Source organism: Hevea brasiliensis, chromosome 4 (genome assembly GCF_030052815.1).
Source record: "Hevea brasiliensis isolate MT/VB/25A 57/8 chromosome 4, ASM3005281v1, whole genome shotgun sequence".
In the NCBI taxonomy this organism is placed as follows: domain Eukaryota; kingdom Viridiplantae; phylum Streptophyta; class Magnoliopsida; order Malpighiales; family Euphorbiaceae; genus Hevea; species Hevea brasiliensis.
Window position 1 is genome coordinate 76487975 of NC_079496.1, and position 72089 is coordinate 76560063.

Genomic DNA, 72089 nt, shown 5'->3' on the forward strand with positions numbered 1-72089 from the left:
GGCGAAGATAAGATGGTAGGACTAGACCTGGTGGAACAGACTGAGGAGAAAGTGAAAATAATCAAAGCAAATTTGAAGGTTGCCTCAGATAGACAGAAATCTTATGCCGACTTGAAGAGAAAAGAGATAGAGTATGCAGTTCGTGGCAAAGTGTTTCTCAAAGTCTCACCGTGGAAGAAAGTACTACAGTTTGGAAGAAAGGGTAAGTTGAGCCCTAGGTTCATTGGCCCATATGAAGTCATTGAACGTGTGGGACCAGTGGCCTATCGGCTAGCTTTACCACCAGAATTGGATAAAATCTATAATGTATTCCATGTTTCTATGCTAAGAAGATATCGCTCAGACCCTTCACATGTCATCTCCATGGAAGAGATTGAAATCCAACTGGACTTGACATATATAGAAGAGCCTATACGGATCCTAGCTCGGGAAGTGAAGGAACTGAGAAATAAAAAAATTCCATTGGTGAAAGTGCTTTGGAGGCACCACAACATCAAAAAGGCAACTTAGGAAAGTGAAGAGACGATAACGCAACAGTTTCCTCAACTGTTTGCATCAGGTAAATTTTGAGGACGAAATTTTTATTAGAGGGGAAGAGTTGTAACATCCTCACTTTAGCTAGTCCGTACAGTCTACTGTTCTGGTGACCAATGTCAGTCCGGGCAGCTAGAATGTTTGAAATTATAATTAGACTAAAGTGGGGAGTTATAAAGAAACTAAATAATGCTTATAAAAATCAAGGAAAATTTATAGGAATGAAATACACTAAGGTTAAACGAGTCGAAACCCCAGGGATGAGTAACCCGAAAGGGAAGTGAAGGTGAAGGTCGTTAGTAACCCTAGACCAGGGACAAATTTATAAAATAATTTTTGGGACTCTAGAGAAGGGTCATTAAGGTTCCTATGGCATTAGAATGCCAAGAAAATGCTTAGAAAATTTTTTTCAATCGGTACAGACAATTTTGGTCTGTTAAGTCAAACAGAGGACATTTTGGTCATTTCACCTTCAGAGGTGATTTTTGGCCGACTTGTCCAGTTAAGCAAATAATTATTATTATTGTTAAAAATTTAATTGAAATTAAATAGACAAGAAAAAGATAGAAAATGAGAGAAATTGAAATTATGACATCGTAATGATGTCATTTTAATCCTCCCACCCAATCAAATGTTGACACACGGCACTAAATTGTTTAAAAAGACTTAATGGGCAGAAAAATGAAGAAAAAAATATCAAAAGCTCCTTATCTCCTTCTTCAAGCCGAAACTCTCTCTCCCATTGTCCACCATTATCAAGCTTCCCAAGCTTGATTTCTTTGGTTCTCACCCATTAAAGCCTAAGTTTCCCAACACAAAAACTTGTTTTTTCATCTTGGTGAATCTTTTGGGAGCAAAAAGAAGTGAAAAAGAAGAACACTAGCAAGTTTGAATTTCACTCTATTAGAGGTTAGTGACTTAACTTGCTTTTCTCTTTCAATTCATGTTGAAGGAGTATGAATGAGTGTAAATTTACGAAGAAATTTAATAATTATCATGTGTATGCCCATCCCATAATTTCGGCAGCCTTGGATATGGTGAGGTTTTGATGATTTCATGGAACTAGAAATGGTAGTATGGCTGCCATAACATTAGTCTCTTAAGTGAAATGATGAAATGCAAGTTAAACGCATGATTTGAGATGTTAGGGTTAGGGTTTGGGTATAAAATGGAGACCTTGATCATGTAATGGTGAAAGTAAGTTTTAACGGTCAATTAGTGACCATTTGGTTATGTGTAAACAAGAAATGAAGTGGTTTGAGTAGTGGGAATTGAGGTTAGTGTGGCTGCCCTTGGTGACTTGCAGGACTGGGCATGAGTCCAGTAGGTTTGGGTAGCAATAACTAGAGTTGTATAGGTTCAATTAGCGCAAGGCTAATTGCACATGAAACTAGACACATAATGGCACAACTTTGATGAAGAAACCATGCCCAGAAAACAAAACCAAGTTGACCTAAAGATTGCCCTAATCCGGGTGACCTGCAATCTGCCTGGGTAAAATGACCAAATGAACAGTATTTAGTCATTTGGTCATAACTCAGTGTAGAAAGGTCCAATTGACTTGAAATTTTACCACCAATAAGCTGAGATATAGACCTACAACTTTCATGAATAAACCTAATCCAAATTATGACCATAACATATTCAAAAAGTGACCTACAATCACTATTCAAAATACTATAGATTTGGTCAGTCCAGAAAATCTGGAAAATTTGTAATCCGGCCAGTTGTGGTTTTTGGGCCATAACATGAGCTACAATACTCCAAATGGAGTGATTCAAAAAAATAAATGTAACTAGACAAAATAAGGAACAACTTTCATGTTGACTACTTTGCCAAATTCCCACTGCAAAAATGACTAATAAAACAGTAAAAATAAAGCTTGAAATTTGAAAATTTTGAACAATTAACATTAAGCTTAGAAATGGTATTGGCAACCAATACCAACAATTTAAGAATGCAAAATGTGGTATGTTGGGAGTATTAAAACTAATGTACCTATTGTCTATGCAAAAGTCAACATTTTTGTTGACTAATGAAATGAATAGTAACACCTAAACTTGAATTTCAAGAATTGTATAATTTAAGAGTGTAACATGCCCTGGTACACCTAGCATGATTGGTTTGAATAGGTTGGCATGCCAATAGGGTTCTGTTAGCAGTACTCCATATGGCTTCATGTCATTCTATGTTTTATGGCCTCCCGTGCCATTCTGTGATAAAATAGCTTTTGGCTATGTTAATTGTGTAACACCCCTATTTGTATAGCCTGGTATATTTTACTATTCCGGTGACCGGTGTCGGTCCGGACAATTAAGGGGATTAGAACCACACTTAAGACAACTAGATAAGCCTTAAACCCAAATAATTAGTAATTGCCAATTAGTTAAGTATAAATAAGAAAAACAAAACATAAGAAGTTAAACGAGCCGAGAGTCACAGCGATGGGTGACCTTCTCGGGAAGGACTGCGAAGTCATTTTAAACTCAAATTTTGAATAGTAAAATGTGACACTGCGGTTCTTAGGACCATTACAAACATAGTGGAAAAGAGAAAATCAAGAAAAAGAACTGTTAAGCCAGTCAAATAATTAGGTCAGGGAGCCGGAAGAAATATTGAATTATTTGCAAACCGAGATGAACCGGCGAGGGGCAATTTGGTCAATTGACCCCGAGAGCTGACTCCTAACCTAATTGTCAAATAAAAATAAAGAAAAGAAAATTTGAGAGTCGAGAATTAAATTAAAGAACTAATAGAAAAATAAATGGAAAAAAAAGGAAAAGAAAAGAAAAAGCTAATTACATCACTTTATGACATCAAAATGATGTCAAATTAATTATTTTAATTCCCAAAATTTTTGACCCTTTCAAATACATAAAAAGAGACTTAAAATACATAAAAACAAAAAAAAATATCACCCTTCTCCTACCTCAAAGAAATCGGCAGCCATAGCTTTCCCAAACTCCACCATTGATTCCTTCATGAAAGCTTGAATACAAGCTTTTAAACACCCATTTGATCCTACCTTACCCCAAATTCTCCCATAAAAACTTGTTTTAGCCACTTGAGAAGAAGGTTGATCATCAAAGAAAGAAGAAAAGAAGAGGGAAATTAGAGAATTCAAATTCAAGTGAGATAAGCACACCAATTTGAAAGTTTGAGATTTAGTAGTTGTGTTTATAGCTTGATTTACTTAGAAATAAACTTAGAATGAAATGAAATAAATTGTTGAGGGACCAAGCTGAATTTCGGCCAGCATGTGTATGGGGGTGTTTTGCATGGTTTGATTGATTTAAATGAGTATATGAACCTCAATTAGTTGGGTGATTATAGTTAAAAGCATTGAATTGGTTAAATGCAACAATTAGTGTGAATTAGGGTTTTGGACTTAAGGTTTAGAGACAAAAATGTGAGGAAGTGGTAAATGATATCTTTGACCTAATGTGAAGTGAGAAATGATCATTTGTGACCTAATGAAGAGTGTTAGAAGTGTTTGAATCAAAACCAAATTCGGTATGATACCAATTGGGAATGAAAATAGACACTAAATGACACAATTTTCATTTAGGAAGCATGCCCAAAAAGTGACCAAAACCTAGTGAACGAATTGACCAAACTCGGAAAATCTCAGTCTGCCCTGTACAAACTGATCAAATGAACAGTATTTGTTCATTTGGCCATAACTTGAGCTAGGCAGGTCTAAATGACCTGAAATTTTACCAGTGGTTAGATGAGAAATAGACCTAAAACTTTCATGAAGACACAAACCCAAATTATGCCATTAACCAAGTCATTTGGCCACCCCAAGTTGGTGACCTAAAACTGCCAAAACCAAAAATTGCCCAGAAAATCTGGGTTAAGTCCAATCCTGCAGCTATGGTTCAAATGGCTATAACTTGAGCTAGAAAACTCCAATTGGAGTGATTAAAAAAGGAGAATAAAATTAATACAATAGGAAACATTTTATATGGAGAAAGTTTTTCCAAATTCTAACAGTAAAATGACCAATAGAACAGTGCAACCTTAGACACCAGAACTGAAAATTTTCAAATTTGCCTAAAAGACTTGGAATTTAAATAAACAACCAAAACCAACAAATTTAGTGACCAAAATGTGGTATGTGGGTGAAGTTAGAATTCCCATACCTATTAAACCTTAGAAAGTCAACAATTTGACCTGAATAGTGTAATGAATAGTAACCCCAAAACACAAAATTTCAAGAACGTCGAGTTTAGCACGTTAGAACTAGGTAAAAGTGAAGTTAAAATTATTTTTGGATTTATGCTAAGTTATGGTACTAAAACACTATAAAATTGTGTGTTTCAGTTGAAAAGAACACCGGGAAAGAACCTGAAGAATCGAGTCAAGGCCAAAAGGTGACTCGCTTGAGGTTTGTGCACAACATCGCTATGCTTTAAAATTCATTGATAAAGTGAATGAAATATGTATTTTACTTTTGCTTTGAATTGTTGAAAGTTTATTTGTGACATTATTTATGATATTTTGATTTAAATTGTGAAAGTTATTGTGTATATTTGAAATAGCAATGTTTAGCAAATTGTTAAGATAAGTTTTGAAACCACAGTGTCATGACCATATATTTGAACACCTCGCTAGCATGACTAGTGGGGGTAATTAGTTTCGAATTTTGATTCCTTCTCTGGAGAAGTGTTGAGGTGTGCCAGTAGAAGAGGATTTGAATGGATATCCATATATTTGAGCTAGCTAGCCTTGTGATGTGATTTCTCCTTAGCCTCTGGCTATTGAGATTATATTTGTTTCGAATGGCATGATCTAACTGTGGGTTTTATGAAATGTGTTTTGATACTTCAAAATGAACTTGTTTGCATTAAAATCTCATAATTCATGTTTTGAATTTAATGCTCATGTTTAGTGCAATTTTTGAATAAATGTGATTTAAATTCTACATAAAGATTATTTTAGTATGTTGTGCACCACTGAGTCCTAGTACTCAGCGATAGCTGTTATTGCTGTCGTAGATATAGAGACTAGAGGAGCAGCAGACTGAGCTGCTGAGGATTGAGGATCTATCAGCTTGAAGTTATCGGGTATAATTCATACCCTGACTGTATATATTTCCTTTGATGTATGTATTACACATAAATGTATGGACATGTGAAAATGGGTCTTGAGCCGCTTGTACAAAGTTTGTATAAAATTTGTAATAAATTTTAGTTTGGATTTTCTGAATGTAAATTTTAGCATGATGTATATATAAATTGTTTATCTTTGAGGAAATATGAATGAATGATATTGATTGACAGTATTTTGAGAATTGTTGAATTTTGAAATTGAGAAAATGGTTGAGATTGATTGTGCCTTTTTTTCAGGTATTTGAAAAACTTTTTTCTTAACATACAGACGGAACTCTATCAAAATTTTTATAAAATTTGCGGAAAAATAAAATGGGCCAAAAATTTTAACTAGCTTTCAACTTGAATTAAATGTTTTAATACCTATTAAAAAATGCTCACCACTTATCAAAAATAAGAAAATTGTTTTAAAATCCCTTGTAGGGTACTTAATGAGTTATCGGTAGGTGAAGTTTGGTAGTTCATTAGGTATTCTACGGGATCATGTTATGCCTTACAGAGGGGTAAGGTGTGACATGTTTTAGTGGTATCAGAGCAAATTTTTGAAGTATGTTTTAACTTGTAAATTTGTGTCTTTCCTTGTCAAGTACAACTGATCAATGTCCATATTTGTTACATACAGTGCATTACATCATAAATATGAACTAACGGAGGGAAATCTCCATGTGTTACTTGTTCAGGAGATACCCTAACTTTGGACTGAAATGGAAGAAGGGGATCGCTCAGTCGAGCAATCTGTTGAAGCTGAGGCACAAGGGGAAGCTCCAGCTTTGTAGAATGTTAGTGGATCAGTAGCACCAGCCCCACAAATGCAGCAGTTTCCTGCGCAGTTCGCACAACAGATGGCTGCGATGTTTCAACAAATGGCTGGGGGTTTGCTTGCTCAAGCTCCACCCCAGACACCTGTGGTACAACCACAACCTCCAGCCAGACAGTATGATAAGTTATTGAAGTATGGGGCTACAGAATTTAAGGGTACAGTGGACCCTTTAGAGGCAGAGCAATGGCTTGAAAGAATGGACAGAGTATTTAAGAAGCTGCACTGCCAAGATGAACTGAAGTTTGAATACTCTGTCTCTACTGCAAGGGGATGCGTATGATTGGTGGAAGACTATCCCCCATAGCTTGGTTGAACCACCAGTGCTGACCTGGGATGACTTAATCAGAGAATTCAGACAGAAATACATCCTAGATGCATATGTTGATTAGAAATTACAAGAATTTTTGAGTTTGAAACAAGGGAATAGATTAGTGGCAGAGTATGAGAGGGAGTTCTCCTACTTAAGTCATTATTCTGGGAGTCTCCTTTCTACCAGCAAGGCAAGATGCAAGAGATTTGAGACTGGTTTGAAGTCCAGTTTGAGAATGCAAGTAGTGGGATTCTGGCACAAAAATTTTTCAGAACTCATATCTCAAGCACTTGAGCTAGAAAGGATTGAATCAAAGGCGACCCCAATAAAAGAAAAATCAGAGAAAGCTGACAAATCAGAGAAAGACAAGGGGAAAAAATCAGTTGAACAAAGTTCTTGTGGCACTTCTGGGAAAAAGAAGAAATTTAGTGGACCCAGCAGGGGTCGAGGTGGAAGATTTGGTAGGGGCAGATTTTCTGGACAGAGAACCCCTAGGTTTGGTCAGCAGTCGAGCAGGGGTTCATATTCTGCTCGCCTCTGTGAGACTTGTGGTAAGATTCATATGGGGGAATGCTATTAGGCCACTATAGTCTGTTTTAACTGTGGAGGTAAGGGCCATTTAGCAAAAGACTGCACTAGTGCTCCTAAATATGGTCCAGCTCCTACTACTGCCGAGGGATTTATTTAGAGTCCTGCTCCCAGAGGTTCACAATCAGTTGGCAGAAGAAGAGGCAGAGGTAGAGGCACTGCTTCTGGCAGTCAGGGCACAGTTGGTCCGTCAGCACAAGGAAGTGCGTCAGCTAGAGTCTACACGATGAGACAGCGAGAGGAGGCTAAGACTTCCAATGTGGTAGCTGGTACATTTTCTATCTCTGATCAAGATGTACTTGTGTTGTTTGATCCGGGTTCAACCCATTCATATGTTAGTGCTAGCATAGTCAGTTCACTTGCTGTTCCATGTGTCCAAATTGGTTTTGAAGTGCTAGTAACTAGTCCATTAGGACAAGAGGTCCGGGTCAACATAATCTATAGAGACTGTGCTTTGGTGATCCAAAGACATGTTTTCCTATCAGATTTGATTGAAATGCCCTTCAGAGATTATGATATTATCTTGGGCATGGATTGGTTAGCCAGGCATCATGCCATGATTGACTGTAAACTTAAGATAGTCACTTTTGGTCTCCCTCTGTACGGTGATGTGGTAATACATGGGGAGAGGCATTTACTGCTATCAAACATCATTTCGGCTACACTAGCTAGAAAAATGATCAGAAATGGGTGTGAAGCATACTTGGCACATGTGATAGACACCCAAGTGGGGAGTCCAGCACTGAGGGACATCCCTACAGTATGTGACTTTCCGGATGTGTTTCCTGATGAATTGCCAGGATTACCTCCAGAAAGAGAGGTGCAGTTTGAGATTGATGTTATGCCTGGTGTGGACCCAATCTCTATAATGCCATATAGAATGGTACTAGCAGAATTGAAAGAGTTGAAAGTACAGTTACAAGAATTGCTTGACAAGGGCTTTATCCGCCCTAGTGTGTCACCTTGGGGAGCGCCAATGTTATTTGTAAAGAAGAAAGATGGCACTCTCCAATTATGCATTGATTATCGACAGTTGAATAAGGTGACAATAAAGAACAGATACCCATTGCCCCGCATTGATGACTTATTTGATCAATTAAGGGGTGCGGCTGTGTTCTCCAAAATTGACCTGAGATCAGGTTATTATCAGCTGAAAGTACAAGAGCAGAGTATTCCTAAAACTGCCTTCAGAACCCGCTATGGCCATTATGAGTTCTTGGTCATGCCATTCGGGTTAACTAATGCTCCAGCTGCTTTTATGGATCTGATGAACACTATCTTCAGACCATACCTCGATCAGTTTGTTATGGTATTCATAGATGATATATTGGTCTATTCGAGGAGTGCAGAAGAGCATGATAGACATCTATGGATTGTACTGCAGACTTTAAGGGAGAAACAACTATATGCCAAATTATCGAAGTGTGAATTTTGGTTGAAAGAAATATCTTTCTTGGGGCATGTAGTATCAGAAGAGGGCATCAAGGTAGATCCAAGTAAGATAGAAGCCGTCCTTAATTAGAGGCCACCAAGAAATATCATGGAGATTCGCAATTTTCTGGGTTTAGCTGGATACTACCATCGATTTGTAAAGGGATTCTCCATGTTGGCATATACATTGACCAAGCCGCTTAGAAAAGATGTGAAATTTCAGTGGACAGATAAATGCCAATAGAGTTTTGATGAATTGAAGAAATGTTTGATTGAAGCTTCAGTCCTGACTTTACCTACCCCGGGTAAAGAATATACAGTTTATAGTGATGCTTGATTTACTTAGAAATAAACATAAAATGAAATGAAATAAATTGTTGAGGGACCAAGCTGAATTTTGGCCAGCATGTGTATGGGGGTGTTTTGCATGGTTTGATTGATTTAAATGAGTATATGAACCTCAATTAGTTAGGTGATTATAGTTAAAAGCATTGAATTGGTTAAATGCAACAATTAGTGTGAATTAGGGTTTTGGACTTAGGGTTTAGAGACAAAAATGTGAGGAAGTGGTAAATGATGTCTTTGACCTAATATGAAGTGAGAAATGATCATTTGTGACCTAATGAAGAGTGTTAGAAGTGTTTGAATCAAAACCAAATTCGAATTGAGTGTGGTTATGCTGCTGGCAGCATGACCAAGTTACCTTTAAGGGACCAAAAATGAAATTTTACAAGTCCAATTGGTATGAGACCAATTGGGAATGAAAATAAACACTAAATGACATAATTTTCATTTAGGAAGCATGCCCAAAAAGTGACCAAAACCTAGTGAACAAATTGACCAAACTCGGAAAATCTCAGTCTGCCCTGTACAAACTGACCAAATGAACAGTATTTGTTCATTTGGCCATAACTTGACCAAGGCAGGTCTAAATGACCTGAAATTTTACCAGTGGTTAGATGCGATATAGAACTAAAACTTTCATGGAGAACACAAACCCAAATTATGCCATTAACCAAGTCATTTGGCCACCCAAATTTGGAGACCTAAAACTGCCAGCACCAAAAATTGCCCAGAAAATCTGGGTTAAGTCTAATCCGGCAGCCATGGTTTAAATGGCTATAACTTGAGCTACAAAACTCCAATTTGAATGATTCAAAAATGAGAATAAACTTACGACAATAGGGAACATTTTCTATGAAGAAAGTTTTGCCAAATTCCAACAGTAAAATGACCAATGGAACAGTGCAACCTTAGACACCAAAATTGAAAATTTTCAAATTTGCCTAAAAGACTTAGAATTTGAATAAACAACCAAAACCAACAAATTTAGTGACCAAAATGTGGTATGTGGGTGAAGTTGGAATTCCCATACCTATTAAGCCTTAGAAAGTCAACAATTTGACTTGAATAGTGTAGTGAATAGTAACCCTAAAACACAAAATTTCAAGAACGTCGTGTTTAGTACGTTAGAGCTAGGTAAAAGTGCAGTTAAATTTATTTTTGGATTTATGCTAATTTATAGTACTGAAACACTGTAAAATGGTGTGATTCAGTTGAAAAGAACACCGAAAAAAACCCGAAGAATCGACTCAAGGCCAAGAGGCGACTCGCTTGAGGTTCGTGCACAACATCACTATGCTTTAAAATTCATTGATAAAGTGAATGAAAAATGTATTTTACTTTTGATTTGAATTGTTGAAAGTTTATTTGTGACATTATTTATGATGTTTTGATTTAAATTGTGAAAGTTATTGCGTATATTTGAAATAGCAATGTTTAGCAAATTTTTAAGATAAGTTTTGAAACCACAGTGTCATGACCATATATTTGAACACCTCACTAGCATGACTAGTGGGGGTAATTAGTTTCGAATTTTGATTCCTTCTCTGGAGAAGTGTTGAGGTGTGCCAATAGAAGAGCATTTGAATGGATATCCATATATTTGAGCTAGCTAGCCTTGTGATGTGATTTCTCCTTAGCCTCTGGCTATTGAGATTATATTTGTTTTGAATGGCATGATCTAACTGTGGGTTTTATGAAATGTGTTTTGATACTTCGAAATGAACTTGTTTGCATTAAAATCTCATAATTCGTGTTTTGTATTTAATGCTCATGTTTAGTCCAATTTTTGAATAAATGTGATTTAAATTCTACATAAAGATTATTTTAGTATGTTGTGCACCACTGAGTCTTAGTACTCAGCAATAGCTGTTATTGCTGTCGCAGATATAGAGACTAGAGGAGCAGCAGACTGAGCTGCTGAGGATTGAGGATCTATCAACTTGAAGTTATTGGGTATAATTTATACCATGACTGTAAATATTTCTTTTGATGTATGTATTGCACATAAATGTATGGACATGTGAAAATTGGTCATGAGCAGCTTGTACAAAGTTTGTATAAAATTTGTAATAAATTTTAGTTTGGATTTTTTGAATGTAAATTTTAGTATGATGTATATAAAAATTGTTTATCTTTAAGGAAATATGAATGAATGATATTGACTGACGGTATTTTGAGAATTGTTGAATTTTGAAATTGAGAAAATGGTTGAGATTGATTGTGAAATTGAAGAAGTGATTGAAAAACTATTGGAAGTGCCTTTTTTTCAGGTGTTTGAAGAACTGTTTTCTTAAAATACAGACGGAACTCTGTCAAAATTTTTATAAATTTTGCAAAAAAATAAAATGGGCCAAAAATTTCAACTAGCTTTCAACTTGAATTAAATGTTTTAATACCTATTAGAAAATGCTCAACACTTATCAAAAATAAGAAAATTGTTTTAAAATCCCTTGTAGGGTACTTAATGAGTTATCGGTAGGTGTAGTTCGGTAGTTCATTAGGTATTCTATGGGATCATGTTATGCCTTACAGAGGGGTAAGGTGTGACAAATTGAGTTTTTATACTTGAATTATATCCTTGATGATTATTACAGCTTATTAGTTGTTCTGTTGCACACCGGGAGACACAATGTGACCGATGGTGTGATGGTCCGAGGTACTTAGTACCTAGTGCCAGTTTACCCATTTATCTAGTCCAGTTGACTAGTTTGGGTTACTCAGGCAATGATAATGAATCTTATAAAATTTTAATCAAATTATACTGCAATAAATGCTAGAAATTAAGTCTACCTAAAATGTAAACATACATTCTGCATATTTATATTATTTTAGTTATTTTATTTTATATTGTCACTACTAAGCAGAATTGCTTAGCGCGTCACTTTGCCACACGCAGGTACTGGAGACATAGCTGGGGAGTCTAGCAGACCTCATACTGGGTGAGCTTTCAGATCTGCAAATAGAGTTCAGAGTCACCTCACATTTGCAGTGCATTTGGTAGGACAATAGGCCACTTTTGGTATTTCGGTATTTTGTATTTTATAAACTTCTGTAATGTATATTATAAACTCATGTAATTATGCTTTTGATGTAATTATTTATGAACTATGTTTAGTAATAAATTTAAGTATCTTTTATTGAATTGAGTATGATATGAAGTGAATTAAATTTTGAGATATTGAAGTCAATTGAGAAATTGTGGAAAATATGTTGGTGGTTGACTGAGATTGAAATTATGATTATATTGGAAGTGTTTTTAACTGATTCAGAAGAACTATTTTTCCAAATTACAGCCGGCACTCTGCCAGATTTTATATAATAATTGCGAAAAAATTTAGATTTATCAAAAATTGTAAATAAATGAATTAAAAGGGATAAATTGAAATGGAAATATGAATTAGTGCTTCGGCACACTGAGTGGCATATCTTGCTCGGCACACTGAGTGGATCCCAAAAGGATAGAAGCAGTGATGGAATGGAAGCCTCCCAGTGATGGAAGAAGCATGATGCAGTATGGGTGATAGTGGATAGATTGACGAAGTCAGCACATTTTCTGCCAGTTAGGACTGCCTACTTACTAGAGAAGTTAGCAGAATTGTATATCAGTGAGATAGTTAGACTGCATGGAATCCCACTTTCCATCATATCTAACCGAGACCCAAGGTTTACATTGAGATTTTGGAAAAAGCTGCAAGAAGCTTTGGGCACACAACTCCGTTTTAGCACGGCTTTTCATCTTTAGATGGATGGACAGTCAGAATGAGCAATCCAGGTAAACCAAGAACCTAATTGAATTTTCACAATTTACAAATTGAAATGATAGTAACAATGTGAATTATGTAACAAATCCTGGAGGATATGCTGAGGAGTTGTGTCATTGAGTTTGAGGGGAGTTGGGATAGATATCTCCCATTGGCAAAATTTGCATATAACAATAGCCACCAAGCTAGCATTCAAATGGCCCCATATGAAGCACTGTATGGGAGGAAGTGTAGAACCCCAGTATGTTGGACTGAATTGGGCGAAGATAAGTGAAGAGATGATGATGCAAATTCCACTGGTGAAAGTGCTTTGGAGGCACTACAACATTGAAGAGGCAACTTGGGAAAGTGAAGAGACGATGACGCAACAGTTTCCTCAACTGTTTGCATCAGGTAAATTTTAAGGACGAAATTTTTATTAGAGGGAAAGAGTTGTAACATCCTCACTTTAGCTAGTCCGTATAGTCTACTATTCTGGTGACCAATATCGGTCCGGGCAGCTAGAATGTTGAAATTATAATTAGACTAAAGTGGGGAGTTATAAACAAACTAAATAATGCTCATAAAAATCAAGGAAAATTTATAGGAATGAAATACACTAAGGTTAAACGAGCCGAAACCCTAGGGATGACTAACCCGAAAGGGAAGTGACGGTGAAGGCCGTTAGCAACTCTAGACCCGGGGAAAATTTATAAAATAATTTTTAGGACTCTAGAGAAGGGTCATTGAGGTTCTTATGGCATTAGAATGCCAAGAAAATGCTTAAAAAAATTTTTTCAATCAGTACAGACAATTTTGGTCTGTTAAGTCAAACGGAGGGCATTTTGGTCATTTCGCCTTCAGAGGTGATTTTTGACCAACTTGTCCAGTTAAGCAAATAATTATTATGACACAAAATGTGAATAAATATTGTTAAAAATTTAATTGAAATTAAATAGACAAGAAAAAGATAGAAAATGAGAGAAATTGGAATTATGACATCGTAATGATTTCATTTTAATCCTCCCACCCAATCAAATGTTGACACATGGCACTAAATTGTTTAAAAAGACTTAATGGGCAGAAAAATGAAGAAAAAAAAATCAAAAGCTCCTTATCCCCTTCTTCAAGCCGAAACTCTCTCTCCCATTGTCCACCATTATCAAGCTTCCCAAGCTTGATTTCTTTGGTTCTCACCCATTAAAGCCTAAGTTTCCCAACACAAAAACTTGTTCTTTCATCTTGGTGAATCTTTTGGGACAAAAAAGAAGTGAAAAAGAAGAACCCTAGCAAGTTTGAATTTCACTCTATTAGAGGTTAGTGACTTAACTTGCTTTTCTCTTTCAATTCATGTTGAAGGAGTATGAATGAGTAAATTTGTGAAGAAATTTAATAAATATCATGTGTATGCCCATCCCATAATTTTGGCATCCTTGGATATGGTGAGGTTTTGATGATTTCATGGAGCTAGAAATGATAGTATGGCTGCCATAACATTAGTCTCTTAAGTGATATGATGAAATGCAAGTTAAACGCATGATTTGAGATGTTTGGGTTAAGGTTTGGGTATAAAATGGAGACCTTGATCATGTAAAGTTGAAATTAAGTTTTAGTGGTCAATTAGTGACCATTTGGTTATGTGTAAACAAGAAATGAAGTGGTTTGAGTAGTGGGAATTGAGGTTAGTGTGGCTGCCCTTGGTGACCTGCAGGACTGGGCATGAGTCCAGCAGGTTTGGGCGGCAATAACTGGAGTTGTCGAGGTTTAATTGGTGCAAGGATAATTGGACATGAAACTAGACACATAATGGCACAACTTTGGGGAAGAAACCATGCCCAGAAAACCAAACCAAGTTGACTTAAAGATTGCCCTAATCTGGGTGACCTGCAATCTGCCTGGGTAAAATGACCAAATGAACAGTGTTTAGTCATTTGGTCATAACTCAGTGTAGAAAGGTCCAATTGACCTAAAATTCTACCAGCAACAAGTTGAGATATAGACCTACAACTTTTATGAATAAACCTAATCCAAAATATGACCATAACATATTCAAAAAGTGACCTGTAATCACTACTAAAAATACTATAGATTTGGTCAGTCCAGAAAATCTAAAAAATTTGTAATCCGGCCAGTTGTGGTTTTTGTGCCATAACTTGAGCTATAAAACTACAAATGGAGTGATTCAAAAAAAGAAATGTAACTAGACAAACTAAGGAACAACTTTCATGTTGACTACTCTGCCAAATTCCCACTTCAAAAATAACTAATAGAACAGTAAACACAAAGCTTGAAATCTGAAAATTTTGAACAATTAACATTAAGCTTAGAAATGGTATTGGCAACCAATACCAACAATTTTAGAATAAAAAATATGGTATGTTGGGAGTATTAAAACTAATGTACCTATTGTCTATGCAAAAGTCAATATTTTTATTGATTAATGAAATGAATAGTAACACCTAAACTTGAATTTCAAGAATTGTATATTTTAAGAGTGTAACATGCCCTAGTACACCTAGCAAGATTGGTTTCGATAGGTTGGCATGCCAATAGGGTTCTGTTAGCAGTACTCCATATGGCTTCATGCCATTCTGTGTTTTATGGCCTCCTGTGCCATTCTGTGATAAAATAGCCTTTGGCTATGTTAATTGAGTTATTATACTTGAATTATATCCTTGATGATTATTACAGCTTATTAGCTGTTCTGTTGCACACCAGAAGACACAATGTGACCGATGGTGTGATAGTCTGAGGTACTTAGTACACAGTGCCAGTTTACCCGTTTATCTAGTCCAGTCGACTAGTATGGGTTACTCGGGCAATGATGATGAATCTTACAAAATTTTAATCAAATTATACTACAATAAATGCCAGAAATTAAGTCTACCTAAGATGTAAATATACATTCTACATATTTATATTATTTTAGTTATTTTATTTTATATTGTCACCACTAAGCAGAATTGCTTAGCGCGTCGCTTTTGCCTCGCGTAGGTACTGGAGACATAGCTGGGGAGTCCAGTAGACCTCATACTGTGTGAGCTTTCAGATCTGCACACAGAGTTCAAAGTCACCTCACATTTGCAGTGCATTTGGTAGGACATTAGGCCACTTTTGGTATTTCGGCATTTTGTATTTTATAAACTTCTGTAATGTATATTATAAACTCATGTAATTATGCTTTTGATGTAATTATTTATGAACTATGTTTAGTAATAAATTTAAGTATCTTTTATTGAATTGAGTATGATATGAAGTGAATTAAATTTTGTGATATTGAAGTCAATTGAGAAATTATGGGAAATATGTTGGTGGTTGACTGAGATTGAAATTATGATTATATTGGAAGTATTTTTAACAGATACAGAAGAACTGTTTTTCCAAATTACAGCCGGCACTCTGCCGGATTTTCTATAAAAATTAAGGAAAAATTCAGATTTATCAAAAATTGTAAATAAATGAATTAAAAGGGATAAATTGAAATGGAAATATGAATTAGTGCTCCGGCACACTGATTGGCATATCTTGTTCTGCTACACTGTAGACGGGTAAGGGGTGTCGCATAAACTGTTGTTCAAGAAATATGGCATCTCTGCTAACCACAACCTTTTGTGACGTAGGCAAATAAAAATAATATCCAAAACTTTCTTTTGGATATCCTATAAATTAACCCTTTTCTGATTTGGTTTTCCAATTTATCAGTGTTTAACTTTTTGATATAAGCTGGACAACCCCAAATCTTAACATGCTTAAGACTTGGTTTTCTTCCATGCCATATCTCATAAGGTGTGAAAGAAACTGATTTTGATGGAATCCTATTCAGAATATGCAAAGATGATTATAATGCAAATCCCCAAAAGGAGATTGGCATATCAGTATAGCTCATCATACTATGTACCATATCTACTAGGGTATAATTTCTCCTTTCAGATACACCATTCAACTGTGGCGTTCCTTGAGGAGTTAGCTGAAAAATAATGCCATGCTCTTTCAAGTATTCATCAAATTCAGTACTTAAGTATTCACCTCCACGATTTGATTGAAGAGTTTTAATACTTTTTCCTGTTTGATTTTCTACTTCAGATTGAAATTCTTTGAACTTTTCAAAGGATTCATGTTTGTATTTCATCAAATACAAATACCCAAACCTTGATTTATCATTAGTAAAGGTAATAAGGTAATGAAAACTGCCTCTAGCCATTTCCTTAAATGAACCACATACATCACTATGTATTAGCTCCAAAATATTTTCAGCTCTTAGTCCTTGTCCAACAAAGGGTGATCTAGTCATTTTACCTTGAAGGCAGGATTAAAAAGTTTGAGTAGGTTCAGAATCTAATGAGGATAAAATCCTCATTTTCTCCAGTTTTGCAATCCTATCTTCTGCAACATGACATAATCTTAAGTGCCAAATATATTTTGAACTTGAGTTGATTTTCATCACAGCATTGCATTCTTTTAGATTGCTTGCATTCATTTTGTGTTTTTCATTATTATCCAAATAATAAAGACCATTGTGCATATAACCCGAGCCAACATATTTATTTCCAAAATAAATATTGCAAACATCATTTGTGAATTTAAATTCATAACCATTTCTAGTCAAATTAGATATAGAAATGATGTTCTTAAAAGCATTATGTAACACCCCTAAGTTCGGTAGTGCGTTCTGCTGTTCCAGTGACCAGTGCTGTCCGGACAGCTAGGATGCCTAGAACCACACTTCAATGAGAGTGAGGAGACATAAAATAATGAAATACAAGAAAAGAAAGTACAAGAAAAACAAAGGAAAAATGATAGCAAAGAAATGTGATCAAGTTAAGCAGTAGGAAACCTAGCGATGGTGACCACAGGAAGTCACGGCGTGGACCGTTGGATCGGACTGCGGGGAACCACGGAAAACATTTTAGGACTTAAATAGAACCTTATTGAAGAATAAATATCATTAGAAAGATCAAAGAAAAATTAAATAATTAGTACAAAGAAAAGTGAGAAATCGAAAAAGCAGACAAAACCAGTATCTGAAAAATCGGAATGCCACTGAGCAGGCATTATGGTCATTTGACATCGAAGTGTCTTTTGACCTAAATTTCCATTAAAAATAAATAATATTACACTTAGAAAATGAAATGAAAAATTAATTTGGTGGTACATAAAGTAAATAGCCAAAAATGGAGTAAAAAATGTGTAAATAACACATTTAAGCATTATTATATAATTAAATGAGTAAGTGGACCACTAAAGGATTAAATTAAACATAAAATGTGGCTGATGTAAGTCCACTATACCCATCAGAATGTTCATCTTCCTCATTTCATAAACATTGCCGAATTGAAGAAAATGGGAACCACCATGGCCATTTTTCATGCAAGCTCATCTAACCACTCATTTCACTTCTAATCACTTGAGTTCCTTCATCAAAAATGGTCTACACATCACAAGGAAGATATTGATACCAAATTTGAGAAGTTTGGTGAAGGTTTAGCAAGTTACAATCAAAGGTAAGTTTACATTTTTGAGAATTCCTTTGTTAAACTTTATGTTCATGTAATGGGTGTTAGTTTGGTGAAGGAAATTTTAAAGTTTAAATAGTTATTGAGATAGCCATTTTTGGACAGCCATGGGGTCATGCATTTAATGATTTATTATGCATATAATTGATGAGAAATAATGTTGATCTTGGTGATTTAATATCCTAGTGAATTATTTCACATATATATGGTGATTTATGCACTTGGATGGGAATTGGTAAATTATAGGGCACTTTGATGTTGAAGGACAATTTTCGGCAGCTTGGGAACACTTGAGTAAATGTATGTATTCATGGAAGGGTAGGCAGAATATTGACCTAGAAGGATTGATGGATATGTATGTAGATTGATATTGTAAAGTGTATGTAAGATTTGTAATGGTTAGGTGGGTATGTAATGGTACTTAGAACTTGTAAATGTGAATTATATTTGGTGTCTTGAGGATAATTGTAATCTGCCCAAAGTAATGTTAATGTAAAGTAGAATATGCTTTTGGTAATGTACCAAAACAGATTGGTAGGGAAGTAAACAAATTGCAAGGTAAATGTGTGTAATTGATGTGTGTTAAGCAAAGTAACCAAGGGCAGTGTACATTTTAGCCAATAAGTTTAAATGTGTAACCTCAATGGGTATGTGACCAATTGGAGGTGAAACTAGGCACAAAATGTGCCAACTTTCATTGAGAAAACATACCAAAATTCTGCTTGCAAGGTGACCTAAGAAAATGACCAATTCGGATTAGGTGCAATTAGGACCTGAAAAATGACCAATTGGGCAGCAGTGAGTGTTTAGGCTATAACTCACTCAAACCAGGTCCAATTGACCTGAAATTTTGACCAAGAATAGTTAAGACCCATACCTACAAGTCTTATGAAGACACCAAAGCCCAGAAATGACCATAAGCAAGTCAAACAACTTGCAAAAGTTCGGGTCCAAAAACTGGCCGAACCAGAGTTGACCAAATTGACCTAAAATTGACCTAAATTGATACCATTTGACCAGCAGTAGTATAATGACCATAACTTGGTCTACTTAACTCGGATTGACCTAAAATTTTGCACCGCGGTCCATAAGACCTAGATCTACAAGTTTGTAGTTTCGACCGAGACCCGAAAACCGAGGGAACTAGATCGTCCGGCTAGGTCAAACCAGTGTCCCGGAATCCAGCAATTTGCATTAAAATGCACTAAACAAGGAAATGACTTTGGTAAAACATACCAAACCTAAAACCTATCGAATGTGACATATTAACGACACTAAAACCTAATTTACCTAAAACGCAACGAGGGTCGGTATATTAGGTGATTAAGTGAATAATTGAGTTCAGTGCATTATTTACCAAACACCATCGATAGAGACAATTTAATTTGGTACTGAAACACTTCAAATTGTGTTTCCCAGTTAACAAGGACTCAGCAAAAGGGAAAGAAATACTGAGTCAAGACCAGGAGACAAATATCAGAGGTTTGTGCACAACAACTGTTTCTTTTGAATTATTTTCAATTGAAATAAATATTGACTATTTGTATATTATTATTTTAAATTGTGGAAATGTGTTTGATGGACACTTATTGATTGAAAAACATTGTGAATGGTTTGAAACTGTGAAAAATTGTTTGAATGATATTGATGGATACTTATTGATTGAAAAGCACTGTAAATGGTTTTTGTGGAAATTGAAGTGAATTACGAATTGTGTTGCCAATTTGTGAATGAAATTATAACTTTGGAAATTTATTGGATTCTTACGGATCATTTGAATAAAATGTTTGGAATTGTTTTGACTCACAATTGGCATGACACTGATACTATGTTCCTCTTCCATTAATGGGGTGAGTGTGATTATTCCTCCCTCTTTGACTTATCAGTCTGGGGTGAGTATGATTATGTTCCTCCCTCTTTGACTTATCAGTCTGAGGTGAGTGTGGATGAGTACTCATTATATAGCTAGCTTCCTCCCTCATTGATTTCGATTATTGGGGTGAGTGTGTCTTGTCGTGGTGTACAACACGGCATGTACGAAAAAAATTGTGTCATGGCTCAAATTGTGATATTGATTGGCAACACTGTATTCTGCAGTTATTTGATCAAATTGTGATATTGATTGGCAACACTGTATTCTGCAGTTATTTGATCGAATTGTGATATTGATTGGCAACACTGTATTCTTCAGTTATTTGATCGAATTGTGTTATTGATTTACAAAACGATATTATTCAGTTATTTGATCGAATTGTGTTATTGATTTACAAAACGATATTATTCAGTTATTTGATCGAATTGTGTTATTGAATTGCAAAACGATATTATTCAGTTATTTGATCAAATTGTGATATTGATCGGCAACACTGTGTTATTCAGTAATTTGATCAAATTGTGTATGAATTGGCAATACGGTATTCTTAAACTATTTGACTAAATTGTGTTATTATGAATTTTGATAAGTTGTGAATTGGAGTTTAAATTCCTTATGACATCCATTGTCTTGAATTTAACTATGGTTTTACGTATCCACTATTTATATTGTTTATGAGTTGTGATTTAAAGTTGTATTTGGTTAATGTTGTGCACCACTGAGACATTGTCTCAGCGATAGCTTTTTATTGCTGTCGCAGGTAGACAGACAGATAGGGCAGCAGACTAGGCTGCTAGTACCGCCAGCGAGAGATTTTTGGGTATAGTGAGTATACCGCATTTTTATTTTGTAATGTAATGTATATTCACTGTATGTATATTTTGTTTTTGGTTTTGAGCAGTTGCAAATTCAAATTGTACCTTGAAGTTGTAAATTAATTATGAGCTATTTGACTTGTAAAAACTGTATTATATTTCCTTATCTCAGACTTTGAAAAATTTCTATGGAATTGAGTTGATAAATTGTTGTGTTGAGAAATGTATTGGAGTTGAGATTTGGAAAATTATTGAAGTGTCTTTTTTCAGGTTTTCTAAAGAACTGTTTTATCCAAAATACAGATGGCACTCTGCCAAAATTTTTACAGAAATTCCAAATAAATCAAATGAGTTAATTGTTTCACTTCAGTTCACAAAAGTTTTTAACACCTGTAAATAGTGCTCACCACTGTAAAAGAAGTAAGAAAAGTTTTTAAAATCCCTTATAGTGTACTTAATGGGTTATCCGTAGACGAAGTTGGTAATTCATTAGGTATACTACGGGATCATGTTATGCCTTACAGAGGGGTAGGGTGTGACACATTAGGCACATACAAAATATTATTCAAACACAAAACATGTCCACACATGTAAAAAGATTTAGATCCTATGGCTAGAGCTTCAACAGTTGAGCCATCGCCAATCTGGAGTCTAACATCTTGAGCATGCAAGCTGCTACTATTTGCTAGTTCCTGCATATCATAAGAAATGTGAGAACTGGCACCAGTATCTAAAACCTAAGCTGTGACACCCCTTACCCGTCTACAGTATAGCCAAGCAAGATATGCCACACAGTGTATCGAAACATCATATTTTATCTCAATTATTTTTATCCTTCCCTAATTTATTTCTTCATAGTTATGAAGTGTAATTTGTAAAATTTAACTCATTTAAGTCATTTATTGTATAAATTCATTTGAGGTTTCGAAAATTTTATAGAAAATCCGGCAGAGTACCAGCTAAAAATGAATAAAACATTTCTTTGGAACCTGTGAAAAACACTTCTAATACATTTCCCATCATTCTCAAACTCTATTATATCAACATAATCTCAATATTTCTCAACCATTTCTTAAAAATTCTTCTATTTATCATTCATTCATTTCACATAATAATCATGTACAAATCATAAATAAATACTAAATTTTCATTTATAAACACTATTTACAAATATTTGCATTAATACCAAAGTATATTACATGAGTTTCACCATTACATGAGAAAATAAAAGTTAAATTACAAAATACAAACAGTACAAAATACCAAAATGAGACCTAATATCCTACCAATGCACTGGTAGTCTGTGAGGTGACACAGACATTTTGTAGATCTATATACAAGTCTCACCCAGTTTGTGGTCTGCTGGGCTCTCTGACCAAATCTTCAGTACCTACGCGTTGTAAGAGCGATGCGCTAGGCAAAAAGCTTAGTGGTGCCAATAATAAAAGAAAATATAATATGCAAATAAAAGTAAAAATTTCCTAGTTATTATACTTATAAGAAATAAATAATTACTAACTTATTGTTTAGTCAAATGCTAATTACATCTTATGATATTAACTCTTTCTAGCATTTTATTAATCATTTTCTTGATGATTTTGAGCCACTTTTTATTATAATCATTCTTGTTCTTTATCTTGATATTTAATTTCCTTACTTCCTTTAATGATCAATTTAATTACATTTATACTTTTCCATGCCCAAGTAACCTATACAAATTGATCGGACTGGATAAATGGGTAAACTAGCACTGGGTACCAGGTACCTCGGGCCGTTACACCATCGGTCATAATGTGTCTCCCGGTGTGCAGACAGAATGGCTAATAAGCCATAAAAGCAATAAGGCATAAAGCCAAGTATAACATCATAATCAGTATAGCCATAGGCTATCATATCACATAATGGCATAAAGCCATACGTAGTACTGCTATCAGAACCCTATTGACATGCCAACCTATCCAAACCAATCACACTAGGCTTACTAGGGCAATTAAACTTTTTAATTATGTAATTCTTTAAAATTGAAATTTTATGGCTACTATTCATTTCATTAGTCAACTAAAATGTTGACTTTTTCATAGACAATAGGTATATTGGTTCTAATATCACCAACATACCACATTTTGCATTCTAAAATTGTTGACATTGGTTGCCAATTCAATTTCAAAGCTTAGGGTGGTTTAGTTAAAATTTTCAGATTTCAAGTACTTAGTTTACTATTCCATTGGTCAATTGTACAGTAAGAATTTGGCAATATTGTCTTCATGAAAGTTGTTCCTTTATGTGTCTTCTTTAATTCCCTTTTTGAATCACTCCATTTGGAGTTTTCTAGCTCAAGATACACCACTTTGAGCAAGGCTGGCTGGATTGGTATCTATCCAGAAATTCTAGGCAGAATACCATTTTGCCAGATCTGGTAGTTCAACTTTGGCCAATAATTGCATTTGTTTAAGTCCAGAATTAGAGTTTACGTCCAACATAAAAGTTGTTCTAAATTGTCTAAGCTTTTCATTGATATAAATTTCAGGTCTATTGGACCTTTTTACACTGAGTTATGACCACATGAATGAACACTATTCATTTAGTCATTTTGCCCAGGTAAAATGTGTGTTACCCGGATTCGGTCAATTTTTAGGGCATCCTAAGTTTGTTTTTTGGATAGGGTTCCTCCACCAAAATTGTGCCATTATGTGTCTAATTTCATATCCAATTGGCCTTGCACCAATTAAACCTACACAACTCAAGTTAAAGCTGTCCAACCTTACTGAACTCACACCCAGCCCTGTAGGTCACTTAAGGCAGCACATCTACCCTTAATTCCCATGGGACAATTCACTTCAATTCCTACTCAATCACAACCAAATGGTCACTAATTGACCATTAGAATTTCCTTTCACCAATACATGAGCAAAATCATAATTTGTTACCCAAACCCTAGCCTTATATTTTGCTAAGTTCCAATTTCTTATTCCAAACTCATAAATTAATAATTGAAGTGATACATTCACATCTAGGGCAACCTATACACTCCTTTAAATTAAAGAAATTCATCACTACACGAAAATTTTAAAGGGACTTTAACATGCCTATTTTTCTTCCAATTTCACATTTTCTAGCTTAAATTAATGTTGTAACAAGGAATATAAGAGAAAAATAAACAAAAGTGGCACTAACCTTGACTTAGTCACTTTCTAAAACTTCAAAACTTCACTTTCTTCCTTTCTTTTTGCTGTCCAAAGCTTGCTCTAGGTATGAGGATGAGTTTTTGCGAAGGGAGTAAGAGATTTTATGGTGAAATGGGGAGGGAATCAAAGCTTTGAATGAAGAAATCAATGGAGGAAGAAATAAGTGGGTTTCGGCCAGCTGATGGGAGGAGGAAGACAACTGATTTTCTTGTAAATTTTATCTCTTTTTATTAATTTATTAAGTGGTTGCCTAAATGTGATTGGTGGAAATTTTTAAATGACATAATTATTGAAGGAGCAGAAGCATGAAAAACACAAGTTTAGATCATTGAATTCAAAATTTTTTCATCTAGGGTCACATACATCATGCAAGATTGATTTTTATCTATTTGATTTCAATGATAAATAGCATATTAAAACTCTTTTAATATATTTTTGAATCTACATTTGCCATTTAAGATTTTAGAATTAACAGATTAATTCATTAGAACCCTAGATTAGAACAAGAATAAGTGCGCTAACCTTTTTGATGCACTATAGTGTGTTTGGCACCTTTGGGATATCTAGACATGAGGATGAGATATCTAGACAGCTATTCTGCATGAGGATGTCTGAGGGACAGTGTAACGATCAGGCTCTAACCACTAGAGGAATTGTCCGCTTTGGCCATAAGCCTCACGGTTTTGTCCCATAGGTGGAATGGAGAACTTCCCAGGAGGTCACCCATCCTAGGATTTCTCTCAAGCGAGCATGCTTAACCCTGGAGTTCTTCCAACTCTCCAGGCCATTCCACCAAAAGGCGCCTCTAGTGATTAGTTCTCCCATTTTATATATCATTACTTTTTGAGTCCAAAACCATCTCCGTGCTTTGCCGATGTGGGATTTGCCTAAGGGACCTTTCTCCCCCCCTTTCGGGACTCAGCATCCTCACTAAGGTTTGCCCCACCATCACCCAAGAGGACATGCGAGTGGCTCTGATACCAATTATATGTGACACCCCTTACCCGTCTACAGTGTAGCCGAGCAAGATATGCCACGCAGTGTACCGGAACACCCTATTTTAATTCAATCATTCTTTTATTTTTATTTATTTATTTTTTCATAGTTATGAAGTACAATTTATGAAATATAATTCATTTAAGTCATTTATTGAAATTATAATTTATTTGAGGTTTTGAAAATTTTATAAAAAATTCGGCAGAGTACCGGCTAAAAATGTAGAAAACAGTTCTTCGGAACCTGTGAAAAACACTTTCAATAATTATTTCCAATCATTCTCAAACTCCAATAACCATCAACATGGTCTCAACATTAGCAATCATTTTAAGTTCTCAACATTAATCCACAATTTCATTCAAATTCAAAATCAACTAAAATTTCATGAAGATATTCTCAAATTATATTAATTAACAAAATTCTTCAAAATATGTACATCAACATATGATTACATAAATTTACTATTTACATGAGTTCATAATTTACAAATCACAAACTACTACCTAATACAAAATGCAAAAACATAATTTCAAAAGAGACCTAAAGGTCCTACCACTGATGCACTGTAGATGAGAGGTGACTCTAACGCTAGGCAGATCTGTGACCTCACCCAGTCTGTGGTCTGCTGGGCTCTTTGTCTGTCTCTCCAGAACCTACGCATGGCAAAAAGTGACGCGCTAAGCAATAATGCTTAGTGGTGCCAATAATAAAATAAAAAGAACTAATAAAAAAATAAATATGTAGTAAGTGTATTGATGTCTCATGCAGATAAGTTTTTGATAATTATTGGTAGTCTTATTTATTTGGTACTTGTTATATTCATTATTTCATTAAATTTATCAATTTTCATTTTTGGTTGCCCAAGTAACCTCTACTGGATGACTGGACTGGATAAACGGGTAAACTAGCACTGGGTATCAAGTACCTCGGGCCATCACACCATCGGTCACATATGTGTCTCCGGCAGGTAATGTGAGCGACTAATAAGTCAGATAACATTAGGCACAAGGCCAAGTCTCAACACAATGTCAGAATAGCTAAAAGCCATGAATCACAGAATGGCATAATGCCATGTGCAGTACTGCTAACTGAATCCTATTAGCATGCCAACCTATCCAAACCAATCTTGCTAGGTGTACTAGGGCATGTTACTCTTTTAAACTTTACAATTCTTGAAATTTAAGTTTAGGTATTACTATTCATTTCATTAGTCAACTAAAATGTTGACTTTTACATAGACAATAGGTACATTGGTTATAATACTCTCAACATACCACATTTTGCATTCTAAAGTTGTTGGTATTGGTTGCCAATACCATTTCTAAGCTTAGCATTAATTATTCACAATTTTCAGATTTCAAGCCTTATGTTTACTGTTCCATTGGTCATTTGTACAATAGGAATTTGGAAATGTTGTCTTCATGAAAGTTGTTCCTTATTTTGTTTAGTTACATTTCCTTTTTTGAATCACTCCATTTGGAGTTTTGTAGCTCAAGTTATGGCCTAAACACCATAACTGGCCAGATTGGACAGAATCCAAAATTCTGGGCAAAACTGGTTCTGCAAGATTTGGTAACCTAAGGTTGGTTGGCAATTTGACTAGGTTATGATCAGAATTTGGATTTGTGTTCTTCATGAAATTTGTAGGTCTATATCTCAGATTTCTTCTGGTAAACTTTCAGGTCAATTGGACCTTTTTACACTGAGTTATCACTAAATGAATAAACACTATTTATTTGGTCATTTTGCCCAGGCAGAATGCAAGTCACCCGGATTAGGGCAATTTTTAGGCCAACTTGGTTTGGTTTTCTGGGCAGGGTTTCTTCATCAAAGTTGTGCCATTATGTGTCTAGTTTCATGCCCAATTGGCCTTGTACCAATTGAACCTATACAACTCCATTTATGGCTACCCAAATCTGCTGGACTCATGGTCAGTCCTATAGGTCAGCCAAGGCAGCTTACCAATCTCAAATACCAAGCCACAACTCTCTTCATTTCCTCATCATACACAGCCAAATGGTCACTAATTGACCGTTTAAACTTTCATGCACCAACACATGAACAAAATTTAAGTTTTATGCCTCAAACCCTAACTCCAACAACTAAAATTTTCATACACATACAATCCATAGTTTACAACACCAACATCATGTTCAATGGCAGCCATACACAATTTTTAGAATAAATTGGCACTAACCTTGACTTAGGTGCTTTCCAAGGCTTAAAAACTTCACTTTCTTCCTTTCAAATTGTTGCCCAAAGCTTGCTCTAGTGGTAGGGATAATTTTTAATGAAGGCAAGTTAGGGTTTTGAGGTGGTTTAAGGTGGGAATTGAAGCTTTGATAAGCTTTAATGGAGTTTTCTTTCCTCTCTCTCTCTCTCTACGTTTTTTGGCTACCCAAAGGTTGAAGAAGCAACTGATTTTTCTTTTTTTTTTTCTGTCCATTATGTCATTTTAAGTAAATTAATGCCATGTGTCAAAGTTTGATTGGGTGGGAGGATTTTTAATGACATCATAATGATGTCATAATTCTAATTCCTTTAATTTTCTTTCCTTTTCTTGTCTACTAAATTTCAATTTAATTTTTAGCAATATTTATTCACATTTTATGTCATAATAATTATTTACTTAACTGGACAAGTCGGCAAAAAATCACCTCTGAAGGCGAAATGACCAAAATGCCCTTTGTTTGGCTTAACGGACTAAAATTGTCTATTCCAATTGAAAAATTTTTCTAAGCTTTCTTGGAATTCTAATGCCATAGGAACCTCAATGACCCTTCTCTAGAGTCCCAAAAATTATTTTATGAATTTTTCCTCGGGTCTAGGGCTCCTAGTTGCGAGAACCGCAACTTTTCACTAGGTTACCCATCGCTAGGGCACCGACTCATTTAACTTAGTTGTATTTTATTTCTAAAATTTTTTCTAAATCTTTCTTATTAATATTTGAGTTAATTATGGTTCCTCACTTTAGTTTAAATATTTTTTCGGACGTTCTAGCTATCCAGACCAACATTGGTTACCGGAACAGTAGAATGTACGGAGTTGCTATAGGGAGGGTGTTACAACTTCACATTTAGTGGCATCAGAGCATGGTTTAGGCATTTCTGGGCCTAGATTGAGTCCATACTATGCATTGCATTTGTAAGAGTTGAGGTGACACTAATGCAGATATGTTGTCTTTGTTAAATAGGATATAGACCCTTCATCTCAAAGGGCAGTTGAGGAGGAAGTGGAGAGTCATGCTCCACCTGTAGTAGCTGAGAGTGGGGGTAGGGGAGAACTTGCTCCGCCAGCTCAAGCAGAGCCTGCTCAGCCTACACAGGCCATGTTTCAGCAAATGGCTAGATTATTCAGACAAATGGCTGGGGTAATGCCACCACCACCACCACCTCCACAACAGAAATCACACCTGGAAAGACTGAGAAAATTTGGAGTAGTGGATTTCTTTGGAAAGAGAGAAGATGATTACATTGCGGTAAAAATTGGTTGAATGGCAGAAGGGTTTTAAAACAACTCCACTGCACTCTAGAACAAAATCTAGAATCTGCTGTATCTCTGTTGTAAGATGATGCATATGAATGGTGGGATACGGTATCCAGTGAAGTACAGCCAAAAGTAATAACTTGGGACTTCTTTCTCTCAGAATTCAAGAAAAAGTATATGGGTAGTGTATACCTGGAAGAGAGAAGAAGAGAATTGATTAACCTGAGGCAGAGACAGCTGACAGTGGCCGAGTACGAAAAGGAATTTGTCAGATTGAGCTACTACGGAAGGGAGATAGTCCCTAATGAAGATGAAAGGTGTAAGAGATTTGAAGAGGGATTAAATGACAACATAAAGATCATGATCATTACCTTGGGAATCACAGACTTCACCAAGTTAGTGGAAGCTGCTATAAAAGTTGAAAAGGTTAGAATAAGTGAGCAGACCAGAAGAGAGAATCAATAGAAGAGGGCCCCAGGTCACTCTTGTTCATCTCCTACACCTGGAAAGAAGTTTAAGGGTCCACCTGCACAGAGTTCAGGTCAACCACAAAGTCAGGGTCAGACCCAGGCCTGTGCCACGCTTCACCCCTAGGAGAGGTCACCCACACCATTAGTGGGCGCTCTCAGTGATGTGGTTCGAGGATCATCCCCAGCATCTTCTGCATGTCCACATTGCCTAAAGTGGCATAAGGGGGAGTGTTGGAGAGTGACTGGTGCCTGCTTAAGGTGGGTCGACAGAGTATCAGTTGAGGAACTGTCCACGCAGAACTACTACAGCTGCTCCAACACAAGCAGATAGACCTGCTCCTGCACCACAAAAGGGGTAGGAAATCAGGCAAATTTGAGGCAGTGAGACCATCACAGAGGCCTTCATCTGAGCTAGCAGAGAGGCCTATGGGCAGACCACCTACCAGAGCCTATGCCATGAGAGCTCAGGAGGAGCAAGATGCCCCAGACATTATCAAGGGTACATTCTCCCTCTACAATACATCTGTGCATGCATTGGTGGATCCAAGATCCACTCATTCATACATCTGCATCAACCTACCCGTAGAAAGGGGGATACTAGTAGGGGAGAGTGACTAAGACATTCTGGTCACTAATCCATTGGGCCACAGAATAGTGGTGAATAAAGTGTACAAGGGTTGCCCGTTAAGGATTCAGGGGTATGAATTCTTAGCAGACTTGATTGAGTTGCCTTTCCATGAGTTTGACGTGATTTTGGGAATGGACTGGTTGTCACGTCATCAGGCAATGGTTGATTGTAAATTGAAGAGGATTTCTTTAAAAACTCCTGAGGGTAATGAGATTACAGTTGTGGGGGAAAGGACAGATTTCTTGTCCAATGTCATTTCAACCACAGTTGCAAGAAAACTGATGAGAAAAGGCTGTAAGGCCTACCTAGCACATGTGGTGGATACTAGGCAGGCTAAGCCAGATCTGTGTGACATACCCATAGTAAAAGACTTCTCAGATGTGTTCCCTGAAGAGTTACCTGGCTTGCCACCAGAAAGGGAAGTTGAATTTGCTATTGAGATACTACCGGGTACAGCACCAATCTCTATTGCTCCTTATAGGATGGCCCCCGCAGAATTGAAGGAACTGAAAATCCAGTTACAGGAGTTACTGGATAAGGGGTTCATACGCCCCAGTGTGCCACCATGGGGAGCCCCAGTGTGTCCCCATGGGGAGCTCTAGTGTTGTTTGTGAAAAAGAAAGATGGGACTTTGAGGTTATGCATCGATTACCGGCAGTTGAATAAAGTAACTGTGAAGAATAAATATCCGTTGCCTAGAATTGATGATCTGTTTGATCAGTTAAAGGTAGCAGGAGTATTTTCCAAAATTGATCTCAGATCAGGGTATCATCAGTTGAGGGTAAAGGATGTAGATGTGCCAAAGATTGCATTCAGGACCCGGTATGGGCATTATGAGTTCCTAGTGATGCCCTTTGGCCTAACAAATGCACCAGCAACATTCATGGACCTTATGAACCATATCTTCCATCCATACCTAGATCGGTTCATAGTGGTCTTTATTGATGATATTTTGGTGTATTCCAAGACCAGGGAAGAATATGATGAACATTTGAGGATTATTCTGCAAACCCTGAGAGAAAAGAAGCTGTATGCTAAGTTGTCCAAGTGTGACTTCTAGTTGAATGAGATTGCATTCCTTAGACACATAGTGTCAGCTGATGGGATTAGAGTGGATCCCAAGAAGATAGAAGCAGTGATGGAATAGAAGCCTCCCAGGAATACAACTGAGGTCAGAAGTTTCTTGGGGCTAGTTGGGTATTACAGAAGATTTGTGAAGGGATTTTCTTTAATAGCTGCTCCAATGACCAAGTTGTTACACAAGAATGTCAGATTTAATTGGAATGACAAGTTTTAGGCCAGTTTTAAGAAGTTAAAGGCTATGTTGATAGAAGCACCAGTGTTAACACAGCCAGTGTCGGGAAAGGACTTTGTGGTCTACAGTGATGCCTCTCATAATGGGTTAGGGTGTGTATTGATGCAAGAGGGGAAGGTGGTCGCTTATACTTCCAGGCAGCTAAGGCCACACGAACAGAATTACTCTACCCATGATCTAGAACTTGCAGCAATTATCTTCGCACTGAAAATATGGAGGCACTACTTGTATGGTGAAAAGTGCTACATTTACACAGACCACAAGAGTCTGAAATACTTGCCAACCCAGAAGGAGCTCAACCTTAGACAGAGGCGATGGATTGAGTTCCTGAAGGACTATGATTGTGTAATTGACTACCATCCTGGGAAGGCAAATGTAGTTGCAGATGCTTTGAGCAGAAAATCCATCACAGCTTTGAGATCATTGAATGCCCGTCTATCCTTGGCTCGAGATGTAGCTATTTTGGCTGAGTTGCAAGTGAGGCCAAACCTACTACAGCAGATTTTAGATGGGCAAAAGGTAGATGAGAAATTAATGACTATTGTGAGTAAAATCTCAGAGGGGAAAGCAACTGACTATGAGGTGAAAGCAGATAGGTGTCTGTACTATAAAGGACCAGTATGTGTACCAGATGATGGGGAATTGAAAGCTAGTATTCTGAAAGAGGCACACACCAGTGTTTATGCTATGCACCCAGGAAGTACAAAAATGTATCATGATCTGAAACTTCAGTATTGGTGGCCTGGTATGAAGAAGGACATAGCTGACTATGTGACTAAATGCTTGACATGTCAGCATGTCAAGTCAAAACATCAGGTTCCATCGGGTTTGCTATAGCCTATACGCATACCTGAATGGAAATGGGATCGGGTCACCATAGATTTTGTAAGTGGTCTACCTCTCACCCAGAAGAAGCATGATGCAGTATGGGTGATATTTAGATAGATTGACGAAGTCAGTACACTTTCTGCCAGTTAGGACTGACTACTCACTAGAGAAATTAGCAGAATTGTATATCAGTGAGATAGTTAGATTGCATGGGATTCCACTTTCCATCATATCTGATCGAGACCCAAGGTTTACATCGAGATTCTGGAAGAAGTTGGATGAATCCTTGGGTACACAACTCCACTTCAGCACGGCTTTCCATCCTCAGACGGATGGGCAATCAGAAAGAGTAATCCAGGTAAACAATTGAAACCAATTGAACTAATATAAATATTGAACTGAAATGATAATAATAACATGAAATATATGTCAGGTCCTTGAAGATATGCTGAGGAGCTGTGTCATTGAGTTTGAGGGAAGTTGGGATAGATACCTCCCACTGGCAGAATTTGCATATAACAATAGCTACCAAGCTAACATCCAAATGGCCCCGTATGAAGCACTGTATGGGAGAAAATGTAGAACTCTAGTGTGTTGGACTGAATTGGGCGAAGACAAACTGGTAGGCCCAGACTTGGTGAAACAGACTGAGGAGAAGGTAAAACTAATCAAAGCTAATCTGAAGGTTGCCTCAGACAGACAGAAATCCTATGCCGACTTGAAGAGAAAAGAAATAGAATATGTGGTTGGCGACAAAGTGTTCCTCAAGGTGTCACCGTGGAAGAAGGTACTGAGGTTTGGAAGAAAAGGTAAGTTAAGTCCTAGGTTCATTGGCCCATATGAAGTCATTGAACGTGTGGGTCCAGTGGCCTACAGGCTAGCTTTACCACCAGAGCTGGACAAGATCCACAATGTGTTCCACGTATCTATGCTAAGAAGATACCACTCAGATCCTTCACATGTCATCTCCATGGAAGAAATTGAAGTACAACAGGATTTGACATATGAAGAAGAACCCGTATGGATCCTGGCTCGGGAAGTGAAAGAGTTGAGGAATAAGCAGATTCCACTGGTGAAAGTACTTTGGAGGCACCACAACACTGAGGAGGCAACTTGGTAAAGTGAAGAGATGATGAAGCAACAGTTCTCTTAACTATTTGCATCAGGTAAATTTCGAGGACGAAATTTATATTAGAGGGGAAGAGTTGTAACACCCTCCCTATAGCAACTCTGTACATTCTACTATTCTGGTAACCAGTGTCAGTCCGGACAGCTAGAACATCCTAAAAAATATTTAAACTAAAGTAAGGAACCATAATTAACTCAAATATTAATAAGAAAGATTTAGGAAAAATTTTAGAAATAAAATACAACTAAGTTAAATGAGTCGGTGCCCTAGCGATAGGTAACCTAGTGGGAAGTTGCGGTTCTCGCAACTAGGAGCCCTAGACCCGAGGGAAAATTCATAAAATAATTTTTAGGACTCCAGAGAATGGTCATTGAGGTTCCTATGACATTAGAATACCAAGAAAATGCTTAGAAAAATTTTTCAATTGGTACAGACAATTTTAGTCTGTTAAGCCAAATGAATGGCATTTTGGTCATTTCGCCTTTAGAGGTGATTTTTGGCCTACTTGTCCAGTTAAGTAAATAATTATTATGACATAAAATGTGAATAAATATTGCTAAAAATTAAATTGAAATTTAGTAGACAAGAAAAGGAAAGAAAATTAAAGGAATTAGAATTATGACATCATTATGATGTCATTAAAAATCCTCCCACCAAATCAAACTTTGACACATGGCATTAACTTATTTAAAATGACTTAATGGGCAGAAAAAAAAAAGAAAAATCAGTTGCTTCTTAAACCTTTGGGTAGCCAAAAAACGTAGAGAGAGAGAGAGAGGAAGGAAAACTCCATTAAAGCTTATCAAAGCTTCAATTCCCACCTTAAACCACCTCAAAACCCTAACTTGCCTTTATTAAAAATAATCTGTACCACTAGAGCAAGCTTTGGACAGCAATTTGAAAGGAAGAAAGTGAAGTTTTTAAGCCTTAGAAAGTGCCTAAGTCAAGGTTAGTGCCAATTTATTCTAAAAATTTTGTGTATGGCTGCCATTGAACATAATGTTGGTGTTGTAAACTATGGATTGTATGTGTATGAAAATTTTAGTTTTAGAGTTAGGGTTTGAGGCATAAAACTTAAATTTTGTTCATGTGTTGGTGAATGAAAGTTTAAATGGTCAATTAGTGACCATTTGGCTATGTATGATGAGGAAATGAAGAGAGTTGTGGCTTGGTATTTGAGATTGGTAAGCTGCCTTGGCTGACCTGCAGGACTGACCATGAGTCCAGCAGGTTTGGGCAGCCATAAATGGAGTTATATAGGTTCAATTGGTACAAAGCTAATTGGCATAAAACTAGACACATAATGGCACAACTTTGGTGAAGAAACCCTACCCAGAAAACCAAACCAAGTTGGCCTAAAAATTGCCCTAATCCGGGCGACTTGCATTCTGCTTGGGCAAAATGACCAAATAAACAATGTTTATTCATTTGGTGATAACTCAATGTAGAAAGGTCCAATTGACCTGAAATTTTACCAGAAGAAATGTGAGACATGGATCTACAACTTTCATGAAGAACAAAAATCAAAATTCAGACCATAACCTAGTCAAATTGCCAACCAAACTTAGGTTACCAAATCTGGCAGAACCAGTTTTGCCCAGAATTTTGGATTCTGTCCAATCCGGCCAGTTATGGTGTTTAGGCCATAACTTGAGCTACAAAACTCCAAATGGAGTGATTCAAAAAAGGAAATGTAAGTAGACAAAATAAGGAACAACTTTCATGAAGACAACTTTGTCAAATTCCTACTGTACAAATGACCATTAGAACAGTAAATATAAGGCTTGAAATCTGAAAATCGTGAATAATTAACACTAAGCTTAGAAATGGTATTGGCAATCAATACTAACAAATTTAGAATGCAAAATGTGGTATGTTGAGAGTATTAGAACCAATGTACCTATTGTTTATGCAAAAGTCAACATTTTAGTTCACCAATGAAATGAATAGTAACACCTAAACTTAAATTTTAAGAATTGTAAAGTTTAAAAGAGTAACATGCCCTAGTACACCTAGCAAGATTGGTTTGGATAGGTTGGTATGCCAATAGGGTTCAGTTAGCAGTACTGCACATGGCATTATGCCATTATGTGATTTCATGGCTTTTAGCCATTCTGACATTGTGTTGAGACTTGGCCTTGTGCCTAATGTTATTACAGCTTATTAGCTATTCTGTTGCACACCGGGAGACACATATGTGATCGATGGTGTGACGGCCCGAGGTACTTGATACCCAATGCTAGTTTACCCGTTTATCCAGTCCAGTCATCCAGTATAGGTTACTTGGGCAACCAAAAATGAAAATTGATAAATTTAATGAAATAATGAATATAACAAGTACCAAATAAATAAAACTACCAATAATTATCAAAAACTTGTCTGCATGAGACATCAATACACTCACTGCATATTTATTTTTTTATTAGTTCTTTTTATTTTATTATTGGCACCACTAAGCATTATTGCTTAGTGCGTCACTTTTTGCCATGCATAGGTTCTAGAGAGACAGACAGAGAGCCCAACAGACCATAGACTGGGTGAGGTCATAGATCTACCTAGCGTCGGAGTCACCTCTCATCTACAGTGCATCAGTGGTAGGACCTTTAGGTCCCTTTTGAAATTATGTTTTTGCATTTTGTATTAGGTAGTAGTTTGTGATTTGTAAATTATGAACTCATGTAAATAGTAAATTTATGTAATCATATGTTGATGTATATATTTTGAAGAATTTTTTTAATTAATATAATTTGAGAATATCTTCATGAAATTTTAGTTAATTTTGAATTTGAATGAAATTGTGGATTAATGTTGAGAACTTGAAATGATTGCTAATGTTGAGACCATGTTGATGGTTATTGGAGTTTGAGAATGATTGGAAATGATTATTGGAAGTGTTTTTCACAGGTTTCGAAGAACTGTTTTCTCCATTTTTAGCCGGTACTCCGCCGGATTTTCTATAAAATTTTCGGAACCTCAAATAAATTATAATTTTAATAAATGACTTAAATGAATTATATTTCATAAATTGTACTTCATAACAATGAAAAAATAAATAAATAAAAATAAAAGAATGATTGAATTAAAATAGGGTGTTTCGGTACACTGCGTGGCATATCTTGCTCCGCTACACTGTAGACGGGTAAGGGGTGTCACAGACAAAATGTTGGGGATCATGTCCACAAGATGATTCGGCTAATTGAGCAGCTGGAACATCTTGACTTTAACATGAATTTCCAATTGCAGACAGATTTGATCCTTCAGCTCCTTCCTGAGTCATTTGGGAATTTTGTGACAAATTTCCATATGACTAAGCAGAAATGCACCTTGGCTGGTTCACTCAACATGTTGGTTATTGCCCAAAAGAATATGTCGGGCAATAAAGGAAATGAGGTAGCTTTTATTACATCTTCTTCTGCTAGAAAGTCCAATAAGAAGAATGTAACACCGCCATTTGTATAGCCTGGTATATTTCACTGTTCCGGTGACCGGAATCGGTCCGGACAATTAAGGAAATTAGAACCACACTTAAGACAACTAGAGAAGCCATAAAAACAAATAATTAGTAATTGCTAATTATTTAAGTATAAATAAGAAAAATGGAACATAAGAAGTTAAACGAGCCGAGAGTCACAGCAATGGGTGACCACTACGAAGTCGAGTTAAACTCAAATTTTGAACCATAAAATGTGACACTGCGGTCCTCAGGACCATTATGAACATAGTGGAAAAGAGAAAATCACGAAAAATAATTGTTAAGTCAGTCAAATAATTAAGTCAGGGAGCTAGAAGAAACATTGAATTATTTGCAAACTGGGTTGAACCGGCGACGGGCAATTTGGTCAATTGACCCCGAAAGCTGACTCTTGATCTAACTGTCAAATAAAATCGGAGAAAAGAAAATTTTGGAATCGAGAATTAGATTAAAGAACTAATAGAAAAAAAAAAATCATTATCTTCTTCTTTTACCCATGTTGCCGCCTCACTCACCCTCATTTCTCCATTGTTGATCTTCCATTAAAGCTTGCACTCAAGCTTAAAAATCTTCATTAAACCTTAATAACTTCCATAAAAACCTTATTAGAGCTTGTTTTAGTCACTTGAGAAGAAGAATGAAAGTGGAAAGAAATACCAAAGATAGAGGTTTGAAGGAATTGAAGTTCTAAGAAAGGTTAGTATGCTAACTTTTAATTTTCTACTTTAAATGCATGTTTAGTTATTTAAATGAGCTTAGAAACTAAAGAAATAAAAAGAAAAATTTATTGAGGGACCATGAATGATTTTTGGCCAGCATGTGTATGGGGGTGTTATTGCATGATTTGATTAACTTAGATGGTGATATGAACTTTAAGTAGTTAAATGGTTGTGATTAAAGGCTTGAATTAGCTAAATGCAAGGAAACTGTGAATTAGGGTTTTGGACATTAGGGTTTAGAGACTAAAAATGTGAGAAACTTGTAAATGATGTCTTGGACCTAATTTGAAGTGAGAAATGGTCAATGGTGACCAAATGAAGTGTGTTGGAATGGTTGGAGTTAAGGCCAAATTCGGATTGAGTATGGTCATGCTGCTGGCAGCATGACCAAGTTACCTTTGAGGGACCAAAAATGAAATTTTATAAGTCCCAATTGGTATGAGACCAATTGGGAATGAAAATAGACACTAAATGACGCAATTTTCATTTAGGAAGCATGCCCAAAAAGTGACCAAAACCTAGTGAACAAATTGACCAAACTTGAAAAATCACAGTCTGCCCTGTACAAACTGACCAAATGAACAGTATTGGTTCATTTGGTCATAACTTGAGCTAGGAAGATCTAAATAACCTGAAATTTTACCAGTGGTTAGATGAGACATATACCTAAAACTTTCATGAAGAATACAAACCCAAATTATGCCATTAACCAAGTCATTTGGACACCCCAAGTTGGTGACCTAAAATTGCTAGCACCAAAAATTGCCCAGAAAATCTGGATTGAGTCCAATCTGGAAGCCATGGTTCAAATGGCTATAACATGAGCTAAAAAACTCTAATTGGAGTGATTCAAAAAGTACAATAAACTTAAGACATTAGGGAACATTTTCTATGAAGAAAGTTTTGCTAAATTCCAATAGTAAAATGACCAATAGAATAGTGCAACCTAAGGCACCAAAACCGAAAATTTGTAATTTTGCCTAAAAGACTTAGAATTTGAATAAACAATCAAAAACAACAAATTTAATGACCAAAATGTAGTATGTGGGTGAAGTTGGAATTCCCATACCTATTAAGCCTTAGAAAGTCAACAATTTGACTTGAATAGTGTAGCGAATAGTAACCCGAAACACAAAAATTTCAAGAACGTCAAGTTTAGCATATTAGAGCTAGGTAAAAGTGAAGTTAAATTCATTTTTGGATTTATGCTAAGTTATGATACTGAAACACAATGAAACTGTGTGTTTCTGCTGAAAAAGACTTGGAAGGTCTGAGAGACTGAGTCAAGGTCTAGAGGCGACTCACGTCAGGTCTGTGCACAATAATTCTTGTTTAAATATTTTATCCTTGAAAATTTGACTTCTGTGATTAATTATGTATTGTGTTGCCATTTTATGATCGCAAATATGACTTTGGAAATTGATCAGATTTCTCACAAATTATTTGATTAAATTGTTTTGAATTGATTTTCTAATTCACACTTAGCATGACAGGGCCTTATTATTCCTCCTCCATTTATGGGGTGAGATCGATTATTTTTCCTCCCTCTCTGGTTTACCAGTTGAGGTTGTAGATCGGATGAGTACTCATTAGCTAGCTAGCCACCTCTCTCATTGATTTCGATTAGTGGGGTTGTAGATTGCTTTGTCGTCGTGTACAACACGGCATTTATCGAAAATTTTGTGTCATGGCTTAAGTTGTGTATGACTTGGCAACACTGTGTTTGTTAAATTATTTGATTAAATTGTGTTATTATGAGTTTTGATAATTTGTGAAATGTGATTGAGAAATATTTAAATTGTTTTGTTAATGAATGATTTATATATTGTATTTTAAAATTTTATTGTGCACCACTGAGTATTTTTATACTCAGCGATAGCTTATTTTGCTGTCGCAGATAAGAGCAAGGAGAAAGCAGCAGAGTGAGCTGCTATTAAATTGAGGACCACACTGATCTTTTTGTATGGGTATTATTTTATACCCTTGTAGTTAATTTTGATGTAAATATTATAATGTTTTATGTATCAATGTAAAGTTGAGCAGTTGTATAATAAATTGTAATAATATTATTTTTGGATTTTCTTTTTGTAAATTAAGATTTGTATTTGTGAATTTCATACTATATGCACTGTGAATGAAGTTATGAAATATTTTAAGTTGATAAATTTTTGGTTGAATTGTGGAATGAATTGAATTGTGTTGACTTGAGATTATTTGGAGGTTGGGAGTTGTGGAAAATTTATTGGAAGTGTTTTTCTCAGGTATTTGAAGATCTGTTTTCTCAAAATACAGACGGCACTCTGCCGAAATTTTTATAAAATTTGCGGAAAAATAAAAATGGACAAAAAATTTTACTAGTTTTTAAGCTTTGAATAAATGATTTTAATTCATACCAAAATGCTCACCACTTCCAAAATGTAAGAAAATAATTTTAAAATCCCTTGTAGTGTACTTAATGAATTATCGGTAGGTGAAGTTTGGTAGTTCATTAGGTATTCTACGGGAACATGTCATGCCTTACAGAGGGGTAAGTTGTGACAAAGAAGGGCAATGAGAAAAAGAAATCTCAGATCTTCCAAGAAGATAAGCTAAACAGATAGGGAAGACCAAAGTTGACAAAGGCAAAAGGAAAGTGTTTCCGCTGCCATAATGATGGGCACAGAAATAGGAACTGCCCAGAGTATAGCCAATAATAGAAGCTTGCACTAATGAGATATTAGACTCCGGGTTGGCAAAAGCTTGACTGTTGAAGCTTTAGCCATAGGATCTAAATCTTTATACATGTATAGACATGTTTTGTATTTAAACAAGGTTTTGCATATACCTGATACCTTTTAGGATCTAAATCTTTATACATGTATAGACATGTTTTGTATTTAAACAAGGTTTTGCATATACCTGATACCTTTTAAGAACGTCATTTCTATATCTAGTTTGACTAGAGATGGTTATGAATTTCAGTAGATAAATGATGTTTGCAATATTTATTTTGAAAATAAATATGTTGGTTTGGGTTATATGCATGATGGACTTTATTATCTAGATAATAATGTTAAATACAAATCTAATGCAAGCAATATAAAAGAATGCAATGCCATGATGAAAATCAACTCAAGTTCAAAATATATTTGACACCTAAGGTTAGGCCATGTTGTAGAAGATAGGATTGCAAAGCTGGGGAAAATGAGGATTTTATCCTCATTGGGTTTTGGACCTACTCCAACTTGTGAATCCTGCCTTCAGGGCAAAATGACTAAATCACCCTTTGTTGGACAAGGACTAAGAGCTGAAAATATTTTGGAGCTAATACATAGTGATGTATGTGGTCCATTTAAAAAAATGGCTAGAAGCGGTTTTCATTATTTTTTTACTTTTACTGATGATAAATCAAGGTGTGGGTATTTGTATTTGATGAAATACAAACATGAATCCTTTGAAAAGTTCAAAGAATTTAAATCTGAAGTAGAAAATCAAACAGGAAAAAGTATTAAAGCTCTTCGATCAGATTGTGAAGGTGAATACTTAACTACTGAATTTGATGAATACTTAAGAGAGCATGACATTGTTTCCCAGCTGACTCCTCCAGGAACACCACAGCTGAATGGTGTATCTGAAAGGAGAAATCGTACCCTATGGGATATGGCACGTAGTATGATGAGCTATACTAATATGCCAATCTCCTTTTGGAGATTTGCATTAGAATCAACTTTGTATATTCTAAATAGGATTCCAACAAAATCAATATCTTCTACACCTTATGAGATATGGCATGAAAGAAAAGCAAGTCTTAAGCATGTTAAGATTTGGGGTTGTCCAGCTTTTATCAAAAAGTTGAACACTGATAAATTGGAAACCAGATCAGAAAAGGGTCGACTTGTTGGATATCTAAAAGATAGTTTTGGATATTATTTTTATTTGCCCACATCACAAAAGGTTGTGATAAGTAGAGATGCCACATTTCTTGAATAACAGTTTGCTCAAGAAGGAGGCAAAGGAAGGCAAATAGAGTTGGAAATGGAGAATTTTGACCAACAAATAGATCAGATGGATATCGATCCATCTAGTCAACCTACACCTATTGATGAAACATCTCTAGCTGTTCCTCATAGAACAACCAGGGTATCTCACCCACCAGTGAGATATGGTTTCCTTCATGAAGAAGAACAAGAGTTGTCTACTCATGAAGAAGTAGATCATGGAGATGATCCACTTACCTATGAAGAAGCTATATTAGATATAGACTCTTTAAAATGGATTGATGCTATGAAATTCGAGATTGATTCCATGTATAAGAATCAAGTTTGGGATCTTATTGACCTACCTGAAGGTATTGTACCTATAGGGAACAAATGGGTTTTCAAGAAGAAAATTGGTTCTGATGGAAAGGTAGAGACCTATAAGGCAAGGCTAGTAGCGAAAAGGTTTCGCTAAAGGCAAGGAATCGACTATGAGGAGACTTTCTCGCCTGTTGCCATGGTTAAATCAATTAGGATTCTATTAGCAATAGCTGCATACTATGATTATGAGATTTGGCAGATGGATGTCAAAACAACTTTTCTCAATGGATACATTGAAGAAAACATTTTCATGGAACAACCTAGGGGTTTTGAATCCCAAGATGGTTCCAAGGTATGCAAGCTAAAGCGATCCATTTATGGGTTGAAACAAACTTCGAGGAGTTGGAACATCCGTTTTGATGAAGCCATTAAGTCATTTAGTTTTATCAAAAATGAGGATAAGCCATGTGTATATAAGAAGGTTAGTGACAGTGCTATCACTTTTCTTATCTTAAATGTGGATAATATTCTGTTGATAGGTAATGACATAGGTATGTTGATAACTATAAAGGTATGGTTGTCAAATACATTCTTCATGAAAGACTTAGGGAAGGGAACCTATATTCTTGGGATTCGCATCTATAGAGATAGAGCGAAAAGAATAATTGGTTTATCCCAAAGTCTATACTTGAAAAGAGTGTTAAAGAGGTTTAACATGCTTGATTCCTAGAGAGGATTGTTGGCAGTGATACATGGTATCCACCTTTCTAAAGAGATGTCTCCAAAGACACCTGAAGAAAGAGATAAAATGGCCAGGATTCCATATGCTTTGGCTATTGGAAGTTTAATGTATGCAATGTTGTGTACTAGGCCAAATATCACATATGCTATTAGTTTGACTAGCAGGTATCAATCCAATCCAGGTTTGGAACACTGGATAGCTGTCAAGAATATCCTTAAATACTTAAGAAGGACAAAGGATTTATTCTTGATTTTTGGAGGTGGAGATTTGTAATTGGATGGTTATACTGATTTTGATTTCCAATCAGATATCGATGATAGAAAGTCTACCTCTGGGTATGTGTTCATTTCTAATGGAGGTGCAGTTAGTTGGAAGAGTTCCAAACAGAGTACGACTGCAGATTCCACTACCGAGGCTGAGTATATTGCTGCGTCAGATGCTGCAAAGGAAGCTGTTTGGATAAAAAGTTCATGACAGAACTTGCAGTCATTTTTTCCATTGAGTCAGCAGTTCCACTTCACTGTGATAATAATGGAGCAGTCATACAGGCTAAGGAACCCCAGTGATGTGAACCTTCAAGTAATTGGTAACTTGAAAACCCACATTCAAGAATTAAAGGAATAATATGGAAAGCACCAAGTCAAGATGTATGAATTTGATTCTTTGAACCAGCACAATTAGATTGCTGTGTAATTTAAAGAAAATATTAGAAATGGGATTCTTGACCTAATTCATATGGAGAATGAATAAACCAAGAATATTATGCACATTAAACCTTGCAAGATAGAAATCTCAGCAAGTTAATGAGCTTCACAAGATCAAAGGCAATAGCTAATTTACTCAATAAAGGAGTAGAAACAATCTTTCATTAATATTCAAAGTGTGTCCTCCACTCTCTCATTACACTTGTATTTATAGTCCCTTGGCTCCAAAGCTAAAGACAAAAATATCCCTACTTTAGTAACAGCTGCAAGGAGCTTTTAGTCCAAACAAAAATTAATCTATCAAAAGACTAAAAACTCCTAACAAAAAGCAAATTTAATACAGCAGCAAATAAGGGCATTTAAGTCCAAAAGAGAGGTGGTTATAACAGCAAGGAATATTCTTTCAAAAAGGTGCCAACAGATGCATGTACATGGTTGGATCTGGTGCATGCATGTCCATAGGTTATTCCATGTAACCTAATGCTCCACATGACACCTGGTCACTTCCAAGCTTAATTTTCATCAAATTTAATCCTTTATAATTTTTTTCATGCCATTCCAACTTATAATCCTTGCTCCTTAAGATTTCACAAATTAAATTCTGAAGTGATTTAGCTCTAGCTCTAGTAATTGGACCTTGGATGAATTCCTTTGGTGTGGATGTAGCTTGATTCTCATCATTCCCCTCTGCTTCAAAAGGATTTGTCCTCGAATCTGTTCCTGCATCAACACAAGGAGATAAATCAGCAACATTAAAGATGGCACTGACATTATACTCACCAGGCAGGTTTATTTTTTACGCATTATTATTAATTTTGGTCAGCACTTGGAAAGGTCCATCACATCTTAGTTGTAATTTTGATTTCCTTCGAGAGGGAAACCTTTCTTTGTGCAAGTAAACCCATTCCCAATCTCCAATTGAAATGTAACTTTCTTCCTTCCTTTGTTGGCTTGACTAGCATATTTTTCATTTTTCTTTTCAATTTGAAGCTTGGCTTGTTCATGGATTTTCTTTACCAATTCTGCTTTTCTTTTTCCATCTAAACTAGCAAGCTCGTTCACAGGCAAAGTTAAAAGATCCAAAGGAGTTGAAGGATTGCAAACATATACAATTTCAAATGGAGAATAGCCAGTAGAAGAATGCACATTTCTATTGTATGCAAATTCAATAAATGGAATGCAATCTTCCCATGACTTCAAATTTTGCTTAACAACAGCACGTAAAAGAGTAGTTAGTGTCCTATTTACTACTTCAGTTTGACCATCGGTTTGTGGGTGACAAGTGGTAGAAAATAACAACTTGGCGCCTAATTTTCCCCACAAAACCTTCCAAAAGTGACTGAGGAATTTAACATCCCTATCACTAACTAAACTCTTAGGTATGCCATGCAACCTAACAATATCTCTAAAGAATAAATTTGCAACATTTGTAGCATCATCAGTTTTATGGCATGGAATAAAATGTGCTATTTTTGAAAACCTATCAACAACAACAAAAATTGAATCATGGCCTTGTTTAGACCTAGGTAATCCTAACACAAAATCCATAGACAAATGAACCCAAGGATCACTAGGGGTAGGTAAAGGTGTATACAAACCTTGGGGCAAAACTCTAGATTTAGCCTTAGCACACACTATGCACCTAACACATACTCTTTCAACATCTCTTTTCATATTCGGCTAATAAAAATGTTCCTTTAACATATCTAAAGTTTTGGCAACACCAAAATGACCCATTAATCCACCAGCATGAGACTCATTCACAAGTAATTCATGCATGAAACTCTTAGGCACACACAATGTATTTTCTCTAAACAAATATCCATCATGCCTATAAAACTTCTCAAAAGCATTCTTTTCACAAGCTGCATACACTCTAGCAAAGTCATCATCTTCAGCATATAATTCTTTCACATATTCAAATCCTAATAATTTTGCATCAAGAAGGGCAAGAAGGTTATACCTTCGAGATAAGGCATCAGCCACCACATTTTCTTTCCCATATTTGTATTGAATCACATATGGGAAGGTCTCAAGGAACTCAATTCATTTTGCATAATGCCTACTCAACTTATTTTGCCCCTTTATATGCTTCAATGACTCATGATCTGTGTGGATGACAAATTGCTTTGGCCAAAGGTAATGTTGCCACGTTTCCAAGGCACGTACCAATGCATACAACTCCTTGTCATATGTAGAATAGTTCAAAGCTGCTCCATTAAGCTTCTCACTAAAGTATGTTATTGGTCTCTTATCCTGCATTAAAATGGCTCCAATACCTATTCCTGATGGGTCACACTCAATCTCAAAAGTCTTAGAAAAATTAGGTAAAGCCAACACAGGAGCGGAACATAACATGTCTTTAATTTTGTGAAAAGCATCATTTTGTTTTTATTCCCATAAAATTAACATTCTTTTTGACAAGATCATTCAATGTTGCTGTAATGGTACTGAAATTCTTAATAAATCTTCTATAGAAACTAGCTAGTCTATGGAAACTACGTACTTCAGATGCAGACTTTGGAATGGGCCAGTCTTTAATAGCTCTAATTTTTTCATCATCAACTTTAACACCATTAGCACTAATGACAAATCCTAAAAAGACAATCTTTTCCATGCAAAATGAACATTTCTTCAAGTTAGCATATAATTTTTCCTTTCATAACACATCGAATACAGCTCTTAAATGATGCATATGTTCATTCATGTCTCTACTGTAAACCAATATATCATCAAAATAAACAACAATAAATTTTCCAATAAAAGCACGTAACACATGATTCATAAATCTCATAAAAGTGCTAGGAGCATTAGTTAGCCTAAAAGGCATTACTAGCCACTCATATAGTCTATGCTTTGTTTTAAATGCAGTATTCCATTCATCACCTACTTTTATGCGAATTTGATGATATCCGCTTTTCAAGTCAATTTTGGTAAAAACACAAGCACCACAAAGTTCATCCAACATATCATCCAATCTAGGTATAGGGTGGCGATATTTCACAATAATTTTGTTGATCGCCCTACAATCCACACACATACACCATGTGCCATCTTTCTTTAGTACCAAAAGGATGGGTACAGCACAAGGGCTCATACTTTCTCTCATATAACCGTTAGCTAGCAATTCCTCAACTTGCCTTTGTAATTCTTTGGTTTCTTCAGGGTTAGTTCTATACGCTGGACGGTCGGGAATAACTGCTCATTACTCTCTTTTCTTTCCTCATAACCACCCTTGTCTCGCTCGCTCACAACATTTTCACTCAATTTCTTTTCACTCCTTCTTTTCTTCTCTGCTCTCTTTTTGGCCACTCTTGATTTTACCTTACCCATTGCTTGCTTAAGCCTTGTTTGGTCTTCATAAATCTGTTTTGGTGTCATAGGTGCCAAAATGATTTTCCTTCCATTTATTTCAAAAGAATACCTATTTTTATACCCATCGTGGATCACCTTTCTATCAAATTGCCATGGTCAGCCAAGTAATAAATGGCTAGCTTGCATTGGAACCATGTCACACATAACCTCATCTTGATACTTTCCTATTGCAAAGGAAATTAGCACTTGTTTTGTTACTTTCACCTCACCGCATTCATTCAACCTTGAGTCAATTTTTGTAACCTCTGATATAGCTCTCTATAGTAATGACTAGGAATAAATCTCTTCCTCATTATAGTTTTCATCTCACCCCAGGTTGCAATTGATTGCTCATAATTTCTCCTTCTACTAATCAACACTTGATCCCACCATACCAAAGCATAATCAGTAAATTCTACTGCTGCTAACTTTACTTTCTTCTCCTCTGAATAGTGATGACAATCAAACATAGCTTCTACCTTCCTTTCCCATTCAAGATACACATCCGGATCATTTTTCCCTTGGAAAGAAGGGATGATCATTTTAATACTTTTGATATTGTCATCTACCCTATTCCTCTCTCTTTCCTCTCTTCTTATCCTCCTATCCCCATTCCTCCTATCTTCAGCTCTTCTCTCATACCTACCCCTCCTAGGTCTTTCAACCTCAAAATCATAGTTATCAACCTCATCTTCATCAGATTCAACTACTAGAGGTACAAGAACCCTCCTATTTGGCCTTCTCTCATTTTGCCTATCTCTTTGCTTCAATCTTTCCAACCTATATGATTCCATTGCACATAACATTCATTCTTTCAAATTGTTGTCTGACAGCCTGCATGTAGAATGGATTTTCACCTTTCCCCTCACTACCATCACCCCTTCTAGACATGTTTTCAGACGTGCAAGAAAATGGTTAGTGTAAAGAAAACACCTCACTCACTCCCTTACATGTTTACACTCAACAGGGGACACTCCACTCGTGTTTAATTCAACAAGGCTTTTCCCCTCTTATGAACTCACCACTCTGTGCCTTTTACCACTCTTGGCTATGTCCACAAGTTGTTATCAAACTCAAGTAACTCAAACCAAGACTGTACTCACAAAAATTTAACACACAATAAAATTCTTAAACGTGACGGATCAAAACAAGTAATCAAGAAAGCAATAATATGACTTAAGAAGTCAAGAAAAGAAAAGCTCAAGTATGGAAATGTAATGCAATAAGGAATCAAGAAAGAAGACACCAAAATAAAAGAGCAGTAAGCTAAAAAAGAGACATCTTAAAGAAGAGATATCAAGCTTAAATATCCAAGTTTGCCACCAACTTATCACAATTACCAGCAGTTCACATAATACACTAAGAATTGCATAAATTTAGGATCACCAAGCAAACGAGTGTATTTTGATCGTAAATTGAGTAGCCAAATGCAACCCAATACTGACTAATTGTTGCCAGAATTTCAGGCTATTCTTGATAGGTTTACTATGTAATCCAAATTTAATCGTGTCTGCCACAAAATTTTGGTTCCCTACACAAACGGTTAAATTTTGAGCTGAGAATTAATTTGAGAATAGCTAAAATGTGGCATAAACAACCTGTAAATTTTTAGGAATTTTTGGGCTGATTTGCTATGTGAACTTAATTTGATCGTGCCTACTGCAAAATTTTGGTTCCCCAGACAAACGGTTGAATTTTAAGTTGAAATTTAATTTGGAAACTATTGAAATGGGGTAAAAATACCCGGTAGATTTTCAGAAATTTCTGGGTATATTTGCTATGTGAACTTAATTTGATCGATTCTGTCACAAAATTATGGTTCCCCACACAAACGGTTGAATTTTAAGTTGAAATTTAATTTGGGAACTACTAAAGTGGGGTATAAAAACACTGTAAATTTTCAGGAATTTCTGGATCTATTTGCTATGTGAACATAATTTGATTAGGTCTACCGTAAAATTTTGGTTCAGCAGGCAAACAATATCAAACAACCCCCAAAATTTACACCCAACGTCTTAAACACACCCAAATAAAGCTGGTATAGTTTCAGGTCAAATAGGTAAGCCGAACTCAATGACCCAAATAAGCTCTCATGCTTGATATCAATATGAAGGAACCAAAATAGATAGCTAGAATAATGGCTTTGGCTTGATTAACCCAAAACCCTAAGACAAACTCAACAAAACAAATTTTTAAATAAACGGATCATACTAAACCCCAAGAGCCAATTTCGGTCAAGCATACAATGAACAAAAATGTGAATAACAGAAACACAATAAGAAGCAAATCAAGGTTTACTAAGAAGGAACCAAGTGAAGATGAAGAAATAGAAGCAAATATGGAACTAGAGCCAAACAGCAAATATGAAAAGGGTAACAAATACAAAGTAAGCACAAAGAATAAGAAGGAAATAGAGAATCTACCTTGTTTGGACGTCCCTTTGCTCTGATACCAAAACTGATGTGAACCTTCAAGTAATTGGTAACTTGAAAACCCACATTCAAGAATTAAAGGAACAATATGGAAAGCACCAAATCAAGATGTATGAATTTGATTCTTTGAACCAAAGACAATCGATTCCGTGGTAATTTAAAGAAAATATCAGAAATGGGATTCTTGACCTAATTCATATGGAGAATGAATAAACCAAGAATATTATGCACATTAAACCTTTCAAGATAGAAATCTTAGTAAGTTAATGAGCTTCACAAGAACAAAGGCAACAACTAATTTACTCACTAAAGGAGCAGAAATAATCTTTCATTAATATTCAAAGTGTGCCCTCACTCTCTCATTAGACTTGTATTTATAGTCTCTTGGCTCCAAAGCTAAAGACCAAAATATCCCTACTTTAGTAACAACTGTAAGGAGCTTTAAGTCCAAACAAAAATTAATCTATCAAAAGACTAAAAACTCCTAACAAAAAGCAAATTTAATACAGCAGCAAATAAGGGCATTTAAGTCCAAAAGAGAGGTAGTTATAACAGCAAGGAATATTCTTTTAAAAAGGTGCCAGCACATGCATGTACATGAGTTGGATCTGGTGCATGCATGTGCACAGGTTATTCCATGCAACCTAATGCTCCACATGACACCTGGTCACTTCCAAGCTTAATTTTCACCAAATTTAATCCTTTATAATTTTCTTCATGCCATTCCAGCTTATAATCCTTACTCCTTAAGATTTCACAAATTAAATTCTGAAGTGATTTAGCTCTAGCTCTAGTAATTGGACCTTGGATGAATTCCTTTGGCGTGGATGTGGCTTGATTCTCATCACCCGGTCTCACTAGAAATCCAAACACATAGAAAGGCGCTATCACATTATCAGAGAGATAGTTGGGCAAAGCGATATAGCCATGCAGAAAATACCATCAGCTGAATAATCCAGCTGATCCATTCACTAAGCCTTTGTCACAAGCACAGTTAGACCGACATCTTGAGAAGATGGGTCTAAGGTATTGTAATGAATGGCTCTAGTGCTAGTGGGAGATTGTTAGTAGTATGCCCTAGAGCATATCATTTAGTATGTACATTGTACATGTTTTTATTAATAAAAGGAATTTTTACTTTTCCGTTTACATAATATATTTATATGTAATAGAAAAGGTCCATTGATATTTTGTTAAAAATTCTATTCTTAAGTTGTTAAGAATATGAGTGACAATATTTCTAGCACAAAGTATCATAAATAGGTTCACAATCGAGGATACTTCACAATAAGGACATGACTTATCCAGAAAGATTATAATCATGTTTGTTCCCAAGTTATTTATATAAGATGTAAATAAGATGGAATGGTGAGTCTCATGCCATATAACAAATATGATAGGCACTTATACATGATAAGTAGGTCAAACCAGTGAAATTTATGACAAGCACATGGAGTTTACTCTTTGTCAATGTATTGTCATAAATCATATCAGTACATATAATCTTTAGACATGAGATAGCACAGTTATCTTGTATATAGGTGGTTTGAGTTTGATACTACTTTCATACTTCTACTGTGTATGGGTATATGGGCATGTGTTGGCTCCTACTAGTTATATATGGAGGTAGGTATTGATCAAGATGGAATCTGTTCCTCTAAGTAAATAGGGATAAAATTCTATGCTCATTTAATTGTTCTTGATGTTTTAAGTTCCTGCTCAGGACAGATAGATTTAATCAGAAAAGAGTTTTTGATGAGAAAATCTTTTTAATCAAGAACTAAAATTAAAAGAGAACATAATATTCATAGCAAATGGGGTTTGACATAAACCATGACTCAAGCTTGAATTGGGATTTTGTAACAGAGAGATTCTAGTAAATGGTAACATATGATTATAGGTTCATTTAAGGTAAACCTTATTACTGATTGAGTGGCCATGGCATGCTATGCTAGGTGTTAATCATGGTCTATGAGGTGCATAAAATGGTTTAGAGAAATCATTTATGGTAAAAAAGAGTTCTGATGATATTAAGAGTTGATATCATGTCTCATTGCCAATTAGTGATAAGCCTAGTAAGTCACACACATACACAAGTAATCACCAAATTAAATATGATTTAATTAATTAATTAAAGATTTTAATTGATTAATTAAATAGTGTTGGTTTACAATTAGATTGTAAAGTCCCTAGCATGGCTGGAAACCAAATCTAGGTTATTGGATGTATAGTATAAGTTAAATTTATATTTAAAGTGTTTAAATATGAATTTAATTAATGAGAAATTAATTAATAGAGATTAATTAATATATTTATATTTGATATAAATTGATTAGAAGAAGAGAAATAATTATTTTGGGTTGAGAACTCAAAATTAAATCACAGGGGTATTTTGGTCATTTCACAGGGTGACATGTGGCACCATGAGATGGTGACACATGGCACTACACATAAGCTTGCCATATGTCTTTTAATCATGTAAGATGATTAAAGTCAAGATTAAATATAGGTTTAACACTTGGCACAATGTGATTGGGTCAATTAAACCTAGAGCCAATCAGAAGGTGACATGTGGTAAGAGTTTTAAGTGGTGACCTACTATATAAGTGTAAGGATGAAAGAACAAAACACAACCAGTTGCTGCCTCCCTTTGTGCCGCACCCCTTGAGGTTGTCATTCTCTCTTCTTCATCTCTCATCAATTCCAAGAGATTAGCAAACAATCTCTTGAATTAAAAATACTAGAAATTGTTTCTATTGTCCTGTTTACATCTTTAATCTCTTAAAAGGAAAGACTTGATTTTCTAATTAATAGAAAAAGCTTTAGAAGCTGTTCAAGGGTTGCCATAGGTGATCTTGGTGTGGACAAGCTAGAGGGACAATATTTGGTATCCTAAAGATGCATCCCAAAGGTGCCAAACACACTGCAGTGCATCAAGAGGTTAGTGCACTTATTCTTGATCTAATATAGGGTTCTAAAATTAATCTGATTAATTCTAAAATCTTAAATGGCAAATATAGATCCAAAATCATATTAAAAGAGTTTTAATATATTGTTTATCATTGAAATCAAATAGATAAAAATAAATCTTGCATGATGCATGTGACCCTAGGTGAAAATTTTTGAATTCAATGATATAAAGTTGTGTTTTTCATGCTTCCGCTCCTTTAGATATCTCATACCTAGTATTCCTGCTATGCTCACCATATAACTCTTATAGGTGAAGGAGGATCTCACTTGCACTCTGTATGTTCTCATGCTGCTTCTGTAACTCATTACTCATAGAAGCAAGCATGTAACACTTGGCTCTCATATCATGCTCCTTCCACTTGTCCAAAGTGTCATATTCCTCTTGAGTGGACTCTAGAGGTAAAGGACCAAGAACACTTGAGTCTAGAACATATCCAATACATTCTAGGTTGAGCACAAGTTTTAAATTTCTTAGCCAATCAAAAAGATTAGGTCCTGTTAACCTATTGTGATTAAGTATGTTCGCAAGGATATTGAATGGTGGTGGTTGTTGTGTGCTCATTATTATCAGAAGAATAACTGCAGAAAATAACTAGATTAATTAGTAAATGTATCAAGTAATTAACCAAAATGATTATGATTTTGAGCATTAGGGGCTAGGTAAATAATTGAACCTCACATGAGATGTGATGAGCATGGAGTTGCTCACTTATAGTTTATTGTAATTCCAATAATGGATGTGCCTGAGGATGATCAATAAGACTATAAGAATTCAATCACCCACTAGAAATCCATCCAACTAGGATTTCCATTTTCTACTTTGGAAGTGTAGGATTCGCTAAGTTAGTGGGAGGACTAATTTGATTAAAAAACCATAATTATTTTGGTTAAATACATGATACATTTACTAATTAATCTGATTATTTTTTGCAGTTAATTTTTCTGATAATAATGAGCACACAACAACCACCACCATCCAATATCCTTGCGAGCATACTTGATCACAATAGGTTGACAGGACCTAATATTTCTGATTGGCTTAGAAATTTGAAACTTGTCATGAACCTTGAACATATAGGATATGTTTTAGACTCAAATGTTCCTGGTCCCTTACCTCCAGAGGCCACTCAAGAGGAACATGATACTTTGGACAAGTGGAAGGAGTATGATATGAGAGCCAAGTGTTATATGCTTGCTTCTATGACTAATGAGTTACAGAAGTAGCATAAGAACATGCAGAGTGCAAGTGAGATCCTCCTTCACCTACAAGAGTTGTATGGTGAGCATAGCAGGAATGCCAGGTATGAGATATCTAGGCAGCTATTTCGAATAAGGATGTCTGAGGGACAGAATGTTAGGGATCATGTCCACAAGATGATTCGATTTATTGAGCAGCTGGAACATCTTAACTTTAACATGGATTTTCAACTGCAGACAGATTTGATCCTTCAGTCCCTATCTGAGTCATTTGGGAATCTTGTGACAAATTTTCATATGACTAAATAGGAATACATCTTGGCTGGTTTACTTAACATGCTCGTTATTGCCTAAAAGAATATGCTAGACAATAAAGGAAAAGAGGTAGCTTTGATTGCATCTTCTTCTGCTGGAAAGTCCAACAAGAAGAAGGGCAACAAGAAAAAGAAACCTCAAATTCCTTGTCCTTCCAAGAAGATAGCTAAATATAAAGGGAAGACCAAAGCTGTTAGAGGCAAAGGAAAATGTTTCCATTGCCAGAAAGATGGGCACTAGAAAAAGAATTGGCCAGAGTATCTTGCTTCTCTGAAGGACAAGAAGGATAGACCTTCAAAAGGTATGTCTGTGTCTTGTTATTTAGATTCTGATGATACTCATAGTTCATTTACAGCTTGGGTTTTAGATACTGGTGCCAATTCTCACATTTCTTATGATATGCAGGAACTAGCAAACAGTAGCAGCTTGCGTTCTCGAGATGTTAGACTCTGGATTGGTGATGGCTCAACTGTTGAAGCTTTAGCCATGGGATCTAAATCTTTTTACATGTGTGAACATGTTTTGTGTTTGAATGATATTTTATATGTACCTGATGCTTTTAAGAACACCATTTATTTATCTAGTTTGACTAGAAATGGATATGAATTTTAGTTCACGGATGATGTTTGTAATATTTATTTTGGAAATAAATATGTTGGCTTGGGTTATATGCATGATAGTCTTTATTATTTGGATAATAATAATAAACACAAATTGAATGCAAGTGATCTAAATGAATGCAATGCCATGATAAAAATCAACTCAAGTTCAAAATATATTTGGCACTTAAGGTTAGGTCATGTTGTAGAAGATAGATTGCAAAGCTGGAGAAAATGGGGATTTTATCCTCATTGGGTTCTGAACCTACTCTAACTTGTGAATCCTGCCTTCAAGGCAAAATGACTAGATCACCCTTTGTTGGATAAAAACTAAGAGCTGAAAATATTTTAGAGCTAATACATAGTGATATATGTGGCCCATTTAAAGAAATGGCTAGAGGCGGTTTTCATTGTTAGTAGTATGCCCTATAGCATATCATTTAGTATGTATCTTGTACATGTTTTTATTAATAAAAGGAATTTCCACTTTTCTGTTTACATAAGATATTTATGTGTAATAGAAAAGGTCCATTGATATTTTGTTAGAAATTCTATTCTTAAGTTGTCAAGAATATGAGTGACAGTATTTCAAGTACAAAATATCATAAATTGGTTCACAATCGAGGATACTTCATAATAAGGACATGACTTATCCAGAAAGATTGTATTCATGTTTGTTTCCAAGTTATTTATATGAGATATAAATAAGATGGAATGTTGAGTCTCATGCCATATGACAAACATGATAGGCACTTATAAATGATAAGTAGGCCAAACGAGTGACACTTATGACAAGCACATGGAGTTTACTCTTGTCAATATTTTATCATAAATCATATCAGTGCATATAATCTTTAGACCTGAGATAGCACAGTTATCTTGTATATAGGTAGTTTGAGTTTGATACTGCTTTCATACTTGTACTGTGTATGGGTATATGGGCATGTGTTGGCTCATATTAGTTATATATGGAGATAGGTGTTGATCAAGATGGAATCTGTTCCTCTAAGTAAATAGAGATAAAATCCTATGTTCATTTCATTGTTCTTGATTTTTCAAGTTCCTGGCCAAGACAGATAGATTTAATCAGAAAAGAGTTTCTGATGAGAAAATCTTTTTAATCAAGAACTGGAATTAAAAGAGAACAGAATATTCATAGCAAATGGAGTTTGACATAAACCTTGACTCTAGCTTGAATTGGGATTTTGTGACAGAGAGATTCCAGTGCATGGTAACATATGATTGTAGGTTCATCTAAGGTAAACCTTATTACTAATTGGGTAGCTATGGAATGCTGTTCTAGGTGTTAACCATGGTCTATGAGGTGCATAAAATGATTTAGAGAAATCATTTATGGTAAGAAAGAGTTCTGATGATATTAAGAGTTGATATCATATCTCATTGCCAATTAGTGATGAGCCTAGTAAGTCACACACATACACAAGTTATCACCTAATTAAATATGATTTAATTAATTAATTAAAGAGTTTAATTGATTAATTAAATAGGTTTGGTTTGCAATTAGATTGCAAAGTCCCTAGCATGACTTGAAACCAAATCTAGATTATTGGATGTATAGTATAAGTTAAATTTATATTTAAAGTGTTTAAATATGAATTTAATTAATGAGAAATTAATTAATAAAGATTAATTAATTAATTTATATTTGATATAAATTGATTAGAAGAAGAGAAATAATTATTTTGGGTTAAGAACTCAAAATTAAGACACAAGGACATTTTGGTCATTTCACAGGGTGACATGTGGTACCATGAGAAGGTGACGCATGGCATTACACATAAGCTTGCTAAATGTCTTTTAATCATGTAAGGTGATTAAAATTAAGATTAAAATAGGTTTGACACTTGGCACAATATGATTGGGTCAATTAAACCTAGAACCAATCAAAGGGTGACATGTGGCAAGGGTTTAAGTGGTGACCTAGCTATTTAAGTGTTGTTATGAAAAAATAAAAATACAAGCTGCTACCTCCTATTGTGTGCCGCCACCCTTGAGACTCATATTCTCTCTTCTTCTTCATCTCTCATCTATTCCAAGAGATTAGCAAACAATCTCTTGAATTAAAAATACTAGAAATCGTTTCTAGTGTCCTGTTTACATCTTTAATCTCTTAAAAGACAAAACTTGATTTTCTAATTAATAGAAAAAGCTTTAGAAGCTATTCAAGGGCTGCCATAGGTGTTCTTGGTGTGGACAAGCTAGAGGGACAACATCTGGGGTCGTGAAGATGAATCTCAAGGGCGCAAATACACTGCAATGCATCAAGAGGTTAGTGTGTTTGTTCTTGATTTAATCTAGGGTTCTAAAATTAATCTGATTAATTCTAAAATCTTAAATGGCAAATACAGATCCAAAAACATATTAAAATAGTTTTAATATATTGTTTATCATTGAAATCAAATAGATAAAAATAAATCTTGCACGATACATGTGACCCTAGGTGAAAAATTTTGAATTCAATGGTATAAACTTGTGTTTTTCACGCTTTCGCTCCTTCAATTGCTATTAGAGCCACTATATTTGCTATTTAGATTGTTGTTTATATGATTTAATTGTGTGTTTTGATCATGAGATGATTTATCCATTGCTGGTTGCAATGGATGTGTGGCGGCATGCTTGAAGAACACCATCAATGGTGCGCATGGTTTGACTTCATGGGTAGTGCAAAGGTTTGACTTTTTAATTTGCAATTGTTGTATGATCTAAAAGCTCATCCTATGTCTAATTAAATTGTTTAATTAGAATTTTAATAACACAATTAAATTTTGATTCAAATCAGAATTTTAAAAATTGTTTGAATGTGATTCAAATCTGAATTTTAAAAGTTGTTTGAATGTGATTCAAATCTGAATTTTGAAAGTTGTTTGAATCATATTTAAATCTGATTTTTTTAAAGTTGTTTGAATAATATTCAGATCTGAATTTTTAAAAATTGTTTGAATGTGATTCAAATCTGATTTTTTAAAAATTATTTGAATGTGATTCAAATATGAATTTTTAAGGTTGTTTGAATGTGATTCAAATCTGAATTTTTAAATTTGTTTGAATGAGATTCAAATCTGAATTTTTAAATTTATTTGAATCATATTCAAATCTGGATTTTTAAGTTGAATATAAGATATTCAATTCAATTTAAGTATGCTTATTTTATTTAATTGTTAAATAGTGATATGCATGATGGATGATCGTGGACTATAAAAGACCAATGTGATTGGATTTATTTCTTTTTTGTTTCTTTGGGATTGTAAATTAATTAATTTATTTTAATTTATTTTGGGCATGTATTATTAAGTTTGTAATAATTTTTGGGAAGTAATTTCATTTATTTAATTCTTGTAAATTTGCCTTGGTATGCCAAGGATTACTATGTAATATTGGATTGCAAGAAGTTCAAGGAGGTCAAGAGCATTGGTGGGACCAGTGGGAGGAATTCAAGATCAAGTGTTAATTATGTACTCCTTTAGCAACTCTTGTAAAATGAATAAATGAAATTCACCTAGGAATGCCCTGATTCAATTCTTGGTGGCTCAGAATTAAATCCCTTAGAAAGTCCATGATCATACCATATTTACTACTTATCCATGAATGCATGAGATGTATGGGAATGTATGCAATTATATGATATATGCATGCTAAATGGATAATGTGCAAAGTGAGACCTTAATAGTAATTAGGATGACCATAAAATCTTCCAAACAAATGATTAAGTTGGAAATGCTATAATTAAAGTAATTAAAACATGGGCCCTCCATTAGGGCAATTATTTTAAGAAATTTTAAATAGTTGCAGAAGATGCAATTAATTTAAGAGATTTTCTTAAGAATAATTGTTAAGCATGAGATGTTGTAAATATGTAAATGGTTTGGTGGCCAATATTGGATGTTCCTGAGGACATTAAAATTATTTGCATAATTACTGGCTCAATGGGATCAACTTAACTAATGCAAGATAAGTCAATAATGGATGTACCTGAGATTTTGAGCATTAAGGGCTAGGTAAAGGATTGAACCTCACATGAGATGTGATGGGCAAAGAGTTGCTTACTTATAGTTTATTGTAATTCTAATAATAGATGTACCTGAGGATGATCAATAGAATTATAAGAATTCAATCACCCATTAGAAATCCATCCAACTGGGATTTCCGTTTTCTACTTTGGAAGTGTAGGATTCGCTAAGTTAGTGGGAGGACCAATTTGATTAAAGGACCATAATCATTTTGGTTAATTACTTGATACATTTACTAATTAATCTGGTTATTTTCTATAGTTAATTTTCTAATAATAATGAGCAAGAACAACCACCACCATCCAATATCCTTGCAAGCATACTTGATCGCAATAGGTTGACAGGACCTAATCTCTCTGATTGGCTAAGAAATTTGAAACTTGTCTTAAACCTTGAACGTATAGGATATGTTCTAGACTCAAATGTTCCTGGTCCCTTACCTCTAGAGGCTACACAAGAGGAACATGAAACTTTAGACAAGTGGAAGGAGCATGGTATGAGAGCTAAGTGTTACATGCTTGCTTCTATGAGTAATGAGTTACAGAAACAGCAACAGAACATGCAGAGAGTGAGTGAGATCCTCCTTCACCTACAAGAGTTGTATGGTGAGCACATTAGGAATGCTAGGTATGAGATATCTAGATAGCTGTTCTGCATGAGGATGTCTGAGAGACAGAATGTTGGGGATCATGTCTACAAGATGATATGGCTGATTGAACAGCTGAAACAACTTGACTTCAATATGGATTTCCAACTACAGACGGATTTGATCATTCAGTCCCTTCCTGAGCTTTTTGGGAATTTTGTGATAAATTTCCATATGACTAAATAGGAATGCACCTTGGCTAGTTTACTCAACATGCTGGTTATTGTCCAAAAGAATATACTGGGCAATAAAGGAAAAGAGGTAGCTTTGATTGCATATTTTTCTGCTGGAAAGTCCAATAAGAAAAAGGGCAATTAGAAAAAGAAACCTCAAGTTCCAAGATCTTCCTAGAAGATAGCCAAATAGACAAACAAAGATCAAAGTTAACAAAGGTAAAGGAAAGTGTTTCCACTACCAGCACGAAAGTGTTTCCACTGCCAGCAAGCAAGTGTTTTCACTGTCCTGAGTATAGCAATCTAAAAGAATGACAATGCCATGATAAAAATCAACTTAAGTTTAAAATATATTTGGAACTTAAGATTAGGTCATGTTGCAGAAGATAGGATTGCAAAATTGGAGAAAATGGGGATTTTATCCTCATTGGGCTCTGAGCCTACTCTAACTTGTGAATCTTGCCTTCAGGGCAAAATGACTAGATCACCCTTTGTTGGACAAGGACTAAGAGCTAAAAATATTTTAGAATTAATACATAGAGATGTATGTGATCCAATTAAGGAAATGGTTAAAGGCGATTTTCATTACTTTATTACCTTTACTGATGATAAATCAAGGTTTGGGTATTTGTATTTGATGAAATACAAACATGAATCTTTTGAAAAGTTCAAAGAATTTAAATATGAAGTAGAAAATCAAACAGGAAAGAGTATTAAAGCTCTTCGATCAGATCGTGGAGGAGAATATTTGAATACTGAATTTGATGAATACTTAAGAGAGCATGACATTATTTCCCAGTTGACTCCTCCAGGAACACCACAGTTGAATGGTGTATTTGAAAGGAGAAATCGTACCCTATTGGATATGGTACATAGTATGATGAGCTATACTGATATGCCAATCTCCTTTTGGGGATTTGCACTAGAATCAGCTTTGTATATTCTGAATAGGATTCCATCAAAATTAGTTTCTTCCACACCTTATGAGATATGGCATGGAAGAAAACCAAGTCTTAAGCATGTTAAGATTTGGAGTTGTCCAGCTTATATCAAAAAGTTGAACACTGATAAATTGGAAACCAAATCAAAAAAGGGTCGATTTGTTGGATATCCAAAAGATAGTTTTGGATATTGTTTGCCTCCATCACAAAAGTTTGTGGTGAGTAGAGATGCCACATTTCTTGAACAACAGTTTGTTCAAGAAGGAGGTGAAGGAAGGCACATAGAGTTGGAATTAGAGAATTCTGACCAACCAACAAATCAGATGGATATAGATCCATCTAGTCAACCTACACCCATTGATGAAACATCTACAGCTGTTCCTCATAGAACAACCAGGGTTTCTCACCCACCAGTGAGATATGGTTTCCTTCATGAAAAAGAACAAGAGTTATCTGCTCATGAAGAAGTAGATCATGGAAATGATCCACTTACTTATGAAGATGCTATATCAGATATAGACTCTTCAAAATGGATTGATGCTATGAAATTTGAAATTGATTCCATGGATAAGAATCAAGTTTGGGATCTTGTTGACCCACCTGAAGGTATTGTACCTATAGGGAACAAAAGGGTTTTCAAGAAGAAAATTGGTTCTGATGGAAAGGTAGAGACCTATAAGGCAAGGCTAGTAGCGAAAGGGTTTCGCCAAAGGCAAGGAATCGACTATGAGGAGACTTTCTCGCCTGCTTCCATGCTTAAATCAATTCGGATTCTATTAGCAATAGCTACATACTATGATTATGATATTTGGCATATGGATGTCAAAACAGCTTTTCTCATTGGATACATTGAAGAAAATATTTTCATGGAACAACCTAGGGGTTTTGAATCCCAAGATGGTTTCAAGGTATGCAAGCTAAAGCGATCCATTTATGGGTTGAAGCAAGCTTCGAGCAGTTGGAACATCCGTTTTGATGAAGCCATTAAATCATTTGGTTTTATAAAAACTGAGGATGAGCCATGTGTATATAAGAAGGTTAGTGACAGTGCTATCACTTTCCTTGTCTTATATGTGGATGACATACTGTTGATGGGTAATGACACAGGTATGTTGACAACTGTAAAGGTATGGTTGTCAAATACATTCTCCATGAAAGACTTAGGGGAGGCAACCTATATTCTTGGGATTCGCATCTATAGAGATAGAGCGAAAAGAATAATTAGTTTATCCCAATGTCTATACTTGGAAAAGGTGTTAAAGAGGTTTAACATGCTTGATTCCAAGAGAAGATTGTTGCTAGTGAGACATGGTATCCACCTTTCTAAAGAGATGTCTCTAAAGACACCTGAAGAAAGAGATAAGATGGCTAGGATTCCATATGCTTCGGCTATTGGAAGTTTAATGTATGTAATGTTGTGTACTAGGCCGGATATCGCATATGCTATTAGTTTGACTAGCAGGTATCAATCCAATATAGGTTTGGAACACTGGATATGTCACACCCTACCCCTCTGTAAGGCATAACATGATCCCGTAGTATACCTAATGAATTATCAACTTCGTCTACTGATAACCCATTAAATACACTATAAGGAATTTTAAAACTTTTCTTACTTCTTTTTAAAGTGGTGAGCGCTATTTGCAAGTGTTAAAAATTTTTTCTTTTTTGAACTGAAGTGAAACAGCTAACACATTTGGATTATTGGTAATTTCTGTAAAAATTTTGGCAGAGTGCCATCTGTATTTTGGAATAAAATGGCTCTTCAAAAACCTGTAAAAAGCACTTCAAATATATTTCTCAATCTCAAACTCCAACAGTTAATCAACATAATATGTTTCTCAACTCAAATCCACAATAATTTTCCAGTATTTTCAAAGGCTGAAATAAAATAAATATATCACAATATTTACAAGTCAAAATAATTTACAAATATAATTTACAACTTCAATGTACAATTTTAATTTACAGCTGCTCAAAACCAAGAACACTATATACATACAGTGAACATACATTATAATACAAAATGCAAAATATGGTATACTCAATATACCCGATAAACTCTCAATATAGCATTAGCATTTAGCCCTATCATCTGTCTACTGCATAAAGAATGAAAGCTATCGCTGAGTAAAATTTACTCAGTGGTGCACAATAATAATTTGAGATGCGATATATAAATCTTTTATTGACAATTCACAAATCAAATAATTCACAATTCCATTTCACAATTTACAAAGTTCATATAACACAAATTTGATCAAACAATTGAATAACACAGTTTTGCCAATCAATAATACCATTTGATCAAATAATTGAATAATACAGTTTTGTTGATCAATAACACCATTTGATCAAATAACTAAATAATACAGTTTTTCCAATCAATAACACAATTTAGGCCATGACACAATTTTTCCCCACATGTCGTGTTGTACACCACGACAAGACACACTCACCCCAATAGTCAAAATCAATGAGGGAGCTAGATAATGAGTACTCATCCACACTCACCTCAGACAGGCAAGTCAAAGAGGGAGGAACATAATCACACTCACCCCAGACTGATAAGTCAAAGAGGGAGGAATATAATAACAGTGTCATGCCAAGTGTGAATCAAAACAATTCCAAATCACAATATTTAAATATTTTATGCAAACCACAAATTATATTTTATCTCAAAATTTTCATTCGCAAAGTAGGCTACACAATAATTTGCAAATAAGATTCTCAAAGCCAAAACAATAAAAAATTATTCATAACTCATTTCTCCAAATAAATTTTCTAGTAAAAGCAGTGAATATAAAAAGTATTGTGCACAGACACAACATAAAAGTATAATGTTCAAATAAATTTTTAAATAGAAAATAAGAAATCAAAATTATTGTGCACAAACACAATTTAAAATAATAACATACAAATAATCATAATTTATTTCAATTGAAAAATTCAAAAGAAATAACTATTGTGCACAAATCTCTGATAACTGTCTCTTGCCTCTGACTCAGTGTTTCCTTCCCTTTCCCAGAGTCTTTGCTAACTGAAACACATAATTTGAAGTGTTTCAGTACTCATTTAAACTGTCTCTAACAATAAGGCTTAATACTTAATTTATTGAATTCTATTATTTCCTTAATCAACCTAAGATGTTGACCCTCGATGTAGTCTAGGTGAATTAGGTTCTAATGTTACCAATATGTGACATTTGTAGCCTTTTAGTATTGGTACATGTTACCAAATTCATTTCCATGTATATTGCGTTTTATTGCAATTTGTCGGATTCCGGTATACTAATTTGACCTAGCCGGATGACCTAGTTACCTCGGTTTTCGGGTTTTGGTCAAAACTACAAACTTGTAAATCTATGTCTTATTGCACACGGGGCAAAATTTCAGGTCATTATGAGTTTACTAGACCAAGTTGTGGTCATTTTACTATTGCTGGTCAGAATGTACCAAAATGGTCACTTTAGGTCATTTTTAGGTCACTTTTGGTTCGGCCAGTTTTTGGACCCGAACTTATGCAAGCTATTTGGCTTGGTTCTGGCCATTTCTGGGCTTTGGTGTCTTCATAAGACTTGTAGATATATGTCTCAGCTATTCATGGTAAACATTTCAAGTCAATTGGACCTGTTTTGGGTGAGTTATGGCCAAAAAACTAACTGCTGCCCAAATGGTCAATTTTCAGGCCTTAAATGCACTAATCCGGATTTGGTCATTTTTCAAGTTACCCTCCAAGCAGAATTTTGGTAAGCTTCCCTCATGAAAGTTGGCACTTTTTGTGCCCAATTTCACCTCTAATTGGTCTCATACCAATTGGAGTCACATGCTTAAGGTTCTAAGCCAAAATACACATTGCCCTGCTATTCATTGTTCATCACTCATCAAATACACATCCTATGCCTACCAAGTTAACTCTTCCATGTCATTTCTGTTTTCTACCATAACATAAACACATTTCACAACACATTTTTGGTCATTTTGGCAGCTTGTAATCACACTCAATATGCACCTTATAGTACAGAATTTACTAAGTCCAAATTACAAACAATTTAGCCACACAACCTAGCTCATTTAGATGTCCACACTCACACCTTTATACACATGTACAAGCTGCCATAACAAGCACCATAATTCAACCATATAATTCCATAAACCAAACCATGAAATAACATATTTTGGTTCACACTTCAAGTTGCCAATTCATACATCTCTCTCAATTAACTTCCAAGCTTCCAAAATCAAGTGTACATTCACATATACTTAGTATACATCACCCAATTTATTCCTACACATATAAACACTTCATCAACACTTTAATATACCGTTTACATATAAGGATAAACTGTTCTTATGGAGTTTCTATGGCTACCAAAATTATACATCTCCCTTAAAACATCAAACTCCAAAAATCTTTCAACAATTTAACTACCCATACCATCCACACAAACGTTAATGACTCAAGCATAAAAAATACCTACTTACCACTATGGAAACTCTTCAAAACTTCACCAAAGCTTGATCTTCTTGCTGCCTATCTACTGCCCAAGTGGTGTAGAGCAATTTTAGTGAAGGAAGCTTGAGGTTTCCATGGTTGGATCATGGGTGGATGAAGGTTCAAGGTGGGACGGCAATGGAGGTTCCTTCTTCACCATTTTCGGCTGGTTCTTTGGAAGTTTGAGGAAGATGAATTTCTGTCCAAAATATGCTGGTCACATGTCCACTTAAGTGGAGTTAGTGGACCACTAACTTAGATTAAGTATTTAATATTTTAAAGTTTTCATATTCCTCATTTAGCTCCTATATTTTGCTATTTAAAATATGTACCACCAATTTAATTTTTCATGCCATTTTCCAAGTGTAATATCATTTATTTTTAATGGACATTTAGGTCAAAAGACAACTCAGGGTGTCAAATGACCACAATGCCCTTGTTCGGATTGCATTCCTGATTTTTCGATAACACCGAGTTTTGTCGTTTTCTCGATTTCTCACTTTTCTTTGTACTAATTAATTAATTTTTCTTTGATATTTCTAATGGTATTTATACTTTAATAGACATTTATTTAAGTCCTAAAAATATTTTTCAGGGTTCCCCACGGTCCAGGGCTAGTCAACGGTCCACGCCGCAACTTTTCGGTGCAGTCACCCATCACTAGGGTTCTCGGCTCGTTTAACTTGGTTACATTTCATTGTTATTATTTTTTCTTTGTTTTTCTTGTATTTTCTTTTCTCGTATTTCATTATTTTATGTCGCCTCATCCATATTTAAGTGTAGTTCTAGGCATCCTAGCTGTCCAGACTGACACTGGTCACCGGAACAGTAAAACGCACTACCGAACATAGGGGTGTTACAATTCTCTCCCCCTTAAAATAAATTTCGTCCATGAAATTTTACCCAATAGCTATCTTACAATAGTCATATGTTTATTTTCTCCTTTCTATATGATCATATAATCTTCTTTCCCTCGAATTTGTATAAGACTTTTAACAATCTAATATAACATTTAATTTGTTTGTATAACACCAATCTTCTCTTACTATTGTGCTGTCTAATATTTCGGTTCATGTTCCTTCTTGAATGACCCTTGAGGTCATGTTAGAATGATTTATCTAGTCATTGGTCCTCTAACCATTCTAGTCAATAGTCTTCCTCACATTCGTAACATTTCTTTGTTATATCTAAACTAACTGTTCAAATTTCTACTTCCACAGCTCTTTTTATCTATTAATATTCTATAACTTACTTTCTTTTGTACTAAACTATAACCTTTCGATTTTCTAACTTTTGAGTTTTAAATCTCTAAGTAGGATTTTCAAAATTATTTCTAACAATTAAATTCTGTCTTAGCATAACTATACTAAAACAGATGCCGTTGGCAGCTATTCTCATCTTGGTGTACTATCGAGTAGTATGTAGCTCTACACAATAATCTCAAGTCAGTACTGTAATCTGCAGCTTACAGTATAAACATCAAGAACATTGCATAGTTACTACAATACATCCCAATAGATCAAATTTTCTGATATTTTATCCTTTTCGAATTTACTGATATTCGAATCTTATTCTGATTACAATATCCATTAACAATTACTAACAGTAACATCCTCGCCCTCGTCTAGAGCAATTCTATTATTGTAACTTACTTTTACGTCCTCTTGCCTTACATTAAGTAGGCTTACCGTTTAGCTTTATAATTTATGGTATGTTAGAAAATACTTTTCGCCGATAAACTCTTTCAAAACTAATTTCACTTATTATCATAATCCTTATCTTAAAGGACTAATCACTAATGCATCAAAATTTATTCCCCTGTAAAGGAATAATAACAAAACATATAGTTCTGACACTAACATAAAAGTATGCAAACTCCAGGTCAAACAATACATATATATATCTTAGTTACTAATTGAGAAAGTACTAGCAACAATGTCAAAAGTCTCAGTCTCTTCTCTCTGCCGTATAGTGTATACTCCAGCTGAAGCATCACCCTGTTATAGCTGATTCACAGTACTCTGACTTCTAGGTGCACTACCCCAACCTCTACCTCTGCCTCTACTAACTGATGGTGAACTCTTTGAGGTAGAAACTTGGGTTGATCCCTTTGGTGTAGTAAATGATCCAGAACGACATGGATTTACACAATCCCTAGCAAAATGACCAGTCTCTCTACAATTAAAACATGCTCCTACGACTCTGTAACATACCCCACTATGTGGTTTACCACAAGTTTCACAAAGTCGATCTGACAGTGCATTTTTGGGTTTCTGCTGAGTTTGCTGATCCGATCGGGGTGGTTTTTGTCCAGAAGATCTATCTCTACCGGACTTCTTACCACCTCTGTTGTGTCCCCCAAAGTTTTTCCTCTTTCTAGTAGGACCACTGGAACTCTGTTCTACTGACTTTCCCTCTTTTTCTATCTTCTCTGATTTTTTTTTCTCAGGAGCCGCTTCAGATTCAATTCTTTCTAATCCTAGTGCTTGAGAAATAAGCTCAGAGAAGTTGTTATTTTTGAATTCGACCACTTGTAATCTGATACTAGGCTTCAAACCGATTTTAAACCTCTTACATCTCTCCCTACTGGTAGAAAATAGACTTACTGCATAATGGCTTAGGCGGGAAAATTCCCTTTCATATTCAGCCACCGATCTACTCCCCTATTTCAGACTTAGGAACTCTTGTAGCTTCTGGTCCACATAAGCATTAGGGACATATTTTTGTTTGAACTCCCGAAGAAAATCATTCCATGTTAACACTGAAGGTTCTACCAGACTGTGGGGAATCATTTTCCACCAGTCATATGCATCCCCCTGTAGCAAAGATACTGAATATTCAAACCTGAGCTCCTTTGTAAAATGTAGCTTCTTGAACACTCTATCCATTCTCTCTAATCACTGTTCTGCCTCTACAGGATCTACTGTCCCCTTGAACTCAGTAGCCCCATATTTCATCAATTTGTCATACTGCCTAGCAGAAGACTGTGGTTCTACCACTGGTGTCTGTAGTGGGACTTGAGTAGGCACATTACCAGCTATCTGTTGGAACATTGCAGCCATCTGCTGAGGGAACTGAGCAGGAAATTGTGGTACTGAGGGGGCTGGTGCTGCTGATCCACTGACATTGTGTAGGGCTGGGGCATCCCCTTGTACCTCAGCCTCTATAGATTGATCGACTGAACGATCACCCTCTTCCATAGTCAATTCGAGGATCTTAGAACTCCTGAACAAATAACACGAGGAGATTTCCTCCCGTTAATGCATATTTATAATGTAATGCACTGTATGTATCAAATAATGACATTGAGTAGTTGTACTATGAAGAAAGAATATTCAAATTACAAGTGAAAACAGAATTTAAAAACTAGCTCTGATACCACTTAAACATGTCACACCCTACCCCTCTGTAAGGCATAACATGATCCCATAGTATACCTAATGAATTACCAACTTCGTCTACTGATAACCCATTAAATACACTACAAGGGATTTTAAAACTTTTCTTACTTCCTTTTACAGTGGTGAGCGCTATTTACAGGTGTTAAAAATTTTTTCTTTTTTGAACTGAAGTGAAACAGCTAACACATTTGGATTATTAGTAATTTCTGTAAAAATTTTGGTAGAGTACCATCTGTATTTTGGAATAAAACGGTTCTTCAAAAACCTGTAAAAAGCACTTCAAATATATTTCTCAATTTCAAACTCCAACAGTTAACCAACAAAATATGTTTCTCAACTCAAATCCACAATAATTTTCTAGTATTTTCAAGGGCTGAAATAAAAGAAATATATCACAATATTTACAAGTGAAAATGATTTACAAATACAAGTTACAACTTCAATGAACAATTTTAATTTACGACTGCTCAAAACCAAGAACACTATATACATACAGTGAACATACATTACAATACAAAACGCAAAATATGGTATACTCAATATACCCGATGAACTCTCAATATAGCATTAGCAGCCTAGTCTGCTGCCCTGTCAGTCTGTCTACCTGCGACAGCAATGAAAAGCTATCGCTGAGTAAAATTTACTGAGTGGTGGATAATAACAATTTGAAATGCGATATATAAATCTTTTATTAATAATTCACAAATCATATAATTCACAATTACATTTCACAATTTACAAAGTTCATATAACACAAATTTGATCAAACAATTGAATAACACAGTTTTGCCAATCAATAAAACCATTTGATCAAATAACTAAATAATATAGTTTTGCCAATCAATAACACCATTTAATCAAATAACTGAATAATACAGTTTTTCCAATCAATAACACAATTTAGGCCATGACACAATTTTTCTTCACATGCCGTGTTGTACACCACGACAAGACACACTCACCCCAATAATCGAAATCAATGAGGGAGGAAGCTAGCTAGATAATGAGTACTCATCCACACTCACCTCAGACTGGCAAGTAAAAGAGGGAGGAACATAATCACACTCACCCCATACTGATAAGTCAAAGAGGGAGGAATATAATAACAGTGTCATGCCATGTGTGAATCAAAACAATTCCAAGTCACAATATTTAAATATTTCATACAAACCACATATTATATTTTATCTCAAAATTTCCATTTGCAAAGTAGGCAACACAACAATTTCCAAATAAGATTCTCAAAGCCAAAACAATAAAAAATTATTCATAACTCATTTCTCCAAATAAATTTTCTAGTAAAAGCAGTGAATATAAAAAGTATTGTGCACAGACATAATTTAAAAGTATAATGTTCAAATAAATTTTTAAATAGAAAATAAGAAATCAAAATTATTGTGCACAAACACAATTTAAAACAATAACATACAAATAATCATAATTTATTTCAATTGAAAAATTCAAAAGAAATAACTATTATGCACAAACCTCTGATAACTGTCTCTTGCCTCTGATTCAGTGTTTCTTTCCCTTTCCCTGAGTCTTTGCTAACTGAAACACACAATTTGAAGTGTTTCAGTACTCATTTAAACCGTCTCTAACAATAAGGCTTAATACTTAATTTATTGAATTCTATTATTTCCTTAGTCAACCTAAGATGTTGACCCTCGATGCAGTCTAGGTGAATTAGGTTCTAATGTTACCAATATGTCACATTTGTATTCTTTTAGTATTGGTACATGTTACCAAATTCATTTCCATGTATATTGCGTTTTATTGCAATTTGTTGGATTCCGGTATACTAATTTGACATAGCCGGATGACCTAGTTCCCTCGGTTTTCGGTCAAAACTACAAACTTGTAGATATTTGTCTTATTGCACACGGGGCAAAATTTCAGGTCATTATGAGTTTACTAGACCAAGTTGTGGTCATTTTACTATTGCTGGTCAGAATGTACCAAAATGGTCACTTTAGGTCATTTTTAGGTCACTTTTGGTTCGGCCAGTTTTTGGACCCGAACTTGTGCAAGCTAGTTGGCATAGTTCTGGCCATTTCTGGGCTTTGGTGTCTTCATAAGACTTGTAGATATATGTGTCAGCTATTCATGGTAACATTTTCAGGTCAATTGGACCTGTTTTGAGTGAGTTATGGCCAAAACACTAACTGCTGCCCAAATAGTTAATTTTCAGGCCTTAAATGCACTAATCCGGATTTGGTAATTTTTCAAGTTACCCTCCAAGCAGAATTTTGGTAAGCTTCCTTCATGAAAGTTGGCACTTTTTGTGCCTAGTTTCACCTTCAATTGGTCTCATACCAATTGGAGTCACACACTTAAGGTTCTAAGCCAAAATACACACTGCCCTGCTATTCATTGTTCATCACTCATCAAATACACATCCTATGCCTACCAAGTTAACTCTTCCATGTCATTTCTGTTTTCTACCATAACATAAAAACATTTCACAACACATTTTTTGTCATTTTGGCAGCTTGTAATCACACTCAATATGCACCTTATAGTACAGAATTTATCAAGTCCAAATTGCAAACAATTTAGCCACACAACCTAGCTCATTTACATGTCCACACTCACACCTTTATACACATGTACAAGCTGCCATAACAAGCACCATAATTCAACTATATAATTCCATAAACCAAACAGTGAAATAACATATTTTGGTTCACACTTCAAGTTGGCGATTCATACATCTCTCTCAATTAACTTCCAAGCTTCCAAAATCAAGTGTACATTCACATATACTTAGTATACATCACCCAATTTATTCCTACACATATAAACACTTCATCAACACTTTAATCTACCATTTACATACAAGGATACACTATTCTTATGGAGTTTCCATGGCTGCCAAAAATATACATCTCCCTTAAAACATCAAACTCCAAAAATCTTTCCATAATTCAACTACCTATAATATCCACACAAACGTTAATGAAGCAAGCATCAAAAATACCTACTTACCACTTTGGAAACTCTTAAAAACTTCACAAAAATTTGATCTTCTTGCTGCCTATCTATTGCCCAAGTGGTGTAGAGCAATTTTACTGAAGGAAGCTTGAGGTTTCCATGGTTGGATCATGGGTGGATGAAGGTTCAAGGTGGGACGGCAATGGAGGTTCCTTCTTCACCATTTTCAGCTGGCTCTTTGGAAGTTTGAGGAAGATGAATTTCTATCCAAAATATGCTGGTCACATGTCCACTTAAGCGGAGTTAGTGGACCACTAACTTAGATTAAGTATTTAATATTCTAAAGTTTTCATATTCCTCATTTAGCTCCTATATTTTGCTATTTAAACTATGTACCACCAATTTAATTTTTCATGAAATTTTTCAAGTGTAATATCATTTATTTTTAATGGACATTTAGGTCAAAAGATAACTCGGGGTGTCAAATGACCACAATGCCCCTGTTTGGGTTGCATTCCCAAATTTTCGATAACACCGTGTTTTATCGTTTTCTCGATTTCTCACTTTTCTTTGTACTAATTAATTAATTTTTCTTTGATATTTCTAATGGTATTTATACTTCAATAGACATTTATTTAAGTCCTAAAAATATTTTCCAGGGTTCCCTGTAGTCCAGGGCTAGTCAACGGTCCACGCCGTAACTTTCCAGTGCGGTCACCCATCGCTAGGGTTCTCGGCTCTTTTAACTTGGTTACATTTTATTGCTATTATTTTTCCTTTATTTTTCTTGTATTTTCTTTTCTTGTATTTCATTATTTTATGTCTCCTTATCCATATTTAAGTGTAGTTCTAGGCATCCTAGCTGTCCGGACCGACACTGGTTACCGGAACAGTAGAATGTACTACCGAACATAGGGGTGTTACAGGATAGCTGTCAAGAATATCCTTAAGTACTTGAAAAGAACTAAGGATTTATTCTTGATCTATGGAGGTGGAGACTTGCAATTAGATGGTTATACTGATTCTGATTTCCAATCAGATATCGATGATAGAAAGTCTACCTCTGGATATGTGTTCATTTGTAATGGAGGTGCAGTCAGTTGGAAGAGTTCCAAATAGAGCACGACTGTAGATTCCACTACCGAGGCTGAGTATATTGCTGCATCAGATGCTGCAAAGAAAGCTGTTTGGATAAAGAAGTTCATGACAGAACTTACAGTAGTTCCTTCTATTGAGTCAGCAGTTTCACTGCACTATGACAATAATGGAGCAGTCATACAGGCTAAGGAACCTCGGTCTCACCAAAAATGAAAATACATAGAAAGGCACTACCACATTATCAGAAAAATAGTTGAGCAAGGCGATATAGCCATGCAGAAAATAGCATTAGCTGAAAATCCAGCTGATCCATTCACTAAGCCTATGTCACAGACTCAGCTAGACCGACATCTTGAGAAGATGGGTCTAAGATATTGTAATGAATGGCTCTAGTGCTAGTGGGAGATTGTTAGTAATATGTCCTAGAGCATATCATTTAGTATGTATCCTGTACATGTTTTTATTAATAAAAG